At 55.6% G+C, this 69345-nt stretch overlaps 2 protein-coding genes across 3 annotated transcripts in view; both read right to left on the bottom strand.

Annotated features, from left to right (window-relative positions):
* The window catches only part of LOC111162450 (anti-silencing function 1B histone chaperone), an 8540-nt gene extending 4932 nt beyond the window's left edge, over positions 1 to 3608 (bottom strand). Inside the window, exon 1 of the mRNA XM_022526880.1 lies at positions 3386 to 3608. Within this exon, the coding sequence (XP_022382588.1) occupies positions 3386 to 3494 (109 nt within the window). The 5' untranslated portion in view covers positions 3495 to 3608. The remainder of the gene's footprint in view (positions 1 to 3385) is intronic.
* Positions 3609 to 16092: 12484 nt separating this feature from the next.
* On the bottom strand, positions 16093 to 59997 carry LOC111162521 (adhesion G protein-coupled receptor L1). Of its 2 annotated transcripts, XM_022526990.1 has the most exons (24): positions 59779 to 59997; positions 44629 to 44793; positions 41150 to 41363; positions 37725 to 37834; positions 34075 to 34089; positions 29710 to 30510; positions 28570 to 28884; positions 27754 to 27857; positions 27263 to 27448; positions 26937 to 26975; positions 26576 to 26759; positions 26135 to 26257; positions 25388 to 25602; positions 24926 to 25096; positions 24268 to 24477; positions 23954 to 24174; positions 23674 to 23740; positions 23150 to 23241; positions 22421 to 22589; positions 21124 to 21252; positions 20837 to 20933; positions 20616 to 20744; positions 20422 to 20439; positions 16093 to 19951 (listed from the first exon to the last, which is right to left on the bottom strand). In XM_022526990.1, the coding sequence occupies exons 2-24, from the start codon at positions 44696 to 44698 to the stop codon at positions 19209 to 19211; spliced, it is 4422 nt and encodes a 1473-aa protein (XP_022382698.1). In that variant the 5' UTR covers positions 44699 to 44793; positions 59779 to 59997; the 3' UTR covers positions 16093 to 19208. The 2 variants fall into 2 exon arrangements, with proteins under 2 accessions (XP_022382698.1, XP_022382697.1); XM_022526989.1 differs by lacking the exon at positions 34075 to 34089.
* Positions 59998 to 69345: the final 9348 nt, after the last annotated feature.

Raw genomic sequence — 69345 nt, 5'->3', positions numbered from 1 at the left:
AAAGACTGGTGTGGGTGCTGCCCCAAGAAAACGCACTGGGCCAGCAGCCAGGCAAATGGGCCACAATGACTCCCTCAAGAGAGGCCAAAAAGAAATGTGAGAAATGACTGAGGACCATAGAGAAATACTGACTCAAGGGGTTAGAGGAGCTGATAAAGTCATCTGCAGAAGACAGCAGATACCTGAAAGTAAGGACCTATAACCTGGATCATCATAAACTTGTTAGGCGTTTTAAGCAGAAGCATACTTAAGTTGCTCCATTTCTTATTCTTACTTTTATTTATTTAAGATTTTATTTATCTGTTTGACAGAGATAGAGAGAGATCACAAGTAGGCAGAGAGGCTGGGGGGGGGTGGTGGTTGGAGCGCAGACCCCCCGCCAAGCAGAAAGCCTGATGCGAGGCTCGATCCCAGGACCCTGATATCATGACCCGAGCTGAACTGAGCCACCCAGGCACCCCTCCATTTTTTATTTATTTATTTATTTATTTTTTAAAAGATTTATTTATTTACTTACTTGACAGAGAGAGCCCACAAGCAGGCAGAGAGGCAGGCAGACAGAGAGGAGGAAGCAGGCTCCCTGCCGAGCAGAGAGCCCGATGTGGGGCCCGATCCCAGGACCCCGAGATCATGACCTGAGCCGAAGGCAGCGGCTTAACCCACTGAGCCACCCACGCGCCCCCCTCCATCTTTTAATATAACCATCCTTTAGAAGAAGGAGGCGGCTGCACATGTGTCATGGTATACTTAACTTTTTAGGCAATTTCAAGGGTAACTTGACAGTACTCAATTTTGTCTTTATGTCCTAACTTCACAGTCGAATAGTTGACAACATGCTCCTCCACTAGGTACAAAAACAAAACCAAAACTAACCTGATAAAAGGCATGTAAAAATTCATCGTTTTGAACTAGTTGGAGAATATTTCCTGCCTTAAAACAAAACAAAAACTATCTAGTAGGCTTTCTTTCTGTTTGTTATTTGCCCTTGTTCAGAATCATATAGATGAATCTTGGCTTGACCACAGTGTTAGCTGTGGGACAGAACATCTGGTTCCATGACTTATTCAAACAGTTTGTGCTGAATTTCTCAATACAAGAGGAAAAACACACCTACTGTATTAAATGTGGACCGAAGTCTTGGAAGCATCTATTTCCAGTTGCTGAGGGGAAAAAAGAACCAAAGGGGCTTGGAGCCTTTGGGAAACAGAGCCAACCACTGATTGGGGGTTGGGTCTTTTGTTGCACCTTCAGTTGCCAGTGTCAAGGTAACAAGACTGAGATTTCTCCAGAATCTGAGAGACTCCTAAAACCAGGCCCCCTCCATATGTTTGGGAGACAGGAAATGGATTCTTTCTGCTCCATGGGAAGAAGGCTAGGAAGAGGCAGAAAGCAAGGTAGCAGGTCAAAGTCATGGACAGCCCTAGGGATAGAACCAGAGTCTGGATTTCCAGGCCAGAGTTTGCTTTCTGACTTGGATTTCTCTGAGCAAAAGCTTTATTATCTGGGTGTAATTAATAATAGCACCCCTTCATTCTCTTTTGAGAGTGTCCCAATGTGGGAATAAATTCTATGGGCAAGTCTTATTTATGCTCCACTTCTAAAATAAGGGATGAAATCTTTCTTTCCCAGGTTATAGCCAAGGTAGAGAACTCTGGACTCAACTTAGAGACAAACTCTGGTGTCAATGCTTCTATAGACCCAGCATCAAGACTTCTACTTCTATGACCTTGGGGAAGTCATTCCATTGCTCTCTATTAAAAAATAATGACCAGCAGGTTGACTTTTGACTTTCCTGCTCTGAGTCTATAAACAGATTAGTAAAGTAACAGGCAGAGGTTTTCCTAGGAATAGAGGTACTAGATAATGACTATGCAACCCTTTTTAAATGCAAGGAGCACAAACAGGCTGTTTGAAACCTGATCTCCTGCCTTCTGGGAACTGTGAATCCCTTAACCTATTAGCTCCTTACATTTCCTCCTGGCTTTAAAATTAAATTCTTATTCCACAGTGTCATTCTACACTTTAATTATTTATTTACACCCTGCCTTGTTCCAGAAAGGATTTAACTGGGCTTATTCTATAGTTAGTCACAAGTAGATTCCTTAATTTAAAAGGGAGAGAAACTGGGAGAGACTGATCTATTGGCCCAGCCCAAAAGCACACACATCTCGAATTCTGTCAACCCCAAACTAATCCAAGTGGCTGGCTTTTCCCACAAACCACCCACCTACCACTGAGAGGCGCTAGTTAGCACACCATGACCTCACAAATCTCCAGCTCCCCAGAGGCTGCCTCTTCTTTAACCACCAAATGGAGAATCTGTCTAATGGGGTACTTCCTCCTGAAAGTGATGCCAAGAGTCCCTGGGCAACCTTAGATTTTCGATTTTTATAGACCTTTACTTGAAAGGTCTTTCATTCTTTGTGGTTCCTGTCTTCTCATCTGTGAGATGAGAGCCATATCTGCTTTTATAACACACAGATGAATAAGTACATCTGTGAAAGCACCTTGGAAAAGATGCCCTAAAAGTTCTGACCTCCCAGCCGACTGTTTGAAGCCAGAGACTGTCATGGTTCAGCCTGGCCCACCCACCCCCCAGACTGGGTCAGACCATCAAAAGGGTGGCAAGAATTTCTGCGGTAGGCCAGCTGGAACCTGGTGGGCAGACAGTGGGAACCGGGTGATGCTTGCCTGGTTAGGCCACCCTTCAGATATGAATGTGTTTATCCAAGCGCGCAGACAGGAAGGAGGAACCGGAGCTGGGAAGACCAAGTTATCCTGAAGGACCGGAGCTGGAAACCTGCCATGCCTCCCCGGGTGGAGCCCAAGAATGGAAAATTGGGGACAGGCTAAGGAGGTGGGAAGCCAGGTTCTAGGGTATGTGCTTTGGGGGTAGAAAACAATCAGAAGTGAGTGGGGGTGGGGTTGTTTTAAATATCAGCAGGTTGGGTAGGAGATTACCGGGAGACAAATGGGGAGATCGGGGCGAGTAAGGTCTTACCACGGGGGAATGGGATTTCACAGAGATAAAGGGTGACGGAGGGGCTCCGCTGGGAAAAAAGGAAGGTAGCCTGAGGAACACGGGGTGACTGAAGGTCTCTGCAGGTTAAAGCATGGAGACTGGGGTCTCTACATAGGAAATACGTGCCCAGGAGGGGCTCCACAGAAAAAAATAGGGGGATGGTGGTCTCCACGCAGGAAACGGGAGTAACCGTGGGGAGGGGATTGATCGGGTTGGCCACAGGGTGTCCGGAGTAACCTCCACAAAAAGGATGGGGTTGAACGGGAGGGAAGGAGAAAGATCAGGGCTGGAAGGGCTTGTTTCACGCGGGAGGTCGGGGTTGGCCGGGGGGAGGGGGGAATCTCCACACAGGCCCAGCCTCACCGTCCGCCAGGGCCTCACTGCACTCGAAGCTGATCTCGAACCGGAAGGGGCTGTGGAAAGGGCTCGGATTCTCCAGCACCGCCACGTTCAGCACAGAAACCTTGGCCATCGCCTTGCCGGACTGCGGCAGAGGCCACAGCTGGGGCCGAGCCCGCGCCTGAGTCCTCTGTGGTCAGCGGGGTAGCGTTACCACAGCCGCTCCCGCCTCTTCTGTCCGCCGACTGAAGTGCGTATTTGGTCCGCGCGCCTCCTTCAAATAGCCGGCCCCACCCTCCGGCCAATCACCGTCAACGCTCTCAGCCGGCGCGAGCACACCCTCAGCCAATCCTGGGGTGCGGGTCGGCGCGCGCCGGGACTCCTCGGGCCAATCCAGGGAGCTCCCTCTCCGGGATGCGCGAAGGAGGCGGAACCATTTCTTGGCTTCTTGGGACCCAACGGGAACCAATCCCCAGCGTCTCCGACTCGGATGTCTAGGGCAGGGGTGGGCGGAGGCAGAGCGCGGGGCTCCTCTCGACCAATCCCAAAGGTTCCCGCACCGGCGGGGCCCGCGCTTCGCTCCGCCCTTCCGGGAGCCGCGTCCGGGCGGAGGGCAGCGCCGCCAACCGCCTAGTGGTGGCGCGCGGCACCCGCTTAAGAGGGCGGGAGGGGCGGTGCTGGCGCCCGCGGTGATTGGCAGGCAGGCGTGCGGCCCGGCTGATGCAGAATCTCTGAGAGGTGATTGGCTGGGTTGGTCGCGCGGCGGGAGGAGACGAATACTTAGCTAGGGATTCGCCGCAGAGGAGCGGAAGTCGGCCGCCGGCGTGCTTGAACTGTGTAGAGGGAGAGGAGAAGCGTTTGCCGCCTTGGCCTCTGTCAGCAGGTGAGCGTTGCCGGCACCTTCTTTAAGGGGCTCCGGGCTCCTCAGGCCCAGCGGCGGGGGAGTCCGTTGTGAACGTTGGTCACACTCCTGAGGGGAGACGGAGCAGCGCTCACGCGGCGCGCTGGGGCCGGGGCCGGGGGAGTCGGGCCTGGTTCGAATCCCGCTCTCACCTGCTTGAGGGCCGCTGGGAGGTTTCAGGTGGACAGCGCCGTAAGGGGGACTTGAAGTCCGGCCTCTGCCACTCAGCTCCCTGGGCCACGTCTCCCCGCCCTGTGAACGGGACCGTGGAAAACTCACGGACTTGACTCGTGACGGCATAATACAATTAGAGACTTCAATGCACCCCGTAGGGTCGGACCGCCGTCGCGCCCTGCCTGGGAGACTCCAGGCGCCCGTTGGACCCATCCTCTGCTTCCTGCCCGCGACCAGTGGAAAATGAATGCGAGCCCCATTTCTCTCTTCACATTTTTCTAGTAAGCCCGTTTAAAAAAAAAAAAAAAAAAGTAACAAAACAGATGAAATGAATCTTAATGTTATAACCCAGTGTAGCCAAGATCTTATTTCCCCATGCGATGGGTATAAAAAATACAAATGAGATACCTTGCATTCTTTTACTAAGTACCGAGGCTTCGAAATCCCATGCGTTTTACGGGTGCATCTCCATTTTCATCGGAAGGAGTCGGCCTGGCTTTTAGGTTTCATAAAATGGAAAATTGAAAATGTAGGTTCACACGCCCACGCCGCCTGTCCCCAACTTAACAAGTTTTCCAGGAGCTCGACTTCATGTCGGGTTTTCAGTGTAAACGTTGATCAGTTAGAATTCCGTGATGGCGAAAGTGCTGTGCCGCCGAGGCACGAACTGCGTGCATGTGTTCATGAGCCCCTGTGACAAGTGGTTGCTGAATTCCTGGACGGTGTAGGTGTGAAACAATTTGGATCAGCCACTCTTAAATGTGAGTGGTTTTCTGTTGTCAGGATAAGAAAGTCGTGTTAGAGACTCTACATGCTTTGTTTCCTACTATACCCCCTTCCCCCACCCTAACCCCAGCTTCGTTTGGCCAAATTCTCTTTCGGTTCCTTACAAATCTGACCTGGCATTTCCAGCGCAGAACCTCTTCTCCCACTCTTGGCATGGCTGGCACCTTCTTGGCATTCAGGTCTATGTGTTCATCAAATATGCTTTTCTCAGAGAAGGCTTTGCAAGGATCCTCTGGTCACTGTTCAAACTCATTAAGAGTATAGGCCTGAACAGCACCTATTCAAGCCACTAGCATTTCTTACCCAGCCACCTCTGTAGTGTTGGTACAATTGTAAGGCCCCTTGATGCTAGGCATTTTTTTCCTTTTTGTATATCTACATTTCACATTAAGTTAAAAAAATATTTTGTGGTTAAAAATATTGACAGTTTTTTCTAGGAGATGATTTGGCTGCAAGAAAATCCCCATTTATGATCAGCTATGATTTCTTGGCAGTCGTTGGGCATACTTGCGAATTTTTGTAACTGAAAAAATCTAATTTTCACATTATTTCCAAATGTAATTCAGTTGTTTATATGAATACTCAATTTAATGATGAAGTTGCTATGATGTTTTCTAGACATTTAATTAAATACTTATTCATTCCAACTTCGTAGTTTTCTTTTTGCATTGTGGAACTTTCCCCCACCCCCCACCTTTTCGTACCCGCTGAGAAGCTCATCAGCCACAAGCGTTATGTCTTTGGTGCTAATGAAGAAAATGGCTCTCTATCTATAATGAGTACTCCATATAGCGGGCTGAATAATCTTCCGTTATAAACCAGATCATGTCATTACTCTGCTTAAAACCTTCAAAAGCTTATCGTACTTAGAATGAAACCTAAGATCTTTACTGTGGCTTAGGAGGCCCTGCATGGTAACCTCAGCTGACCTCTTGGGCCTCATCTACAAGCCTTCCTCTTGTCACCACTCTCCAGCCTTGCTGGCTTTATTTAGTGTATTTCAACATACCAAGCTTATTCCTGCTGCAGGGCTTTGCACTTGCTGTTCCCTCTGCCTAGAATGTGCTGTCTTTAGACAATTTAATGGCTGTCTCATTGTCATCATTTATGGTTCAACTCAAATGTCCCCTCAAAGAAGCCTTCCCGGGCCACTCTAGTTTAAAGCAGCCCTTCCTTAATCATATCATCCTCTTTTATCTTAGTAGCATTCAGATCTAGTAGTACTTAACTTGGTTTTAGACTGCTCATCTCTCATCATCTGTCAGTAGATTGACAGCTGATTGAGGGTAGAGATCTCTGCTGCCTCACATTGACCTGAGTGTATTTAAAAGAATAAATTGATGTAAAGGGTTTAATATAGTACCTGGAACGTGAAAAGCACTCTATAACATGAACCGTTAGTAGTATATAGTAATAAGGAGATAAGTCTTTTTTTGTTGTTGTTAAGATTATTTATTTATTTATTTGAGAGAGAGAGCATGTGGGCACACAAGCAGGGGGAGTAGCAGGGAGAGGGAGAAGCAGATTCCCTGCTCAGCAGGAAGCCAGATGCAGGGCTGGATCCCAGGACCCTGGAATCATGACCTGAGCCAAAGGCAGATGCTTAACCGACTGAGCCACCCAGGCGCCACAGGAGATGTCTTTATTCTTCCTACTAGATTTCAGGTGCACACCCATTTGGAAAAGTAGAAGAAATACTACAACAAAATACATTTTTACCTATTACCCAGCTTAAGGAGTCAAACATTGGAGATGCAGTTGAAAGGTCTTGTGTACTCCTGTCTCAAACCTAGTCCTTTCCCTTTTTCCTCCAATGTAACCACAACCCTAGATTTGGTGTTTGTTTTCTGTGCATGTTTGTACATCTTTATATACAATATATAGTATTATCATTTTCTACAATTTTATATAAATGAAATCTATGCAAAAAAATTACCATTCTAGGCATGAGACTGCTGTCTTTAGAAAGACCTGTTTGCAAGGTTGGCCCTTGACTGGTCTCTAGGAACTTGGATTTCATGAAGTTTCCTGTCATCCTGTAAATGATGAGTGCCTTGTGGTACCTAAACTGTATAATGTAATTTATGTTGAATACTCCTTTCCTTCTGGGGTCTGGAATTTTGGTGCTTGACCAGTCCCCAGTAAATACCCTGGGCAGAGTCTCTAATGAGCTTCCCTGGTGGGCAACAGTTCACATGTGTGGTTACAACTTTCCTATAGGAACTAAGTGCATCCCTTGTGACTTCACTAGGTGAAGATTCTTGAAATCTTCTTGATTTGATTGAAAACTTCCAAGTTTCCTTGGACAGTGTTTACTTATCCATTCACCTCTTGCTCGATATTTAGGTGGTTTCTCATTTTCTACTCTTACAAACAGGGCTTCAGTGGTCCCTGTTGTATATGTCTCCTTGTGCACACATGTAGGAGTTTCCCTAGCATACATATCTAGGAGTTGAAATGCTGGCTTATGGGAATATCCACCTTTCTAGATACTGCCAGTTTGTTCTTCAACGTGATGGTTGCTGTTCTTATTCCACCAGTAGTGTTGCTATTGCTCAGTGACCTTATCAACACTTGGTACTGTCAGATTTTTTTTTTTTTTTTTTAAGAGCGAGTGAGCACAAGCAGGGAGAGCAGCAGGCAGAGGGAGAAGAAGACTCCCCATTGAGTTGGGAGCCCCATGTGGGACTCGGTCCCAGGACTCTGGGATCATGACCTGAGCCGAAGCCAACAGAACCAACTGAGCCACCCAGGTGCCCCTTGGTGCTGTCAGATTTTTACATTTTTGTTTTTCTGATGGGTGTACATGAGGGGTTTCAGTTAGCATTTTTCTGATTAGTAGTGAGGTTCAGCTCTTTGTATCTATTTATTGACCATTTGTCTTCTGTGAATTGCCTCTTAATATCTTTACTTATTTTCCTGCGGCATTTTCTTCATCTTAATTAGTGCGGAAGTTCTTTTTACATCTGATACCTGCCTTTTCATTTGTTTGGTGTCGTTTGATATTCAGGATTTATTGTTATTATGGTAATGTCATCAGAGTAATCGATCTACTTACAGTTTGTGTTTTTTGTGCTTTGCTTAAGAAATTTTACCCTGAGGTTGATAAGATATCCTACTGTGTTTTCTTTCTTTGTTTTTTAAAGATTTCTTCTAGAAAGAAAGAGAGCGAGAGTACAAGCAGGAGAGGCAGAGGAGAGGGAGAGAGAGAATCTTAAGCAGACACCTCGCGGAGCACAGAGTCCAACACAGGGCTGGATCCCATGACTCTAAGTTCACGACCTGAGCTGAAACTAAAGGTTGGGCATTCAACCAACTGTGCCACCCAGGTGCCCCATCCTACTGTTTTCTTCTGGAAGTTTTACTCTTCATATTTAGCTTTTAAAAAATCTACTTGGAATTCATTTTTGTGTATAAAGTGAAGTAGGACTGTGATTTAGTTTTTTCCAGACAGAAACCAGTTCTCCCAGTTTCTTTTACTGAGCCGTTAAGTGGTTTTCAAAATGTGATCCCCTGTGGATCCAGGAGATAAACTCTTTTCATAATAATTCTAAAGTGTTGCTTGCATTTCTCATCTGCACTGTGTAGTCCTGTACCCTACTGTTAAAAAGCAACGGTTGGGTACAACTGCTTGTGCTTTAGCAGGAGTCCATGCGGTGTCCCCAAACAGTAGTCACTGTAGTCTTAGTTGTCATTGTATGCCTCGCTGTTGCTACACATTCAATGTTAAAACAGTTCCATTTAAGAGTGTCCTTGAAGAAGCAGTGAAAAGTAGTAATCGGTATTAAAACTTAGCCCCTGAGCCAGTCTTTCTAGTGTTCTGTGTGGAGAAATGGGAAGTTTGCATAGAGCACTCGATTGCGTGCTGAAGAGTGGTGGTAGTTGGGGTAGGTAATGCACTTGTACGGTTGTTCGAGTTGAAGTGGAACTGGTGACTTTTTTCATGGAGCACCATTTTTACTTGAAAGGACGAGACTGCAGTTACTTGGTTAGGATATTTGACAGAGGTTTTCTCAGAATGAATGAAGTGAGCTGGTCACTTGGAGGACAACTGATGGTTTGTTGCCAATGATAAAATTAGAGCTTTCAAGCAAAATAGTCTTTGAGAAAACTTTTATTCACCACAAGCCTGACAACTTCTAAATATTTAAAGATTTTTCTGAGGAGATCAGTGGTGATACTAACAAGGTATTAAAAATACTGTATCATGAAATGTAGTAATTCAGTAGATCAGTATTTTCCAATAGACCGATGGGTTCAGTTTAACAGTGTGAAAAGTTCATTGACACAGTTTCATATTCTTCATTATAACTAACTTGAACATACTACTAGTTTTTGAGTTTTGGTATAAGTAACAAAGTAGAATATCTCCAATTAGCTGAAAAGGATACAGCATTCCTCCCTCTTCCAGTTGTGTATCTGACTGTGTGAGGCTGGATTTTCTCCATGTACTTCCATCAAGATAGCATATTGTAACAGATTAATTGCAGAAGCTTGTGTGAGAATCCAGGTCTCTTCTATTAAGTCAGACAATTGGGACTTTACAAAATGTAAAACAAAGCCATTCTTTTCACTGCTTTGTTTTGTTTTAATTTTTTTTAATTGAAAAAAAAAATCTTTTAAGAGAGAGCATGTGCACATGTGAGGGGTGGGAGAAGGGACAGAGGGAGAGGAGATAATTCCAAGTAAAATGGGCATGGAGTGTGAGCCGTCACAGAACTCAATCCCATGACCCTGAGACCACAACCTGAGCCGAAATCAAGAGTCAGAGCAACTGAGCCACCCAGGCACCCCTCACTACTTTGTTTTTAAAAACATATAGTTATTCTCCGGAAATAAGTGATTTATGTTAACATCTAATGGATTTATTAGCTAAATTAAATATTTAAAAAATCATCAGTTTTATTTTCTAATTTAGTAAATATACATAGATATAATCCTTATCCCTTCATGTATTTATTTATTTTTAAAAGTATTTTATTTATTTGACAGAGAGAGCAAGAGAGCACAAGCAGGGGGAGCAGTAGGATGAGAGGGAGAAGCAGGCTCCCAACCAAGAAGGGAGCCCGATGTGGGGCTCAATCCCAGGACCCTGGGATCATGACCTGAGCCAAAGGCAAACGTTTAACCATCTGAGCCACCCAGTAGCCCCATCCCTATCCCTTTAAACAACAGCTCTTTAGGGTCCTCATTATTTTATTTATTTATTTATTTGACAGAGAGAGAGAGAGAGAGAGAGAGAGAGAGAGAGATCGCAAGTAGACAGACAGGCAGAGAGAGAGAGAGGGAAGCAGGCTCCCTGCCGAGCAGAGAGCCTGATGCAGGGCTCGATCCCAGGACCCCGAGATCACGACCTGAGCCAAAAGCAGAGGCTTTAACCCACTGAGCCACGCAGGTGCCCCTCATTAATTTTTTTTAAAAGATTTTATTTATTTGAGAGAGCAGAGCAGGGATAGGGAAAGAGGGAGAGGAAACAGACTACCCGCTGAGTGGGGAGCCCAATGTGGGGCTTGATCCCAGGATTGTGGAATCATGACCTGAGCCAAAGTCAGAGGCTTAAGAGATTGAGCCACCCTGGTGCCCCTCATTAGTTTTTTTTTTAAAAGAGTTAATGTTTTTCCTTTTTCATTAAAAAAAAATTTTTTTTTTTTTTTTAAAGATTTTATTTATTTGTCAGAGAGAGAGAGAGGGAGAGAGAGCGAGCACAGGCAGACAGAATGGCAGGCAGAGGCAGAGGGAGAAGCAGGCTCCCTGATGAGCAAGGAGCCCGATGCGGGACTCGATCCCAGGACGCTGGGATCATGACCTGAGCCGAAGGCAGCCGCTTAACCAACTGAGCCACCCAGGCGTCCCAAAAAAAAAAAAAATTTTTTTTTGAGAGCAGTTATAAGTTCATAGCAAAATTTTCCATATGCCCCCTGTCCCACCTTCTGTCATGCATAGCCTTCCCCACCATTAAGATCCCTCACCAGAGTGGTACATTTGTTATATCTGATGAACTTACATTGACAAATCATTTGTCATTGATTGACAAATCATTATTACCCAAAGTCTGTAGTTTACATTAGGGTTCACTTACTGTTGTACATTCTGTGGGTTTGGACAAATGTGTGACACATGGCCACCATTACAGTCTCAGAGTGTTTTTCCTGTCCCCCAAATCTTCTGTGGTCCACCTAGTCACCCCAAACTCCGCTCATTAATTTTTAAGAGTGTAGCATGGAGGACAAGGGGAGATGGAGAGGAGACGGGAGTTGAGGGAAATTGGAAGGGGAGGTGAACCATGAGAGACTATGGACTCTGAAAAACAATCTGAGGGTTTTGAAGGGGCGGGGGGTGGAGGTTGGGGGAACCAGGTGGTGGGTATTGGAGAGGGCACGGATTGCATGGAGCACTGGGTGTGGTGCAAAAACAATGAATACTGTTACGCTAAAAAAAATAAAAAAAAAAATAAAAATTAAAAAAAAAAAAGAGTGTAAAAGGGATCCCAAGACCAAAACCCTTGAGAGCCTCTGTATGAATCCATCCTTTCCCTAGTGATTTGTAGCCTCTGTTTAGAGCAAGTTTCCATCCAGTCACAGGTCTCTTCCATAGGCCTGTTTATCTCTTCCTGTGCCAACACCACATTGTCTTAAATATTACCACATTAGAACCAACCTTTGTAAGGCTAGTTCTAACCCTTTGTTCTTTATTCTTTCAGAGGTATTTTTCTTGGTTTTTGTTATTCCACAGAAAGTAGGATACACAAATACTTCTTCCTATTATAAAAATAATTATTGGCAGGGAGACACCTGGGTGACTCAGTCAGTTAAGCATCAGACTCTTGATTTCAGCTCAGATCATGATCCCAGGGTTGTGAAATCAAGCCCTGCGTTAGGTTCCACGCTCAGTACGAAGTCTGTTTAAGATTCTCTCTCTCCCTCTGTCCACCCATTCTCTCTCTCTCTCAAAAAATAAGTAAAAATAAAGTAGTATGTTCAAAGAAATAATTTTTTAAATAGAGAATTGCAAGGAAGTAAAAATTACCCCGTTAATATTCTGATGTATAGCTTTATATTCTGATATTCTATGTGTGTGTGTGTATATATATATATACATATATATATATGTATGTAATGTTAACCTCAAAACTATCAGTTTACCAGCAAAAGTGGGTTTATTTGGGATTAAGAGAATTGCAATATACACACACATGTGTTCACATGCATGCATATGCACACGGTTATGCGTAACTACACATACACTTTTTGCATATGTATATATTTAAAAAGATGCGGTCATTCTTTATCTTGTCTTTTATGTCTGACTTTTTACACAGTCCTGTGAATGTATTTCCATGTCATTTAATGTTCTGTTTCATTGTTTTTAATGGCTACATGCATTCGATTTGTGTGCATGATTTATGTAATGATTTTCTATGCTGAAATTTTATTCATTGTGTTTCACTCTCAGAAGCCTGACCACAGTGAACCTTCATGCTGCTAAGTCTTCATGTGCACGTGTGATTCCTTAGGAATGATTCCCAGGAGGGGACTCGTTGGGTTACAGTGAGGGCTTCAGTTGTGAGAAGGTGTGATCACTTAGTTGGAGGTGGAAGACTGTGGGAGACAGTGGGACAGGACAGATAGAAAAGAGTAGCAGTAGGCTTTGGTAGGAGAGTCCTGATGAAGTGAACATGATGTAAATGGGAGAAGGAGAAGCCAGCAGGGGCTTGTCATCACTGCTGGTTTCCATGACCGATGTTTGAACAGGTAAGAAAAGGGCAGAATAAGCCAGTGGATGTTGTGGGGTTGGAGGACTAGTCTCAGTCTGGATCCCTCAGACCTTTCCAGGAGTTTATAGGGGAGAGGAGGTTTTCTCAAGGACAGAGGCCCCCAGTGCCTTTAGTCTTTTGGGAGTCTGAAGAGAATCTTCTTTTGCTCTGCATTAAGGCCTTCCCACTCTGGACAGCCTTAATACTAGCTACTTGGGGACTGTTGGAGTGTGGCATGGTTAGTGGGCATCTCCTCTGGTGTGGGGAGCCAGATAGCCTCCTATATTGTGTGCCATGTGGGATGGGTGAACAGTGATGGGGAGCGGGCAATTGCAGCTGAGTACGGACATCCCTAGAAGCAACCCCTGGGATCAGAAGACCAAGGTGGAGGCCTGGTCCAGGTTAGAGAATGTATGGACATTCTCTAACCTTCCTGGGCTTCCGCTTCTGTAGCTGTAAAATGGAGTTAACACCTGCCTCATCTTGTCATTGGAAGGTTTAAACTGGGGCATGGAAAGCCCCTACAGGGTGCAGACCCTTTTAATTGCCTAGTAATCTTGAGTTAGCCAGTTAGTCACTCTAACTTCAGTTTCCTCATTTGATAAATAGGGATAATAATACATACCTTGTGATAATTAAATGAGATGAAATGTAGGACAGAACTTTAAAGTACTAAATCTCAGTGTAAATGTTACTGTTGGTGGGCATGTGCAAACGGTTGCCCCAGGTATGTACAGGTACCCCTAGCTACCACCCGAGCATCACAGGCATCCAGCACAGCAGATCTGGATTGTGCTAGCAGGAAAGGATGTGTGCAGTGCTGGGGAGAGTAGAAGACATAGAGGTGAAAGAGCTGGTCGTGTTGTAGACTCTCATGCTGGGATTTGATTTCAGAATCAGAATGTGAAGTTAAAATCACGTATAGTTACATTTAATTATCCTTTAAAGTCCCCACACTTGCTCACAGAGTATCTCTCAGTAAGTCCAGAGAATCAGCTCCTCTTCCAGCATAGGAACAGGTTGCCTTTTCTTGGGTTGGTACCAGCCAAAATATTGAACCTCGGTTTCAGGACCATGCCAAATTAAACCTCAGCATTGCACAGTGAGGGGCACATGGGAACTGAGAGCAGTGGAGGAAGTGGCATATTCATAGTTCCCATCATTTGTAACTCTTGTCTCAGGTTCACTTGGGTCTTATGCTCATTTCAGCTTTCCATCCTTTAACAAATATTTATTGATCACTTACTGTATGTCTGATACTATGTTAGACACTGGGGAACAGCAGGGAAAAAAAAAAAAAGACCATTCTACTTTACATTCTAGTTGGGGAGCTAGAAGTAAGCCAAAAATCTCTTGGTTTGCTAGATAGGAGTGCTATCGGGGACAAAAAAGCAAGATTTGTGGGGTAGGAGGTTCTGAAGTGGCCAATTACAGTTTAAATGGAGTGGCTTGGGAAACTGAGTTTCATAAGCCCTGCAGGAGAATAAATGAATGCTATGGAATGGCCAGTGCAAAGGCTCTGAGGTCAGTGCTGCCTGTGTGTTTGTGTACAGTGAGGAACCCAGTAGAGCTAGTGGAGGGAAAGAGGAGAGCCATGGTGATGAGATCTGATGTTGTAGAGTGTTACAGGTCATCGCAAGATGTTGGGCTGACCTTGGCCTTTTGTCTAGGCAAGAGAGGAGTGTATTGGAGAATTTTGAGCGAGGAGAGAGGAGATGCTTACCAAGATCATTCTGGTTTCTGTGTTGAGAAAAGCCTGAAGGACGGACAAGGGAACTAGTTAGGGGACTGTTGCAGTGGTCTTGGTGAGATAATAGTGGCTTGAATGAAGGTGGTAAAAACTAGTTTACTGTGGATATTTGAAGTTAGAACTACCATTGCATTTACTGTCAGATTGGATTGGGGTTGAACAAGGACATAAAGTAAGAGGGAACCTCTAAGGGCTTTATTCTTGAGTCTCTGGATAGACTTGCTATTAATTGAGTTGGGGGAACTTATGGGAGGAGGTGGGGGGACAGATTTGGACAGGTTAAGTTTGAAGTCCTACCAGACACCTGGGGGGAAATGTGGAGTGGGTAGTTAGATGTGTATGAATTTGGAACTTGAGGTAAAAGTTCCGGCTGGAGCTCTCTTTGGGAGCCATCAGTTTATAGTTATTTAAAACCATGCTGCAAGGCCGAGATCTCCCAGGGAATGGGTGTAGGTAGCTGGGCTTGCCGATGTTAGGAAGTGGGGAGATGAGAAGGAAGCAGCTGCAGAGACTGGGAAGGAGTGGCTGGAGAGGTGGGAAGATAATTAGGGGAATATGGCATCCAGGATGTAGATGTTGAAGGCAGAGAGGTGTGCAGAGAGATGCTCGCACTGTTTGAGCACTGGCAGCTATATCTGAGAATGTGAAATACACAGGTTGCAATTCCAACTCGTGTTTGAAAATGCAACATTGCAGGGGTGCCTGGGTGGCTTAGTTGGTTAAGTGGGTAAGCTTCTGCCTCCAGCTCAGGTCATGATCCCCGGGGGCCTTGGATTGAGCCCTCAGCCCTGCATCAGGCTCCCTGCTCAGTGGGGAGTTTGCTTCTCCCTCTCTGCCCCTACCCCTTTGTGTGCATGCTCTCTCTCTTTCAAATAAATAAAATCTTAAAAAAAAAAAGAAAAAGAAAAAGAAAAGGAAAGAAAAATGCACCATTCCAGCCACGTGTGGGAGTCTAGTAATGGCTGTTGGAAGGAGACAGGCATAGCATACGGTTCCTGTGCTCTGCTCTAAATGCAGCTTGAAAGGCTTCTCTGAGACTTGACATGGCTGTGGCCTGGCCCAAGGAGACCTGGGCATGCATCTAGGACTGTAAGCCAGTTTCCTCGTCTGTAAAATGGAGATCTGATAACCTCCACCCTAGAACATTTATGAGGATTCAAAGACAAACTGCCCCTGAAGTGTTCAGCCAGGCCCAGGAACTTAGAAATTTCTCTGTAAATGTTAATGATGCTGTGACTCACCAGGCCTCTGCTGTGGGTTCGAAATGCTGCAGTGCAGGTTCCTCACTGTGTCAGCCTCATGGGGATACTTCAAGCAGATCCACTCACCCCTTTCATACCCCCCAATGAGTCACACCACTCTTGTCATTCCAAGAAATCTGAATTTCTTTATTGTTTTTTTGACTCAACAATTTTTTTAAAACTTTTTGTTTTTTTCTGAAACGTTCTTGTTATGAGCCTTTTGTTTTGTTCTCGTTAAATGCACTCGACCCAAAATTGGTTTGGCATATCGAAAAGGAGACCAAGGAGGGATGGGGGGGCGGCAGGGAAGGGATGGGAGAGGGGAGGAGGCCCGAATGGACACAGAGAAATCAAGGGTGAAAGAGGAACACAGAAACAGTGAGAAAGACACAGGGAAAGAGGTGGAGACAGAAAGGAAGGCAAGGGAAACAAAAAAAAATGCCCCCCCCCCAAAAAAGAGAAAAATACTAGATTTAAAAGGAAATGAATTCAGGAGCCCAAGGAAGGGAGTAGGAGAGGAAACCAAGACCCTTCCTTCTCTATACCGTCCCAGCTGGGGTGGGGTGTCAAGGCACCAGGTCTGGTTGGGGTGAGGGGACACCTGGGCTCTTGGGGGTGGCTTTGCACTAGGCTGCAGTGGTGTCCAACCCCACCAGGGGGCCCTGCCATGCAGCTCTGAGGCCTGGGAATCCACCTTGGTGATTTTGGCTGGAATGGGAACTTAGGGATCCACCCCACCCCCTCTCCCCTGATTGTCAGTGTCTGGAGAGAGAGGAGGGCTGGTCAGGGGCAAGGAAGCAGATCCTTTATTATACTTCCAGTCCCCCGGTGAACTCTCCCACCAAGCCTATTCTCCTAGCCCTCTTGCTGGTGTCAGAGGCAGCCTCTGGCTCTAGCTGGACCTCATGCTGGGCCATCTCCATCATCCCTCTTCTCTTGCCAACTCTTCACAGACCTCTGGCTGCCCCTTCCTACAGTGGAGTTCCTGGCCTAGTGATGCCAAGGAAGGCCACAGAGCGGTCTGGCCAAGACTGTCCCTGTCCTTATTTCTCTTCCCCACCTAGGCTTACCTATGGTATTCAGCTGAGAGGTTAAGCCTCCCTACCCGAAAAAGCTAGAGATGGAACCCAACCCTGCCTTCTCCCCACACCTGTCTCCCTACATGGGACAAACCACCATCTTTGGTCTGACCCCTTCTCCCCTAACTGATGGGGACAAGCCAGCCCCAGCTCCCCAGGAGAAGGGAGGGGCTTTCTAGCAGCAAAAAGGGTTCCTCCAGCCACCTACCTGTCCCTTTCTCCCAGTTCCTCCCTAGAGCCCCCCCCCCCCTTAAACCCAAAGTCGTTTATGGCAGCAGCAGGCTGAGACCCAAGATGTTTGAAAACTCATGGCACTTGTGAGAAAAGAGGGAGGGGCAAAAGAGACAAGAAGGGGTCAGAGTAGAGGTGGAGGGCCACCCCTGGGAGAATGGCAATGACAGGGCTGGGCTACTGTGGCAATGGGACTACCCTACTCTCAAGGAGTTGGGGGGCAGGGTGGGAAGGCCAGGGTGAGCGGCTAGAGAGGAGGGTGCTGGAAGAGGTACTCAGGAGACATCCCCAGCCCAAAGCTTCTGGAGTCTAAAGTCTGGGGTAGGGTGCCTGGTACAAGGGTGTCCTGACTGCAGACCCTGGTACCTGGCTTTGCCTTCCCTGTAGGATGGTGTAGGGTAGGGAAGATGATCTCTCACCTTTGTGGCCCCCCTCCTTCCACAAGAGAAGACAACTTCATCACTCCCAGCCTCCGTCACACCCACCACCTGCTGCCTTCACTTTTCTTCCCCCATCATCCGCTCTAGGTGGGAAATCAGTCCCTTCCTCCACACCCAGAGAGTCCCAGAAGCAATATACAAGAAGCAAGAACTCAAAGGGACAGCGCAGCCATCTTGGCAAAAGCATCTTTGGGTGTAAGGGTGCCTCCCCTGGGCCAGTGGTGAGGGGAGGGGGAGACAGGCCCCGGTCCTGGGGCAGGCAGTGAGGTACACGCCCCAGGAGGGCTGACTGATGCCAGGGAACAGGCGGAGCAGGGAAAGAGGCGACAGAAACGGTGCCGGGAAGGAAACAGGTTCTTTGTTTCGCTGTTGCTTCTAGATTTTGTTTTCTGTCTCTGGATTGTAAAAAGCTGCTCTGGTGGCCCGCCCACCCCGGCTGGGGATGCACACATACATGGAGAAGTCCTGGCTGCCAGGGCCCGGTGGCGCCACTCTGCTCCGGAGAAAGCCCCGGGCTGGCTGGGCCACAGGCTCCCGGTGGCTTCAAGTGATGAGATTTTCTTTTTCTTTTTCTTTTTGTCTTTTTTTTTCTTTTCCATTTCGTTGAAATATTTACAGCAATGGGGAAGGAGGAGGAGGAGGAGAGGAAGGGGTAAGATGGCCCCCTAGGGAAAGATCCAAGCCCAGGACCCACTCCCCAGGGAGATCCAGACCCAAAATCTGCTCCCCATATAGCCGAGCCCACAGGACTGGGAACTGCCCAAATATGGCCACCCCTGTGGGCTGGGGGCCCTGTGGGGAGTTGTGCTTCATCAGGAGTCACCCCAAGGTAGGGGGTCACTGGGTGCACTTGAGGAGGATGATGGGCAGGCTTGCTGGGGAGGCAAGGACGAAGAGCAGAGGGAAGGAGCTTCAGAGAAAGTTCCACCTTTAAACCAGCAGCCACAACCACCCATTCCTCTTGCCCTGGAGCTTTCTCGGGAGAGGCCCGAGTCTCCAGGAGTAGGGAACTGTAGTGCAGGAGGAACCTGTCTGTTCCCACTGCTCCTTCCTGGTGCAGCTAGCAGCATTTCTGGCTGCAGAGAGAGGAGCAGCTGACAGGTTCCATTCAGTAGGGCCTTTGACCCAGGGAAACCAAAGCCCTCATTTTCCTCCAGAGGGTAGGAAGGTAGGGGTGAGGGGGAAGTAAAGAGTGGGCTGCACCCATCCAATTTCTCCTTCCTTACTCCCTTGGGGACCTCTTGGCTCCTCCTTACTGCACTTCCCCCAAATCGAGCTGGTGCGCATGGCTGGTAGGAAACCCTGTCTGTGAACCCTGCACCACAGGCCCCCACGGCAGAGCTCCTGAGGGGCCTAGAGGGCCCACGGCTGAAGGGTACCTGGAGAGAGTGGCCCACCAGCCACTGCCTCCATGAGTCTCCCTCTCCCACTGGAGCCCCACCCAGGGTTCCCTCCCTGGCCTGGGCCACCAGCCCCTGGTCCATGAGGTCCCTCAGAGACTGGTGACCAGCTGCATCTGCCCATCCCCATCGGGCCCTGGCCCCTCAAGGCCCGGGGCCGCCAGGTAGCCCTCGTGGCTGGGCCGCCGCACCTGGTAGTAGCCCTGCAGGGGGTTCCGGGCCACCAGGGCTGGTGGGCGCGAGGTGTAGTAGATTTCCGGGGGGCCGGGGGGTGCAGGCGGGGGTGGGGGCAGGGCCTCACTGGGCCCCTCAGGGCTGCTGTCCGGATAGGAGGGCGAGTCCCGCAGGTTGGCCCCGCTGGCATAGAGGGAGTCCCGGCCCGGAGGGGAGGATAGGGGCCGGCTGGTGGCCCCATCCTCCGCAGTGCAGCTCTCCGACTCATCCAGATCGCTCTGGTACAGCACCGACTGGGCCCGGGGCAGCAGCAGTGGCTCCTCCAAGGCCTTGTAGAGAAGTTCGATCTCTGCCCGGTCAGCACCCCCGGGCCCGCCTGCTTCTTCCTCGCCACCACCCCCTGGCACAGGTGGCACGGGGGGTTCAGGTGGTGGGGGGCCCTTGGCCCCGCTGCTGCTACCCCGCAGGTTGTTGTGTACCAGCTCTGAGATGATCATCTTCTCGAAGGCAGCAGCATCGGCCAGGTTCCGGCCTCGGGGCGGCTCCGAGGCCCCGTCCCCTGGAGGGAAATCCCCACTTCGCAAGGAGTAACTGTTGTTGAAGTTGCCGTTGAGGGGCAGTGTGTCCATGCCGCAGGCTTCCCGGCCTCCCAGAGGGTGCTCTGCAGGCAAAGGGGACCCAGCTCAAGAGGAGTGTGGGCAGTGATGGGTGTAGGCACATGGGAAGGGGGGTGCCTGCTTCCCCGGGGGCTGGGATCTCCTGTTCCCATTCTTCCTCACTGGTAGTGGGGATAGCAGCCCAGAAGCAAGTTGGTGGAACGGGGGGTGGGGGTGGGGGTGGGGACCAGTTCCCTCTAGGTCTCCTCCCTAGAGGTTCAGAATCTCAATAGTGTGAAGAGGCCTCGTGATCAGCTGCATTTCCTGTGCTCTGACCATCATCACATTCTTTGCTTATCTGAGGGCGAAATATAATCCCCTCTGGCTGTATGTGTGTGAGGTGTGTGTGGGGTCTGGGTGGGGACGGTGGGTCGGAGGGCACCCAAATGCTTCTCCCTGAGTGAGGCCATCCCTGGAGGCCACTACCGCATTCCCCTCCCGGCCTCAGAAACATTACCAGGCAAGTCACACTTACTGGGTTCCCGGTAGCTCCCTGTAGGTGCCGGCCAGGAGGGAAAAGAGAGAAGGTGAGAGTGTGCTTGGAAAGTCCAGCCCAGGCTCCAATTCAGGAAGCACTAGGATGCCCCAAGCAGAGTGTCTCGGGATGCAGACCCCACCACACTCCTTGACCAGGGCTGTCATCCTCTTCCTGTACCAGAGTGCTCTTACCTGGGGAGTTGAAGACAGGAGGTGAAGAGGGATTGAAGCCCACCGACTCAGCGATGAGGGTGTTGTAGGGGCTGGTGCCCCCACGGGGCTGCAGCACAGGGTTGGTCAGCAGGTGGTTCCCCATGGTACCTGTCCAGAACATCAGAGGTCACAAGGTGGCCCAGAGACACTGGTCCAGGAATCTTGAGGGATAGAGCCAAGGGCAAGGGATGCCGTCTCACCTCTGTTCAAGGTGGGGGTGCTGTTGATGTCGCCTGCCATGAAGGAGGACTCTGTCTGTTTCCTCACCGTGTCATTCCACATCCTCCGGATTCGGCTCTGGGGACACAGCCTGGCTGTGAGTCCCCCCACACCCAGACTGCCCACCCTCCCAAGATCTTTCTGAGGCTACTTGCCTGCTGAGCACCACTAGGGACCTGGGCTGGGCGCTAACCTGCCTCTTGGGGTCTTGGGTCCAATACTCAGCCCCAGGGAGCCCTGCCCAGAGCCCTGGCCCCTGCCCAGATACCTGGGTTCCTGTGTAGTAGCGGGTGTTGCTCCGCATGGCTGAGGTCTTGAGTGAGCCGTGAGCGCCCCCGGGTGGGGAGCGGATGCAGCAGTAGGAGTGACGCAGGCACTTGCTGTACTCCTTGTGCACCTGGGGGAGGAAGGCATGCAGCTGGCAGTGCCTCTGCAGCCCTCAGAAACCTCGTTGTCTCCTGTCCCCCAGCAGCTAGCCAGGAAGGCAGGCACTCTCCCTGCTCAGGCCCATCCTCCTTTCCCTACATCCACTGAGTTTCTCATTCATTCACTCAACAGATCTTTAATGAGCATCTGCTATGTTCCTGGCATAGTTTAGGCCCCAGGGATGGTACAAAACCAATCATTCACACAGCCCTACCTCCAAAAGCTAGTATTTTGGTACAGAGAGACATACGTAGATGCAAACAATAGCACCTTGTGTAGAACGTCTGATGTTGCTGGGTGCTGTGCAGACCAAAATGGCCAGGAAGGGAGTCAGGCAGTGCTGGTGGGTTGGGGGATGTGGATGGGGGGTTTTGAGTTCAAATAGACCAGGGGAATTCTCCTTGAAACATCCCAGCAAAGATATAAAGGAAATCGGGCAGCAGGCCTTGTAGGGAGGGATAAGAACAAACCCTGAAGAGGGTCCCGTCTAGCTCTTGTGTGTTTTTTGTTGTGGTGGTGGTTCGTTTATTAAGATTTTATTTTTCAGAGAGAGAAAGAGAGTGTGCACAAGCAGGGAGAGCAGCAGGCAGAGAGAGAGGGAGCAGCAGGCCTCCTGCTGAGCAGGGAGCCGGATGTGGGACTCAATCCCAGGACCCTGGGATCATGACCTGAGCTGAAGGCAGGGGCTTAACTGAGTGAGCCACCCAGGTGTGCCCTGTCTAGGTGTTGGAGAGAAAGCAGAGGAGAGGATGGCTGGAGGGGAGGAAAGGAAGGTAAGCCTGGGCAGGAATGTGTGAGCCTGGGAGTTCCTGTAAGCATGTTGAAAAGGAAACTTTATCACTACAAAACTTACAGTTTATCTTGTACCTACTGAAGTAGAAACCTTCCGTCTGGGTGGTTTGTACCCCCACATTGTGGGTGGGTGAGTTGGCCCTGTTACCACAATCCTGCCATGTGCTCTCCCAACTCCCCAAATCCGTCCTCATCTTTCGCTCCCCCAGGTTGCCATATCTTGCTCTGTTCTAGAACCCTCTTTACCCCTGCCTAAATCCTCACTGACCCCAAGCCTGTGCTCCCCTCACAGCAGACCCAGGTCCCACTGCAGAAGGCAGGCACTTGGACCCCTTCCCTGACCTCACCTTCTTCTGTAAGGCGCAGTGAAAGACAAAGATGAAGACCCCCTGGAAGGCGTTGAAAGTGGTAAAGAGATAGGCCATGACCACTGACTCCTTATTGATGAAGAGCAGGCCGAACGCCCAGGTGAGGCCCAGCAGGAAGAGCAGCGCGATGGCCCCCAGGGCCCAGGATCTGGGGGGGCGGGGAGGGGGACAGGGATGTCAAAGTCCTTGCCAGTGGAGAAACCTCCCCCTGCTGTCATGTGTCCTTCTTCAGGTGGGTCTGGATGCTATATGCAAAGACCCATCTGGGGTGAGTGGGCCTTTTGGTGGGGGGGGGGTGTGGGGGAAATTGTCTACATAGTGGTATTTTCACCCAGCCAGGGCCTGAGCTTGGGGTTTGGGGTTTTGCAAAGATCAGTCATTTGCCTTCAGCTTTAGGCCATATGTCCAGACCCTTAAACTATCTTTTGCTGCCCATTTCTCTTTAAGTGGCTCTGAATTGGACTTACTTTTCAACTTGGCCTCACCCTAAGAAGTATGTCCCCAAAAGCACAAATTAGATATGTTAATACCGTGTTTTCTAATACTTGTTAAGTAGATACACAACAAGCAGAATAAAACACCACGTTTGTCCTTAAAGTCATATCTTGTGATACTGGAGGTGAGCACACCACATTTTAGGAAGCCCCGGGAGAGACCAAGCCTGGTAGGGAGCTATCAGGGGCAGGGGTGAAGGGAAGGGGTGCTCACTTAATGTTGTCCAGGCGACTGGAATCAGGCTTGAGCACAGACGAGCTCCGGACCATCTTGTGCAGGGTCACCATGAGGAACACCAGGTTCACCTGGGGGTGGGGCAGGAGCGGGGCTAGGCTGGGGGGTCCCTTGGGGTCCCTCCACCTCCCAGTGTGAACTCCTGCCCCAGTCTCAGCCTCAACGCCCCCTTCTTCTGGGCCTCCTCCGCTGATGTACCTGACCTCAGGTGCCTGCGGACTGGTAACAACTGTCTGTTAATGTGGCTCCTGGTGGTGGGAGGACAGGGCTCACAGCCTGACACAAGGCAGGGGCTCAAATCACAGTTCCTGGATGGACGGGCTTTGGTATCGGAGCTTTACAGACCCGCTCTGTTCTTGTCCTCTTAGTTGGCTGCTCAGTTTCGACGGTTTTCAAACCAGCCCTCTCAGGGCTTGGGGAGAGTGGGGGCGGGGCTCAAGGATCAAGGCTAGCTTGTGTGAAGGAGGGAGACATAGTACTGTGGGTACCACCTTCCCACTTACCACAATAACAAAAGAGACAGGTCCAATGAAGCTCCAGATAAAGTAATTGTCCACTCGGAGCCAGCAGCTATAAAGGAAGCGGGACTGGGGTAGACAGAGGTGGGAAAGCCCTTCCCTCCCATCTTAGTCCCCAGGGGCTCTGTAGACCGTGGCCTTAGATCTCAGGAGCAGGAAGGCCGCTACCCTGAAGGTCCTGGCCCAGGGGATTCTGCTGAGCAGGGAGCCAGGCAGGAAGAGACCCCGGGGGGATGGTTGGGGGTGGGGGGGACGGGACACTCACGCCTTCTCGGTGCCATAGCTGCGGTAGTCGATGGCCGCCGCGATGCCTACTACCAGGGCCGGGAAGCAGTAGCCACCTAGGTAGTAGTACTTGGTGCGGGAGTACTCGCTCTCAAACACTTCCACCAGCAGCAGGTAGAGGTGCACGCCCTCCAGGCACAGCCAGGAGAAGGCGGCCAGGAAGAAGTAGTGCAGCAAGCCAGCGAAGATGGGGCACGCAATCTGGGGGGCAGGGAGGGGCACCACAGGTGACGGGCTACCCGGGCCAGCACGGCCTCTCTTCCCACCTGCCTCTGCCCCTAAACCCTGGCCCACCTCATACTGAGTCTTGTCTATCCCGACCAGGAAGAGCAGCTCGGCCAGAAAGAGGTTGATGCACAGGTTCTTGTGGATGGTGTTGCGGTCGGTCTGCAGCCCCCGCAGGAAGCAGAAGGTAGAGATGCATATGGCCAGGCAGACGAGGGAGATCACGATGCCCACCCAGGTGATGACCGACAGCAGCAGCTCATTGATGCGGCCTTGGTACTGGGGATAGGAGCAGGGGGCTCGCTCAGCACCTCTGGCCTTGCACTGGCCAGGCTCATCCTGGGCTCAGCCAGGTGCTGGTGGTGTGCAAGGTTACAGGCCACAAGTACCACCAGCGCTGCCCATCTGGCCTTCTGCCCCCGGCCAACTTGCTGGCCCCCACCCTTCTGTAGGTGGCACGCTCACTTCCTCATGCTCTGGGAGGCTTGTGGAGAGATGACAAAGGTGACACCAACTTGCTTCTCCAGAGTGCCTTGGGAGAAGGTGGGACCATGACCAGAAAGAACCAGACATGTGGCCTCCTGCCCCGGGCAAGACTGGTGCCACCCCCCAATGCCCACGAAGCTGGTCTTCCCTGGCACTGCCCATGCAGCGCTCTCTAGGATGCCATGCAAAGCCAGGCCAGCAAGTGGGCCTGCCCAGAGGAGTGGAGCGCCGGCCAGCTTACGATCTCACGGTGAGCCATTAGCACGGCAAAGTTGGTGAGGTGGCTGCAGGCACACGTGGTATGGGTCTTGTTGGACTCCACCAGGCGGCAGCCCTGGGTTGACCAGTAGCCCAGCATGGAACGCTCCGAGTAGTTCCAGAAGGAGCAGTTAGCATTGAAGTGGTTCTTGGCCTGTTGTGTGGTGGTGGCCGGGCAGTCAGATCCAGGGAGTCCCGTTCCAGCCCCCACACCCAGCTATGGGGATGGTGACAAGCATGAGAAAAGTGCCTGGGGCTCCAGGTGACAGTGTGGGATCTCTGGGGGCAAATGGCCCAAGCTGTTGAGGTGGGGGTTGGACTGGTGCCCCAGGGAGGGGTTGTAACTTGCTCTTGGGGTAGGTGAACGCACAGTGGGGAGAATATACAGCCTGGGGACACGGAAGATGGCGGGACCCCCAGGGGGGTCGGGGACGCCTCAGCTCACCTCCAGGTGGGCCACGGTGAAGATGACAGGGTCCATGAGAAAGACACGACTGGACTCCTTGTTGATGGACGCCGCAATGACCTGCGAGTTCACCACGAGGGAGGCGCCGCCGGGGCCACCTGTACCTGCTTCCCCCGCCAGCTTCACTGTGGCATTCTCGGTGGACAAGAAGAGGCCCAGGTTGTTGTAGAGGATGAAGACCACTTTGACCACACCTGGAGAGGAGAGGCACAGCGGGGTGTGCTATCGGTCCTGAGCCAGAATACCTTCAGCCATACCGGTCACGGGGACCTCTGAAGCCAGGCTGTGGCCCAGGTAACAGGGGCTTCGGGAGCCCTTCCATGTACCATTGCTCAGTTGTAGGCAGCTCCAAATGGCAAGGCAGTATAGTATGCCAGGACACATAGGGACTGCGTCCCCAACCCCCAACTCACTTGCTGTGTGACCTCGGGCAAATCCCCAACTTCTCTGAGCCTTAGTCTCAAATGGGACAGACCTCCCTGAGCTATGAGAACTGACTGCCATTACACAGAAGTAAGCCCTGCAAACTACAAAGTGTCCTATGCTCTGGGGCTTTGGGGGGACCCCACAAATCCCCTGAAACGTTATGCTTGCTTGAATGGAGAACAACTCTGTGTGTCGTTATGAGCCCCACCCTTTCCTTGGATTCTTCAACCCAATACAATTTAAGACCTGATGTTCTTCCTAAGTGAACCAGGGACGCCAGCCCAGGGCTTGGACACTGACCGTTGCGGCTGTTCTGCTTGATGGTGTTGGCGGACAGCTGGATGGAGTTCTCGCTTGGGTATTCCTGAGGGAACACCAGCTCCTGCACTTGGCCCTCCGTGTTTAGGACTGTCACCTCCAGGACTGTAGGGACAGGGCATGGCAGGGCAGGTGGGTTAGGGTCCGTCTCCAGTCCAAGGGCCCAGCTGTAGCAAGAGGCCCAAGGCTAGGGCATCCCTAGCTGGCAGGCCCCATGGTTGAGGATTTGCATCCAGTCATGATCTCAGGGTTGGCAGACTGAGCCCCACATCAGGCTCCATGCTCAACAGAGTCTGCTTGAGATTCTCTCCCTATCCCCCAACTCACGCCCATGCTCGCTCACTCGCTTGCTCTCGCAAATAAAATCTTGAAAAAAGAAAGGTGTGCACCTGATCCTGCCCTGGGCATGACTGCAGCACTCACCCACATTCTGTTTGGCAGCCAGGAAGCGGGCGGGCTCCCGGACATTGTCGGCCAGCAGGAAGGCGCCCTCCTCCAGCACATCCAAGAGCATGGTGGCGGTGTGCACCTGCTCTGTGGCATTCATGTCCTTCCAGGACTCCAGAGCCTCTGGCCGCAGCAGGTTGTCCACTGTCTCCACCACAGCCTATGCAGATGAGGGGACGGCACTGTGATTCCCCCCACATCCTCCAGTTCCCTGGGCTGGACTCTGACTCTGCATATCCTCCTCTCAGCCTCCATCCCGTGTTGCGTGGGGCGTGCCCACATGATGGTGAGGGCTGCCTCACCCCCTCTTGGCCAGCAGGAACCCTCCGGGCCTCACCTTGATGTAATCTTTGCAAGTTCTCTCCCGCTTGTGCATCTGGGAAAAGAGATGGAGGCGCTGTCAGCTTCCCTAATGCCAACATTGTCACATCTGGGCCCTGGAGAGCTGGGTCTTCTGCAGGGCTGGGCATGAGCGAGACCTGTTCCTAAGGGACCCTCAACCCTAAGGACCTTCCGAGGGCAGCTTAGGAGGAAGATCCAGTATGCCTAGGATCAGTCCTCTCCTCTCTGACCGCCCCGCTTGGAGGTAACAGGCTGGACTCCTCTTGAGCCCTCAGGGCAGTACCCGCCCCCACCACCCCTGGCCCCACTGCCGTGCCCCACCTTGTTGTAGTTCTTGCCCGCTGACTCCCGCTCAATGGGCCGCAAGGCCTGCAACTGGGCATCCAGAATGTCCAGCAGCTGCTCCATCAGCTTCACGGAGGAGGACACGTCACCCGCATAGATGGAGCCTCGGGTGTGACGGGCCAGCTCGCTGGCAATGTTGGCTGCGTTCTCCCCACTCTTGATCTGTGTGAGGTGGGAGTAGGGACCCCCAGCTATCTCAGAGACCATCTTGCTTCCCACATGTTCCCTTTTCACCTGCCCAGCCTGCTTGGCCCCTCTCCTCCCTCCCTCTCTGACCCCTTCTCCCTCCCCATCCGTCTCTGTTCCCTCTGTAGGCCAGGGAGGGGACCCACACAGTCCTGGCTCCCGGACCTGCCCGTTTGTCTCCCCAATTGCTCTACTGCCCCCAGTGCGCCTTGTGCCCGGCCACCCAGGGCCCAGTGTGCAAGCAAATGTGCCCATCTGGGAGGGACAGCTGCTGCTGGTACCTTCTGGGCCACCTGGTTGACCCAGGGGGAGGTGCAGTTGCTGAGGTCAGGGCCCCGGGGGTTCCAGAGCCCCAGGGCTGGTAGACACTGGAAGGAGGCAATTCCTGCAGGGACAGACAGGAACGGAGAAGGGAGCCACAGGGAAGGAGAGAAAGAGGGGCCACAGCGGGGAAGGAGATGACAGGGGGACAGATAGGTGAAGAGAGGTGAAGGAAACACGGAAGACCAGACATGAAGAGGGCCGGACAGTCAAGAGAGGCATCACTGTGAGGTGACATAAGCTACCCCTCACTTCTAAGCTCCCCCTCTTGGCTCCTCTTCCTTCCATCTTTGTCTCCCAGAAACGAAACTTTCTAGCAAAGTCCATCTTCAAAGCCCCTTCTCCCTTAAGCCTCTTCAGACCCTCCCTTTGGATCGCTCCACTTGGGAGCACGTGCTCCTGGCCCCACCCCGCCTGTCACTTCAGCAGCTCTCTGGGCTGCCACTGGCCGCTCTGGGGCCCGGTCCGTCTCAGCGTGAAGCCGGGGGCCCAAGTCACCTCCCGTAGGCTCCCTTCATGGTCTGCCTGGCACTGCAAGAGGGGACAAGGCAGGGGCACTCACTGAGCTCCTCCCAGGCCCCGAGAGCTCTGCTGGGCTCTGGGAACACAGCTGCAGGTGTCAGGTGCAAGCCCTGTCCTCATAAAGCCCGCACTCTGGCAGGGGAAACAGGTGCGTGGGCTGAGTGGTGGGATGTTCCCGGCCCTTCCCTGGCCAGACTGGGTTTGGCCCCTCCCCAAGTCAGCCACAGTGAGGGGACTACAGCCTCTGTACTCACCTCGGGTCCCCTTGGGGCAGGGCCTCTCGACCAGCATGCCCTGCTGGGTGGCCGGCCACTGGACCCGCCGCACCTCTCGAGGTTCACAGAAGAGCTCTGGGGACACGTGCAGATTGGGGGCGGGGGGCCGCCGGGTGCTGGGAGCCAGGGCTGTGGCTGGAGGCAGGTCAGGTCCCAGCTGGTTGATGGCGCCCACCGGGTGTGTGGTGAGGGGCACTCGGCGGAGCGGGGTGGTGGCCGCAGGAGAGGCCGTGCTGGTGAGGGGTGTGGGTCGGGCTGTGGTGGTTGTGCTGAGAGGCGGGGAAGTGGCTGGGCCTGGAAGGGAAGAGGGTATACAAAACAGGGTCACCCTGTGCCCGGGGGCCCTGCCATGGCATGCCCAGGAATGCTAGTACCTTCCCCGAAGAGGGAGGATATCCTGGTCACCACCGGGTCTGGGAGATCTCCCCTGGCCTCTCTCTGTCCCCAAGACCATCTAAAGCATCAGAAAGCAGTAAAAATTCACTTGAGTGTAGCCTGAGGTCTGAGAGCAACCAAAGAGAACCTGCCAGCAATGGAATGTGTGAACACAGCCTCCTCCCATTCTCATTCTGCTCTCATTATGGTCACTATAACCTGGCCGGGTCCCTTCCCTGTGCGCGCTTTAGTTCCCCATTATGCAAATAAGGGTGGCCTGGCTCAGGCTCTCCCGTGCCCTGGGGCTGCTCAGAGAGGGCAGCGGGGCTGAGGGGGGCTGAGAGAGACTGCAGCAGGACCCTCACCCTCAGTACTGGCAGCTGGGCTTTGTTCTGTGTCACTGATGGGAGGCTTCCACCCAGGGTTGTGGCTGATGAAGGTTCTAGGATTAGGAGTGCACAGGCCCCTGAGGGAGGCGGTGCAACTTAGTGGTTAGGAACGCAGACTCCAGAGTTACTCCTCAAAGGAGTAAACTAACTCTTTGCCCAGTGCCTCAGTTTACCTCACGAACCGTGACAACTGAACGAGTTAACTGTGAACCGCTTAGACCAGCCTCTGTCCGGTGCTGTGCGACTCTGCCCTCCAGGGATCCCCGGGGCCACCTCCAGGTCCCAGCTCTCAGCACACGGCATGCTCCCCCCACCCTGGGGCCCAGGCGGCAGAATAAGGGGAAGCCGTCCCTACCGGCACTGGGGTCTGGCGGCCCGAACTCCAGGCTGTAGCGCACCACGAAATAGTTGTTCCAGACGTACAGCTGGTTGTCGCGAGGGTTGTAATCCACGGAGGAAACGAACTGGTAGGGGTTGGGAAAGGCCAGGCTGACCGGCTCCTCGCGGTTAGCGTTGGTGTTGAAGGCGTAGTCCACGCGGTTGCCAGCCGCCTCGCTGTCGTCATCCACGTACACGGAGCGCAGCACGTACAGGACTCCGCACACCATGAAGGCGTTGGACGCCGAGCGCTTGTCGTAGCCCGTCTCCCACGTGCCCTCGAAGCGCAGCGTGTAGGGGTTGAGCTGGCTCACCACCAGGCGCCCGTTGTTGCCCTCAGTGGCGTAGATGACCCACAGCCCGTTCTCGTCCACAGCCAGGTCGATATCCGTCTTGCCCCCCCAGCGGTAGGGCGACGTGTCGTGGTAGTTGGCCGTGTTGATGACGGTCTCCCCGCTCTTGATGCGCGTGCGCAGATCGTACTTGACAATATTGCGCGTGCGCTCCTTGTTGTAGAAGACCGCACCGTCGTAGACCACGAAGCCCGTGCCGTCCACGCGGTTGGGCAGGCGGTAGGTGGTAGTGTGGCGCGAGGCCACGTAGTCCTCCCACGAGGCGTACTCCGTTAGCGTGTCCGTGCGGTAGGGGATCCAGGGCATGACGTAGATACGGTCTCCCGCCTGCAGCGGGTCCTTGCACCACGCGCCAGACTGGTGTTCCGACTCGTGCGTGGACGTGGGCTCCAACACCTTCTGTAGGGTCCCTGGACACACGAAGACTGGGCCAGGCGGGTGGGCGGGCAGGCGGGGAGGACACGGGGAGAGGAGGAGCAGAGGGGGGAGAGAAAGAGGCAAGTTGGTCACGTGGCCTGGGGTAGCCAGGCTGTCCCCTCCTGCTGCTGCAGTCACGGTTGCTTGGTAGGGCTGGTGATGGGAAGGGGGTTTCCGGGCTGGGACCCCTGCCCTGCCCAGCTGCCCCTCTCCCTGGAGATGTCAACCCTGGAGGCCATTAAGAGCAGGGTTAGTGGGGGTTGGGGGGAGAGGTGGTGCCCCTCTTTCCTTCCCTGGCTGCTGGAGACCCCACAGGCTGGGGATAAAGGGTTTGGCAAGAGCCCTCCCAGACTTCCTCATGTGTCTTAAGTGGGGGCGGAAAGATCCCCTCCCTGCTGCCACTCCTGGCTTTGAGGTTCCAGGGACTCAGTGCCCTGCTCCTTTGCCATCATCACAGCCCCCTATGTAAGAGCTAGGGTCGAGGGTCCCATCCTTCACCAACCACACCAGGATACAAGATTTTGTTTGTTTTCTCCCTCTCCCCCCCACCCCCCGGCAAAAATTGTAAGGTAGAGTGATGTTTCCGTACCCACTGTGGGTGTCAGGAGTGCCCCCCATTCCAGGGTAGAGGAGGCACCCAAAGTTCCTGATGCAGCCTGTGCCCCCCCCCACGCCCAGTACCCACGTAATCAGTAGGTGAGGAAGGGTTTTTGGAAAAGTCCAGCCCCTCCTGCAGGGTGCCCCGCCCTGCCCCCAGCCGGCAAGGTCTCTCATGGGGCCTGTTCAGCAGCAGACTCTGACACTGGTGCACAGGGGAGGGGGGTTGGGGACATGGGAAAAGAGGGGGCTCCCGGGGAGAGGTGGGGAGGGGGGAGGAGAGCTGCGTGGAGGGAAGAGAGACAAGGTGGGGGGCCTCGGCGAGGTCCTGGCTCCAAGGGAGGCACGCTGGAGACCACCTGGGAAGAAAGGGTTAGTGCTGGCGAGGAGAGAGGGGTGAGCAGAGAATTCACTCCAAGGCCCAGGCCCGACTGAGGGTCCCTCGGGGGGGCAGTCCCAGGTCCAGCTCAGAGGGGGCAAGGGAGGGAACCAGGAGCTAGGATAAAGACCCAGCCCGCCCCAGCCAGGCCCCCCCCCACCCTCCCCTGCCCCGGACCCCGATTTACCTGCAACCATCCCCGGCTCGGGAGGAGGGACCAAGGCAGCGCTGATGTCAGAAAGGTGGGGGGCCCCGCCCCACCCCCCCATTCCCTGAAAAGGAGGAAAACCTCAACTGCATCTCGTTGGCCCCCGCCGGCCTGCCCACCCTTGCCCCGTCACATCCCAGTTCCACCTGCTCTTAGCCTCCCCTTACTGACCCAGTAGGGGTCTGGACTTGGGAGTGGTGATGTCCAGATACCCCTCCATCCAGGATGGCTGGGCCTCCCTCTCACCACCCTGATGGCTAAACCCACAGACAGGCCAGGGTGAGGGTTTGCAGTGAATTCTCTGCTCCTGCTTGGCCTGTCACCAAAGCAGCTGGCCCTAAACGGAACAGGGAGGGCTGGGACCCAGTGCGGGGTTGGGGGGGCAGCCCCAGTGGCAAGAGGGTTATGGACAGGCACCACTCCTCATTCCCCCACTTCAGCCTCACTCTGTGATAGGCTTAGGTGGGGGGATATCTAGCCCTCCCTTCACAGCATCAGCAACAGCTAGGCCCCAGGGGCCCCAGATGCAAAGCAGCCAGGAGCACACCCTGTTTTAGGAGGGGGAGGGGAGCCTGGGACACAGAAGTGAGCAGGAACCAGAGGGATCCTGGCTTGCATCCTGAGGCTCCGTCATCTCCTTGTCCCCAATACCCTGAGGGGTTGGCCTGCACCCTGTGTCCAGCACACCTGGCCTCCACCTTCTTCCTCTGTGCCCAGGTCTCCCCTCTCCCCAAGCCAGGACCCCTGCCAGCTCTGTGGCCCCTGAGCAGACATGTCTGTGTGTGTGAGAGGGCAGTGGGAGGTCTCAAAGCCTGACCTGGTCAGAGGGTTTGGAGAAGGAAAACATGGTTAGAGGTTACCCTGGGGAAGGGGGAGAAGATGAGGAAGGGTCTGCCTGGGGCCTTTGACAGTAAGGACCCCTCCCCAGCACCAAGCTCCCAACACCTCCTCTTCCCTCCCCCCTCCCCACCCCACCCTTGAAGAGAAAAGATCCAGGGCTGCAGTATCAACCACCACCGGTATCCAAACCACCACCGGGCCTGTAAGAAGAGTGTCTGGTGCTGGGTGCGAGAGAGACTCAGGGAGAGAGAGAGGGAGAGAGTGGCAGGGCAGTGAGGGTTGGGGGCCTGGGCTGGCTGCCCAGGCCTCTCTGAGATGGGGGAGGGCAGGGGGAGGGGAGCAGCTTGGAGGGACCCCGCCCCACCTTCCTCAAAGGGGATGCTCCACAGACCACCGTAATTTCAAGGCAAGAGAGATCCTGCGAGGATGGCTCACCACAGGCCGTCCCCACAGCCAGAAATTTCCCGGGAAGACGGGACCATCCCCAATATCCCACCCTCCAAGTTCCTCTGCTGCAAGCCCTCCCCTCTCCCTATGTAGGGGAGCGCTCCACCCACCATGGAGTTTTCCTGTTCCTCTGCTGCAGGCTAACCCCACAAGAAATTACAGTGCTCAAGAAATTACGGTGCTCGTGGAAGTCCCCAGACCCGGCCTATACCTCCCCCAACCCCCCCCCCCACCCGCCGCCCCGTCCTCTAACCAAAACAGCCCAGAAGAAACCCTGACTGCAGCTTCGCAAGTGTTTCAGAACCAGAGAAAATGTTCCCCCACCCAGCGCTCCCCCCACCATGAGGCCCACCCCCGCCCCTTTGCCCCCAATTTGCAGACTGCCCTCTCAGGACTGGGAGCAGCTTTACATCCCTCCCCAGGGCTGGGCCCCCCGGCCGGTCAAGGATGGGGTTTGGGGGTGGGGGGAAACGGGTGCTCCGTGCTCCAAAACAGCTCTGGGCCTTGGAAACGCCAAACCAGAAGGAACTTATGCCACCAGAAGCCCGAGAGATAGAAGGAATCTGCTCCCCAAAAGGAAAACAAAGGTGTCCCCTCCATCCCACCTCCCCTGAGCCAGACACATGGTACAAAAGTTGGGGCAGGAAGAAGAGAAAGAAGACCGCTCACCCCCGCGTACTCTGCCCCCAGTCAGGAGCCAGAGAAGGGGGTCCCTCCCTCCCCTCCCGCCCTGGATGCTTACACACTTCTCCTGAAGGAGGCAAAATAAGTATGAGAGAAGGCCAGGTCCCCCCGCAAGGGCTGGGACTTGGAAGGAGGGGCAGGGAGACAGAAAGAAAGAGGCAGAGAGAAAGAGAGAGAGAGACAGAAGGTCCTGCCCGTGCTCAGAGAGGAGCTTCCTCGGGCGTCTGGCAGGTGGAGTCGCCCGTGGGGGCACCAGGGCTGGCCCCACCGGGAGGACACCCGGGGTGGGGGACACCAACTGGACCCAGTTGGGGTGGGGAGAAAAAGGGGCCGGGCAGGGAGGGCGGGGCACATGAGTACGGTACAGGCGAGAACAAAGTGTGAGTTAGGGGTTAGCATTGGTAACAGTGCGTTTACCTTTCTGCTCCACTTCTACTTTAAGCATCGGAAGAGAGAGAGAAAACAAATTGAAAAAAAAAATGTGCAAGAAAAAAAAGAGAAAAAAAAAGATTAAATTGCTTTCGTTTCTTATCTGGCAACATGCCCCCTTTTCCTTCCTTTCCTCATCCTGGTTCCCCAACCCCGAAGGCAGCATCAGCTCAGCCCCCCCCCAAGTCCCTTTCTCTGGGGGGGGGGTGTCAGGGAGACAGTCACAGGGAGAGGGAGACACGCGAGGACAGAGACCAAGAGAGACACAGGGGAGGGGGTACAAACAGGCAGGTGGACGGGCCCTCAGACAGGTAGGGGCACCCTCAGTGTGGTAGGGGTTGGGGAGGGGGGAGCTTCAGCTGGAAGGTGGGCTCTGGTTGGGGAGCACTGGGGAGGGAGTGGTGGGGGTGAAAGGGCCACCCAGTTCCCTCCCCCTCCGCACAACCCACCTGCTGCCCTCCTGCCGGAAGCAGGGGCCCAGGGGGAGGGGGTTCAGTGCCTCCAGGGGCCTGGACGCCCCCAGCTGGGAGAACATGCTGACCCCCCCCCCTTTCTGTGCTGGCCTTGCTAGAGTCCAGCTGAGTTTCCCCCAAGCCCTCACAACCCAAGAAAAGCCAACACAGAGAGAGAGGGAGGCAGAGCAGCAGAGCCCCTGGGCCTCAGAGAGCCTGGTGGGGGAGACAGAGGCAGAGAAGGAAGAAGCTGGGGTGGGGGGGGCGGACGTCACAGACAGCACGTGGGGGCACAGACACGCTCCCACGCTCCCCCGGGGCCAGCCTGTGGCTCAGTTTGTCTGCCCAGCACCCACCCCCCGACCCGGGGGCCTAGGAGCCAGGAGCTCCCTGCCTGGTGCCCAGTGGGTGGGCGCACCTGAGGGAGGAAGGGGCACGGTTAGAATGTGCTCAGCTGCAAGGCAAATCCAGCGTTAGTCGGGCCTGTCTGGGGTGTGTCTGTGTGTGTGGTGGGGGAGTCCCACGCACCCACTGCCCCCTCCCCGTGGTGGGCCCCTGCACCCACCCTTGACTCGCCTGCACCAGCACTGGGGTCACCCCAGCCTCTGAAGCCCAGGGCCAGATGGCTGCCCAGGCTGCTCCCCCTTCAGGCTCTTTGTCCCTGGCCCCTCAGGAACCTCTGACCAGGGCCTCGCTCTCCTGCCACTGCTCTAGAGGCACAAGCAGGGGTTCTACAGGGGAGAGTTTGGCTTCCTTCCCAGCACCTCATCCAGGGCCTGGCACGCAGGAAGTGCTCAGCAAACACGAACAGTGGGGGACAAGTGAGTGCCCCGCCTCCCTGTTCTCTGGCCTGGCTTCTGTCACCCTTGGAACTCCTCCTTCTGGAACCAGGAGCTACACCCCCTCAGCCCTGGGTTCTGCCTGTTGAGGGCACACGTGGCCCCACGGTGTCCCAGACACATTCACTGTGTGTCCTGCCTCCCCCGGGGCTCAGGCTCGCTCTCTCTAAGTCAGACCGGGGCTGCCCATCCCCTGGGTCATCCTGGTCTCCATGGGTCACGGCCCCCGGCCCACACTCGGTGGGGGGGGGGGGTGTCAGCTTCAGGAGGTCCTATGCCTCTTTCCTCCCTGTGCCCTCTAACTTGCTTCTTGCTTCTTTACCCACATGATGCCAACTTGCTTTGGACTCCACTTGGACCAAGGGATGTTTTTCCCACCCTTTATCTCACCTGCCTCAGGAGGGTTTGTGATCATCATCCGTCATTCGTTTTGTTTTTCATTTCCCAGCAATAACTGGTAAAAATCACTACGAATGGTCACAACAAAAGCGATGACTACCAAGTGCCTCCTGCTTCCTAAGTGATCAAGTGCTAGGTACTTCCCAGGCAGTCTTTCCAGAACCCTGTCTACACACGGGGAAACAGGCTCAGCTCGGTGAACCGACACAACGGAGGCCACACAGTGAGCAAAAGTGGGCACCGTTTCCTTCATATATATTTATGGTACAGGGTGCAGGAGGAGCTTTACCCATGTTCTCTCTGCTTGTGGCAGCATCCCCCAGAAGGGACCCTCTCCCAGCATCACAGATGAAGACACGAGCTAAGCTGGCTTGGGCAGGCACCTGTACCATTACTGAGCACATCCTGAACCAGGCTCGGGTCTCGGCGCTGGGGGGTGAGGACAAAGCCTCTGCCCTGGGGAGAGTTTGCATCCAGCACTCGGCCACAGGGAGTGGGCTCTGTGGCCAGCCCTGGGCCAGGCACCTCACACGTGTGTTCTCCTGGCCTCTCGCCTCCTTCTGCAGCAGCTCAGAGAAGTTTAAGTCATTTGCTCAAGTTTCAGACTCAGAAAATCTAAGAGACAGGCCAAGCCTCAAACCCAGCCTGAGTTTCCCGCTGTGCAATGCTCCCAGCCTCCCGCCTCCCGTCCGTGCTGCCCCGGCCATGGGGGTGGGTGGAGAGTGTCCCCAGTGCTGTGGGGAGGCTTCAAGGATCAGATGGGCGTCCCCCTCAGATGGCGGCTGGAGGCCTGAGTTGCTGAAAGGAAAGGGTGAGGAGTAAAAGAAGGTTATGGAAGCACATAAGTGATCCTGTTTCCCCTGGCACGTAGGTCATCACCTGCGAGGAGAAATCAAAGGTTGAGGGGGGAGGCTGGGGTGGGAGGGCAGAGGAGGGAGAGTCACAGGGCCTCCTGCTCCCCTGCCCCTGCCCCCCTCACTCAGACACTCTGGTGGCCCTGCCTCCTCCCCCATCTGCCCGGAGGCCCTACCTCCAGGTTGGCTACATGAAGCTGGCAGGGAGAGGAGGGAAATGGATGATGGGGAGAAGGGAAGGGACAGTGAGGGCAGGAAAGAAGGACCATGTTAAGAGCAGAATGCTGAGGAGGAGAGACCCTGTCTTTGTTGGTTCCCTTTGACTAGATGCAAGAAAGCCAGGCCCCTGGCTCCCCAGATCACCCTCCTCAGGTTTCCTGGGGACCACCCCAGTCCAACATGGCAGCACTTCCCTTGCAGACAGGAAGTGCTATCATGGTAATGGGCACACTAACCAGGAGATAGGTATCTGTGGAAGATGCCCCTAGCCCTCCACACCAGATCTGCTGCCAGGCCTCCAAGGGCAGTCTGCCTCTCTGTGGGTTTGGAGTTCCACTTCCAGGACTGGGAAGCAGCAGGACTGGGAGTACATGAGAGGTGACGGGGACAAGAGAAAGGACAGGGAGCTGAGGAAAGAAGGGGAGTGAGTGAGAGGGAAGAGTGGGTGTGTAAGGGGTGGTCAGAAAGGGAAGGGAGGTAGAGAGGCTGGAGGGCAGCTGGTCCAGGTCCAGGTCCAGGTCACCAGGAGATAGGGAAATGCACCAAGCAAGTTCTGGGGTGTGGCCTTGAAGGGTGTAAATGAGCCCTTCTACCTATGAAGGGGCAAGGTTAGCAGGCCAGGGTAACAAGAGGGGGAGAAGGTGTCCTGTGGACAGGGACAGAGCCTGGGAGGGTGGGGGTGGAGCAGGGACTGACTGGGGGCAGGGGTCTGGGAGGAGACAGTGTGTGAGGGAGGGAGCAGGCTCTGCTGCCCCGGTTGCGCCTGTCCTAACTTGGCTGTGTGTGTGTGTGTGTGTAAGGTCAAGGTGTCTCCTCCTCACTTGCTTCTGGGATGGGGAAGGGCCCGTGTCCGCATGAGGAACAAGATGACTCACTGTAGGGGACACAGTCGTACTGCACCTCCAGGTACTTGTAGGTCCCAGGACAGGGGTCAGGAAAGGCGTCAGAGCCGGCAACCACCACGCACTGGGTGCGGTTGTTACACCTGCAGAGAAGAGATGAGGAGCTAGGAAAAGACCGGCCTAGAATGGGGCAGGGTGGGGGGGTGCGTTCAGGGTCAGGAGAGGAATGGGCACCCCGAAGCGGAGACGGAATTGTGGCGACCAAGGCCCGGGGCCTATGGGGACATCATCTTCTGTGTCCTGTGTGCTGTCCCTTTCCCAAGAGCCAGGCTTCTGCTCTTGGCCCCATAAGGCAGCAAACTCAGGGTGTCCCTGCCCCGTAAACTGCTTCCCCAGCTCCCCGTCCTCACATCCCAGCTGCGTGTCACTGATGCCATTCCGTCCTTGGCATTTTTCCCAAATGGGCTGGAAAGCCCCTCCCCGTTCACGGAAGAGTGAGACGTGAAGCCACATGTACGAGGCAGCGTCTCTGCCAACACGCTGTTGACAAGAGGCTCACAGTGCCTGCCTGTGTCCCCCTTGGGCCACGCCTTACATGGGTCTCGCACTCTGGGTGGCGCTGACTTGAGGACCTGCAGTTAGGACAGTGGCCGTCTCTTCACCTCACGCACAAGCCATTCTCGGTGCCCCCTGGGGACTCGGAGTCCCCACCAACTTCTGGGAGCCTAACTAATGTACAAAGGGAAGCCGACGTATGAACAGAAAAATGTTTCTCCTGTGCTGTCTGTCTCTCCAATTGAGGTCTCTGGGCCATACCGCAGGCCCGGTCTCGGCGGGGCAGGACGTTAATTCATGAGGGTTTGCTCTTACCCACCCACCTCAACGCCCTTAAAACCTGAGCCCTGGCCTCTGAAGGTTAAGCCGTGAGTTGCCTGTGACCCAGCAGCTTTGCTCCCCAAGGAAGGGGGAAGCAGCGGCTCAAACCACTGCTTATATGTCAGTGCTCTCAGCAACATCATTTACACAACTGCCAGAGGTAGGAACAGCCCAGGTGTCGGCTGGCAGAGGATGGCTAAGCACAGCGTGGTCCATCCACAGAGCGGAATATGATCTGACCATTAAAAAGAGAGCTCAGGTGTACCACGATGTGGACAAACCCGAAGACACCGTGAAGCCAAAGGAGTCAGGCTCCGAAAGCCACATTCCGCGATCCTCAGATGTAATGTCTGGGACGGGTCAGTGTGCAGCGACAGAAAGCGGATCGGTGGCTGCCAGGGGTTGGGGGAGGGGAGGGTGGCAGTCACGGCTCCCGGGAATGGCGTTTCCCATTGGGGAGATGCTCTGAAACCAAAGGGAGGTGGGTGCGCCACACTGCGAATGTACTAGCTACCGCTGAACTGCTCGCTTTGAAGTGGTGGACATGTTAGGTGAATTTCACCTCAATATCCAGAAGAGAGAACGGCTGGACGCCGCGCGTCCCAGCCTCCCCTGCAGCTGGCAGTACTCAGGACTGAGTTCCGGTGGGGGACGGGATGAGCCCAAGGTGGCCCGTAGAACGGCTGGGTGCGGGAGCCTCCGAGACAGAGGGAAGCAAGGGCTGAGGATCTTCTCCCCTGCTATTGGTTTAGGCCACTCTGCCTGTTCTGGGGTGTCTCCATCAGAGCAGCAGGGCTGTACCTGAACTAATACAAAGAGCCTCACCTCCAGGCATTAAGATGGCAGAGCGGCGGCCCCTCACTCCCTGGGCCTCTGGAACTACACGGTTCAGCGTTCCCCCTTTTGGAAACGAGAACCCATGAAAGCCAGAACTGGGCCAGCTGACAGCAGCTGGGGGGACGCTGGGGGGACCATGGAGACCCCGCAGCCCCGAGGCCGGTGCTAAAGGGATGAGGTGGCCAAGGAGAAAGCTGGAGGCAGGAGGTGGGAGGAGAGGGATTCCCAAGGAGGACAGGGCACAGCCTAAGCAAGGCCGGGAAGCTGGATTAGGGCAGCTCATGCAGGGGAGTCACACAGGGAAAGGGGAGGAGGGGGAGGCCTGCTGGACAGGTGTGTGTTTGAGGGAGCAAAGGTGGGGGGCAGGGAATGAGGTGGCTCCAGCCTGGCCCACATCTGAGCCACGTGACCACACCTGTCCCCTGCCCAAAACTCTCTGGAGGCTCTCCGTGACCCTGCCCGGTGACTTATTCTAGAATCCTCTGCCAACATTCAAGGAGCTGCAGAGCTGGCTCCAGCCCTCCTTTCCTTCTTCTGTTCTATGCTCTGGGCCCTGGAGGGAACCTTGCCCTCTGTCAGGCGTTTAGCAAAAAATGCAGTGAGTGCCTGCTATGTATCTGGCTGGGGACACAGCAGTGACAGACACAGCACACTGTCCCCATGGGGCTGACAGCCCAGTGAGGAAAGACAAACATGATAAAGACACAAAATATTCCCCAGAACTAAGGTTGGTGTCAGGGCTAGAAGATAAAGCAGGGAAGGGGCCAGGAAGTGGGGGGGGGCTGTGATTTCAGAGACAGGCCTCATTGAGAGGACAGTCAGGTAAGAAAATCCATGGGGAAGGAAAGGGAAGAGCCCTGCAGGTGTCAGGAACAGCATTCCAGGCAGGGGGAACAGCCGATGCAAAGACCCAGAGGAGGCCCATAGGGGAGATGCACCTAAGGAGCTGGCAGGGCGGCTGGAGCCAAGCGAGTGAAGGGGAGCGTGGAGACAGGGAGCACCAGGAGCAGAGCACAGGGCCCAGGGAAGGGCCTTGTGGGCCTCAGGGGAAAGGCTTCTGCTCTGAGTGAGGGGCGTGCCCCCGCTCAGGTGTTCACAGGCACCCCCTGGCTGAGAGAACAGCCCGTGGCAGGCAAGATGGGGCAGAAGGTAGTATGGTGACCCCAGAGGAAGCCCACGGCAGAAGGGGCGGTTAAATCGGGGGGGGGGGGGGGGAGGCGTGTATGGTGAAGGAAGAGCTGACCAGCTCCGCGGCGCCGGCAGTGGGTGTGAGGAAGCCTTCTGCAGCTTCGCACGTGAGGTGCCTCTGCCTGGCATTCCCCCCCACTCACACACAGCCTCACACACTCAGGCGCTCACTTTGTCTCTGATGCTCACGTGCAATTTCTGTGTTCAGACTGTCACTTCCTCAGGGCAGCCTGCGTGACCTCTGGGCTCTCCCTCAGCTCCCATGACACCTCCACCCTGTCACGCTATTGCTTCTACACTGCCAAGACCTCCACTTCCTCCCCCATGAATCCTGGAACGAGCTTCCGGAGCTACCTAGTGGGTGCAGGCTGCCGGGGAAAAGGGGCTGGGTCTCCCTGGCTGTTTGCACGGGACCTGGCACCTAGCAGGTGCTCAGGTAACGGGCTGGACGCATAGAAGGAAGATGGAGGGGGAACAGGGTGCCTGGGCCAGGGGGCATGTGGAGGACAGGCATTTATCCAGGGTCCCCAGGAGCCTGGTGGGCTGGGGCCGCTCACCTCTGCGACATGATCTTGAAGGCATCGGGCAGGTAGCACTGCACATTCTCCATCTGGAAAGGGTCGGCGTCGCAGATCTTGTCATCTGTGCGCCCGTAGTTGGCGTTCTCCACCATGATGACATCGCTGCCTGGGCACCGCAGCTCGATGGGGTAGCCTTCGCACGCCAGCTCCCGGCGCATCAGTCCAAATGGGAGCCCGGCCCGGCTCAGGCCTATGGGGAGGGAAGACCCCACTAAGGAGATGCGCCCCCCCACCCCCCAGCTTGGCTCTATCCAGGACGCAGGCTGTACGGACCTCAGGTCTTTCATCTACAAGACAGGCTTCTCGGTGTGCCCACCTGTGTGGTAAGGTCTTTGCCCTTGGCTCGGAGGTGCCTCTGAGCACTGGGGGTGTCCTGCCTGCCGAGCATCTGTCTGCCTGGGGGCCTTGGGCCAGGCCAGATGGTCTACACACCTGTGATGGGTTGAACTGTGTCCTCCCCACCTCAAATTCATATGGTGAAGTTCCAATCCCTCGTACCTCAGAGTGGGACCAAATTTGAAACGGGTGATCAAGTTAAAACGAGACCGTTAAGGTAGGCCCTAATCCAGTATGACCAGTGTCCTTATAAGAAGGGGAAATTTGGACACAGAGAGACACACAAAGGGAAGATGGTGTGGAGACACAGGGAGAAGAGAGGCAGCTGCAAGCCTGGAACAGCAACTTCCCTCTTGGCCCTCAGAGGGAGCCGACCCTGCTGACGACTTGATCTTGAACTCTCAGCCCCTAGAATTGCAGGGCATTCAATTCTGTTGTCAAAGTCACCCAGCCTGTGGTCCTTTGTTACAGCGGCCCTAGCAAAAGAGCACGCTGACAATGTGAGTAGGAGCTTTTGGGTATCAGTTGACCTCCAGAAGGCTGGGGACTGAGGTCGGTCCTGTGGGTGGTCACCCAGGTCTACACGACTGAGCCCCAGTGAAGACTCTGGACCCCGGGGCTCAGGAGCACGTCCCAGGTTGGCAGTACACTGTGCATGTTGTCACGCAGCATCGTGGGGGAGGTGGCGCTGCCCACAGCTCCATGGGCAGGGACCCGCAGGAGGCCAGGGCAGGGGACCCTCCAGGACCCTGGCCCATGCACCTCGTTCCTCAGCTGATTTTATCTATAACTGTTCACCACGAGTATAACAGTGTTGAGGAATTCTGGGAGTGCTTCTAGGGAATCATCCAATCTGAGGGTGGTCTAAAGGACTCCCGAACTTGCAACTGGTGTCAGAAGTGAGGGTGGTCTTGGGTGCCTCCCTAACTTCACGCCACGCCATGCAAGCGGGAGAGATGGCTTGGGAGGAAAGGCTCTCATATTCTGAAAGAACCCGTGGCGCCTGGCCTTGCCGCTCCTTGGCCAGGCACATCCGAGGGGCCAGAGCATCTCAGTGTGGCTGGGGGTTGTGGGGGGGTGGTGTGTGCCAGCGGCACCAGCGGCACCGGCGGCACCGGCGGCTGGTTGGGAATGCAGCTCCTAGCTCCCTGCCCCAGGCCTGCTGAGTCAGCATCTCCAGGGAGAAACCAGGCCCCTCGGACGGACCTATGTGCCCGCCCCCATGATTCTGACACGCACTCAATTTGGACAGCCTCCTCGGCCTCCGTTCCCAGTCTGTGAGATCAGCACTGACAGCCCAGCGCTAGGCCTTGAGGAGTCTGTGTGCTACAGAATGTTCCCGAAGAAAGCACTGAGCATGGTGCCCTGTGTGGCAAGGGTTAGCGTGACGATGGAAGAACAAGCACGGTCCCACGTCCATCCCCATCCTATGCCCTGTGAGGACCAACAGCCCCGGCTCAGGCCCCAAATGGCTGGGGTTTAAACCGACCGCCTCTGCGGCCCCCATTCCTCCCTTCGGAGCCACTGCTCCCTCCTCAGCACTGGGGCGGCTACAGCATGTGTGAGTGCCCCTGACCAGTTACACTTGGACAAAGGCCTGAAGGAGGCAATGAGGTGGTGGGCGCAAAGTACGACTATCGTTAAGATCATCAAGGGGCGTCTGGGTGGCTTGGGCAGCTAAGTGTTTGCCTTGGGCTCTGGTCATGATCTCAGAGTCCTGGAGTCAAGTCCCGCATTGGGCTCCACGTTCAATGGGGAGTCTGCTTGAGATTCTCTCCCCTCCCGCTCATGTTCTCTTTCTCAAATAAATAAATAACATCTTTAAAAAAATACTTATTGAGGCAGCCAGTCTCTATAGGACAGAGTGGGCTCCGCATGGGCCACACCCACCAAATCAGCCACCTTTCCAGGCACTGGTTCCCAGCCAGGCCTTGCAGGGTGCAGCGGGGAGTGGGGACATGCAGGGGGACTTAAAGGCTCTGAGGCGTGGACTGTGGCTCGTGGGTACAGAGAAGGAGTGGTGCCCTGGGCAGCAGTGCCAAACAGACTTGGTGCCTGGAGGAGATCTGCTCCCTCCACCATCAGGTGGGGGGCCCCAGGAGGACGCCAGCCAGGCCCCTGGGGTTTTCTGGGGTGAGTTGAGTCTCACTAGGGGGAAAGTATTACATGTGTTCCTCTAGCACCATCTGCTTCCACAGCTAATTTTAGTCCTTCCCAGGCCTGGGAGGGAGGCTGGGGGTGGAGGGCTGGCTCAGATGGGTCTGGGGGTGGAAGTGGCCCCTCCCGGCCCAGCTAGGGCGGTGGGGCAGGACCTGGATGGGCAGGTAACGTGGGCACTGGGAGAGCAGAGGGTGCCAGCTGGCCAGAGCAGTGCCAAGGCCCTGGTGCCTGGCTGAACAATGCCCTCTCTGCCTTCGTGGCTTTTGGGAGCATCGGGCTACATGAAGGGACACTGGGGAGCAGAGTCCACCAACAGTGTGCTCTTGAGACAGAGCTGGGGGGTGCTGGCTGGGGGCATGCCCAGGGCTAGGGGCAAGGCCAGCAGGCCCCTTCTTCCTGCCTCTCCTTTTGCCCTGCCCTGGCCCCCGCCTGGGCCTGCCACGGGGACCATAATTGAGTAATTGGTGGCGGTGGGCGGGCAAGCTGGGGGCACTAATTGTTGCATGTGAAGTATCCTGGGGCCGGCATAGGGCCGAGCCGGGTAATTAGTTGTTTTTAAATAAACGTCGGCGGGCATGCTTTAATTAAGCCTTCTTCCCAGTGAGAACCTCAGAGATGTAATCGCAGAGAGACATGCACAGAAGACAGAGAATTCTCGGCTCACCGAGAAGGTGAGTCCTGGTCCCAGGAGGCCACAGCCCTGCATCCCAGGCTCCAGGACCCCTGGCAGGATGAGGCCTGCTGCCCCAGGTGTTGGGGGGAAGGGGGCAGTCCAGGGACCCCTCAGTGGTGCTGGGGAGTGCGATGACCAAGTTTTCTTCCGGCTTGGTTCCGCTGCGGTCTGGGGCGAGCTGGGGACTGTGGTTCTTCCCCAAGTGGATGGGAGGTGTTTCAGCATTCTCTCTGGCCTCCCAGCTGCTGTTTGCGCAAGGCTCCCGCCCAGCCCCAGTGGTACCTACCTTGGGTGGCTGAAGTGACAAGGACGCCGGTGATGCAGAGGCTCCAGAGCACTGCGGCCAGACGGGCCATGGTGGCAGCGGGGGGCGTGTTCAGGGTGCTCAGTGTCCTGTGCCGGGGGCCTTGCCCCACATCAGCAGGTGGGCACCACGGCCTGGCCCACCAGCCTGGGGGAGAACAGGGAGAGTAAGGCCGGGGTAGGCTCCCAGCAGGCCCAGGAGGAGGGGTGTTTGGGCCGGTCCCCTCTCCTCCTGTTGGTGGCTGAGGGCTGCCACCCCATGGTCCCTGACAGGGGCCACTCAAGGTACCTCCCCCAAGCCCCCTGTGGGAGCTGAAGCTGCACCCCTCCAGGCCCTCTGTCTTACACTAACTCCCACCCCTGGCCAGCAGACAGACCCACCCACTGGGCGCATTGGACCAAAGAGGACCTCCTGGAAGCTCCTCCCGTGGTCTCACAGCATCCCCCCCACCCCGAAATCCCCACCCCCATAGCAGGGCCAGCTCACCAGGATGTCATGGCTGTGAAGGGCCCACCCGCACCCAGGCAGGCCTCAGACCCTCTAGCATGGGAGATAAAGGCCTTCTGGAAGCTTCTTCTCCATCCCCAAATCCCAACCCTGCCCACTTGTCTCCCTGACCTGGCTTCCTCACCCAGCACTGCGGGGGTGCTGGGGCGGGGGTGCCCAGACATCCTGGCCTTGAATGGCAGCCTCCCCGACGCCCGCCCCCAGCCCTTGCTTCCTGTCTCTCCAGCTCGAGTAGCTAATTAGAATCCAGCTGGCTGGCGCCACAGATCAGGGACCAGGGACAACTGAGTCCCCTCTTTCCCCTCTGGGGGACCCTTGAGGTAAGCTGGAGACAGGCAGGTGCGGATAAGGGAGGGGTGTGCGGTCCCCTAGGGGGCCGGAGTGGGGGCTGGCGTTGTGTGCCCTCCCCTGCAGTCCTCCCACACATCTGTCTGTCCCTGGGCACTGCAACTCCTCGGGCACAGGGCTCCGTTCTGACCCATTTCCTCCATTCTTGGCCACTCCTCCCTTTTCCCTTCTGGTCTCCCCTGGATGTGCTCAGAGTTGCAAACCCAGATCTCTGCCCTCAGCCCTTTGCTTTATCTGCAACGCGGTTCTCAGGGTGGCCCTGGCCCAGTGGCACCAGCCTGGCCATGAACTTCTACAAACATTCTCTGGGGAGGGCTGGCACCCATGTTTTAACCAGCCCTCCAGCGTGTGAACACCCTCTTGCTCTGTCTTCTCCAGCTGCCACCCCAGTCTGTCCCATAGTTTTAATGCCATTGACCAATAAATACCTTCCACATCTCTTATCTTCTGTTTGGAATCTCTCAACAGAGCCCCAGTCACTGTTTTTCCCTACCAGATGAAAGCCCCTCCACCAGCACCATCAGCTCCCTGATCCCGTTTCTGCTCAGGCCACTCCTGCCTCCTGCTATTCCTTGACCACACCAACCCCTGCCCCAAGGCCTTTGTACTTGCCAGTTTCTCCATATGTATCTTCTGCCCAACAGTCATCCATAAGGCTGATGCCCCTGGCCTCCTTTACACCTTTGTTCAAATATAACTATTCAGGGGCACCTACGTGGCTCACTCAGTTCAGGTCATGATCCCAGCGTCTGAGATCAAGCCCCCTGATGGGCTCCCAGCTCAGCACGGAGTTGGCTTCTCCCTCTCCCTCCCCCCTGCGCATGCCTTCGCTACCTCTCTCTCTCCATCACACTCTCTCTCAAATAAATAAAATATTTTTTAAAAAGTAACTATTTGTCTCTTGCATGGGACGGACCCTGACAGACAGGAATCACTGGACTGCTTTGCTCACAGCTAGCCTCAGCTTCTAGAATAGGCCTGGCACGCAGCAATGTGTTCGTTCAATCTCAGACCCCAAACCTAGGAATCCATCCCGATTCCTTACCCTTCCCCTCCTCTCTCCTTCGTAAGCTCTACCAGCAAGTCCTGATGGCTCTGCCTCCAGAGCACCTCACCAACCTGCCCACTTGTGGCCCCCGTGCCCCCATCTAGGACCGAACCACCACCCCGCCACACCACGCTTGTCTCAGCCTCCCTCCCTCCACTCCTGCCCTCCACTCAGCTTGGAGGGGTCACTGAATGACGCAGATCCGAGTGTTAACCTTCGCCTCGGCTCTCCCCTGGGGTCTGCATTCCTTACCAGGGCCGCAAGGCCACCGGTGACCTGACACCACCCCGCTCTGTAACTGGCTGGCCCCCTCCAGTTCCTAGGAGGCTCTAGCTTCCTCCCCCTCTCCTTGCCGCCCCCTGACCCCTGGCTTTCCTAGGCTGCTCTCTCTGGCTGGAGTGCTCTCCCAGGATCCTCGTACACCTGCTATGGCTTCCCACTGGTCAGCACTCAACTCCAAGGCCATGCCAACAGAGCAACCTACCCCGACCTCCCCAAACGTCCCTGCTGTTCCCAGCTACCATCCTGATTTACAACTTTCAGCCACACCTGAAGTTACCTTTAGGATATCAGCAGGTCTGGGGTCAACCTTCCCTACTAGACCATAAGCTCCTGGAGGGCAGGGACTTGGACAGGTTCTCAAGAAATAGAGGTGGGAGGAGCACGCTCCCGCGCAGGACACCCCCTCCCAGGCCTCAGACTCCGCTTGCTGTATGGCAAGGGATCTGACAGTGTGGCCAGCATGCCTGCGCCCTCCCCACCCCAGCCTTCAGGAAGCACCCCTCCTCCTGCCTCGGCCCACAACCCCGACCACGCATGGCCTGCGGCACTGTGGACTCCGGCTCCTTTTATATTATTTCACAGTCCTATGTTGTGGGGGGCTGGGGCTTCCTCATTGCCCCTTCCCCACCTCAGCTCCCACCACAGTCAGGCTCAGGAGGGGTGCTGACCCTCCACGAACAGACAACCCCCTCCCCGGCTCTCCCCAGGGCTCTCCAACTAGTTAGCGGCTGGTTAATGCTGGCAAGGCTGCCGGATGCCAGGCTCTGGGGGCAGCCAAGCCACAGGGGTCTGGATCCAATTCTGCCATTCACAAGTGGTGTGAACTTGAGCTGGTCCTTCCCCCGCTGCCCAACCTCAGTTCCCTCTGTGCCTCAAACCAGCAGGGTTCTGGTTAAGGACAGCAGTCTGCACAAGTGACAGGCCAGCCTGGAACCCATCCGAGGGCGCTGTCCGCAGTGTGGTACGAGTCAGGGCCCAGGCAGCATGAGTCTGAGGGCAGCAGCTCTTCTTCCTCCTCCGGGCTGCACCCAGACCCAGGACACTGCGACCTCAGGTGGAGTCCCCAGGCCTCTTCGTCACCCCCACTCCTTCCCAGGGGTCTAACTGGCCTCCTGGCTGTAGACATCGTCTATCCTGTGATGACTGCCACACTGCAGGGCCAGCCCCGCTTCTCTTCTCACTGTCTACCGTCTACACCTCCCTCAGGTCTCCAAATCACCTTCGGCCTGACCAGACTAAAACAAAGTCCCTACCCATGTTAGTCGACGGGCCCAGCATCCCCCCAGGTCCTTGGGCTGCAGCCCCAGGAATTAAAGTTCCTGGCTCCTCTCTCCCTCTCCCCGACGTCCAGTTCGGGAGTAAGTCCTGGGTCTGCACCTCTGGGACACGCCGGTGTCTGTCTGTCCCCAGCAGCTGCCCTCCCGACAGCCCTGACCTCCTCCCAGCAGCACCCCACCCTTCTTGCTCCTGCACTCCGGGCTTCCCACTGGCAGCCAGAGAGGCCTTTAAAAAATCATGGTATAATAGATACATAACATAAAATGTGTCATTTTAACCATTTTTGTGTATTATCCAGTGGCATTAACTGCCTTCTCTGTGCTGGGCCGCCCCAATGACCGTCTATTTCCGAAACTTTGTTATCGCCCCAGACAGAGACTCTGGCTTCGGGAGCAGCCCCTCCTGTTCCCGTGCCCCCACCCCTGGCAACAACCAGTCTCCTCTAGGGACCTCATCTGCATGGAGTCAGCCAGTGCTTATCCCTCCATGGCTGGCTTCCTTCACTCAAGGCCCATCTGCACAGTCACCTGGGGCGGCACACCATCCCTCTTCAGGGCCAAGTAATATTCCCCCACAAGGACGGCTGGCATCTTGTTCAGCCATTCATTGTTTGGGGACCCTTAGCTGTTTCCGGGGGGGGGGCGTGCTTTTAAAGACCTCTCGACACTCCGTCCCATCTACGGCCCTGCCATGGCTCCAGCTCCCCCATCTGTGAGGCCACGCAGAATCCCAGCCTATGTCCCTGTCTCTGTGGCCCTTAGATCTCAGCTCAGATGTGCCCTCCTCAGAGATGGAGGGGCCCTACCCCCAGACTGTTTCAGCCTCCACTGTGGTCAGTGCCTGCCTGTCCAGCCCCCCACCGATCCTGGAACCTCCTCTTGGTAAAATGGGGGTACCACACAGGGCAGCTGCATGACAAGATGAACTCACTCATGTGAGACACGCAGGGCCGTGGCTGGCATGTAGTGATGGCAAAGTGTCCCCCGCAGCAGCTGTCACTACCACCACCACTGATCACGTCACTGCCTTGTGACTCGACTTGTCCCCTTGGGGATTTCCTTTGCACCCCCAGGCCTCCAGAAAAATGGACGCTCCCAAGCCCATCTCCGGGCACCTAGATACATAAGTGTCTTCAGACAAATCTTTACTGAATGAACGTAAGGTGACAGTGGTGGGAGCAGCTGGAGACAGGTGTTTGTGACCTCCAGACCAAGTCTGACCCACACAGCCCAGGCACCATCACTTCAGGGGTACAGAGAGTGTTCCCCTCGGGCTACCCACTGCTCCCTGAAGGCCCATCCCCAGACCAGCTCCCCCCAGAAAGCCCCAGGCGCCCCCAGAACCTGACCCCATCTTGGGGCTGGAGTACGAGGAGCCAGGCAGGACCTCTGTCCCCTCCTCTCTCCTCTAGGCCTGCCCCCTGGTGCCCACCTAAGTTGGGGGGCAAGATCTGATGTGGGCAGGTGGGAGTCATACCCTGGGAGGCCTGAGCCTGACCATCCCTGAGGCCTTGGGAGAGGGTGTTATGGATTGAACTGCCCCTCCCCCCAAAGATATGTCGGAGTCCTATTCTCCAGCACCTCAGAATGGGACCTTATTTGGTCTTTAAAAAGGTAATCAAGTTAAAATGAGGCCATTAGGGTGACCCCTAGTCCAGTATGACTGGTGTCTTTATAAAAAGGAGATATTTAGACACAGACAACACACAAGGAAGGCACTACAGAGGATGGAGGCAGAGGTCGGGCAATGCAGCCACAAGCCAAGGATTGCCAGCAAACCCCCAGAAGCTACACGAGAGGCATGGGGCAGACCCCTCCAGAGCCTCCAGAAGGAACCAGCCCCACCCACACTCTGACCTTGGAATTCTGGCCTCCGGAACTAGGACAGTGAGTTTCTGTTGTTAAAGCCATCCAGTCTGGGGTACTTTCTCACAGCAGCCCTTGTTGTTCAGGATAAACAGTGGGCTGGGAGGCAGAGATGGGGACAGGGCTGAGCCGCAAACCTTGGGAGCCTCGCACCAACTATGGCAGTGGGAGGCCTGCTGGAGCTCCAGTCCTGGAAGCTCCCATGGTGCCAGGGGCAGTGGCTGACACCTCGGCGCCCTGTCACAAGCACTGCATACACACAGTTCATTTAACCCAGAGGAACTCAGTACGCGGGGTGGGGGGAGGGGGTAGAGGGATGGGGGAGAGGCACACACCTACATCTAACAGAGGAGGAATATGAGGACCCAGGGGCACCAAAGTGATGACGGGACTTTGAACCCAGGCAGCCTGGCCCCTCAGGTTGGGCTAGGGAGCCCCTGGTGGCCGGGAGAGTCCCCTCCTTCAGCCAACTCCACCGCTGCATGTGTGTGACAGCAGAATCGGAGCTGGGCACACCCAGCACCACTGCCCCCATAGGGCCAGATGAACCCACACCTGCATCTATTCCCACCTCAAGCCTCAGTGGACTTGGGTGACCCTAACTGAATGCCTGGAAAATCGGGCTTGCTGCCTCCCCATGGAGGGGGACTAGAGCCCAGGCATGTCCAACCCCCAGGTCATGTGGACAGTCCACCAGCCCCACCCACACCTGCCTCTGTTTGCTCCTGAGCCCCACCTCAGTGTCAAGTTAAGGGGGCATGTAGCAGGGGTCCTGGGGGCGGGTAACATGGCCCAGGCTCTGTCCTCAGGTGCCCTGAAATGGGGCAGGGGTAGGTGACAGGAGGAGAACCAGCTGCTGGAGGAGAGAGGGCACCTCCAGTCTGCCCTAGAGTGCAGTTGCCATGGCAACCCTCTGCTCCAGTGGGTGGGAGTCTGAATGCCTGGGGGGCGGGCATCAGCAGAGGGGGCTCTGGGCCCCACACGGTGGAGCCCCACCACACAAGTCTCCTGCTTCTGGCCCCGAAACTAGCAGCCTGAGGGACCAGCGCCACAAGCCTGCCTCCTCCAGGAAGCCCTCAGGAAACGGCAGAGTAAGGAAGCAGCTGGCCAGGGCACCTGGATGGCTCAGTAGGTTAAGCATCTGCTTTCAGCTCAGGTCATGATCCCAGGGTCCTGGGATGGAGCCCCATGTCGGGGGTCTCTGCTCAGCAGGGAACCTGCTTCTCCCTCTTCCTCTGCCTGCCACTCCCCCTGCTTGTGTGCTCTCTCTCCCTCTGTCTCTCTGTCAAATAAATAAATAAAATCTAAAAAAAAAGTTAAAAATTAAAAAAAAAAAAAAAAAAAGATGCAGCAGGCCCTGGGGGAAGGGCCTCCCAGGTCTGAATCTGCTTTGTGGCCTCGGGCTTAGCTCTTGGCCGTTCTCAAGTCTGTTTCCGCCGTCTCGCCTCAGGGACGAACATATGAACCTCACAGAGGTGGAATGAGAGCCCTCCTCTGCGAAGGGCCCATTGGGCTCAGAGGCCACACCTTCCACTCCAGCCCCATCTTCTGCAGAGGGCAGCCCGGTCCTCCCAAGTGCTCCCTCTGGACCCCTCTCTCCTTCTCACCCTCACATCAAACCCCTGCAGCTCCGGCAGCCCCTCCTGCGGAATCTGCTCACCTCCCACTCCCTCCCTGGCCCAGCCCCATCACCTGCCCCCTGGTCAGACCTGCTGCCCCCTCAGGTCTCCAGCCCTTGCTGCCCACAGCCTGATCGTCCCAGAGCAGCCAGAGGGCGCCAGTGAGCATCCGGGTCAGGGCACATCCCTCCTCTGTTCAGAACCTTCTGTGACTTCCACCTCACTCAGAGCAAAAGCCCATGTCCTCCCTGGAGCCCATTCGGCCAGGTACACTTTACCCCATTCCTGCCCTCAGCCCCTCCCACTCTCCTTCCTCCTTGCTCACTCACTCAGCCCCAGGTTCCTAGAGGAAACCATCAGGCACAGTCCCATCTCAGGGCCTTTGCACAGGTGGTTCCCTCCTCCCCACACCCCCACACCGCTTCTCCCTTGCCTCCCCAAGACATCGCCTGCTCAGTGAGGCCCTGCTGCTCCTAGCACTCCATCCGATCCTGGCTTTTTTCTGCATGGCATCCACGCTGGCGTGCCAGCCAGGATTTTACTATCTGCTATCTTTCTCCCACGAGATGTCAGTGCCACAGGGTGGGGCTTGTCTGATTTATCCATTTTAAAAGGTCACTCTGGCTGCCCAGTGGCACTGGACCACAGTGGGGTGGGGGCCATTCGAAGCAGCCGCTTTCCACTGAGGCCTCCTCCCTGGTCTCCCCCATCCATCTGCCACTCCCACCCCATGTGCTCTCCATCCAGCCCAAGTGATCTTCGTAAAATGAAAACCCAATCATGTCCCTTCCAGCCTACCACCCTCCATGGCTCCCTATTGTCTCAGATGCCCTAGCATGGCATCTCAGGCTCTGGTCTCTGGCCACCGGCCACCTGGTCAATCCCGTCTCTGCTCTAGCTTCCTAAGGTGCCCCCAACCCCACACACCTCTCCCTCTCCCATACACACAGTGCCAGGGTGCCTGTCTCTGCCCCCTCTCTTCCTTCAAAAGGTTCTGCCCCCAAGACTGCCTGTGTTGGCTGGTCTCTCCTACGCCCACACTCATGGCACACTGAGCCTCCACATTTGCCCCCCTAACTGGATTTGGGCTGTGCTGTTGAACGTCTATCTTTCCCACCAGCTGGGGACTTCTCAGGGAAAGTTCCATCACAGGTCAGTATGGCTCTCTGTTGCGTGTCCAGTCCTGGGCAAGAACAAGCACTTATTAATTTGTTTAATGAACAGAGACAAAACAGACCCAGAGAACAGGTCATCTATTCAGTGCATAGTTACATAGTTCTCACGGGGTCACAAGCGCTTTAGAAGAAAATAGGCCTGAAGGGGAGGGGGGTTGTGGGGGCCTATCTGTGGGTACAAATGTAAATAGGGTACTCAGGGAACATCTCTCCCAGAGGGAAACATTTTAACAGAAGTGTCAAGGCGGTGAGCCATCTAGGTACCTGGGGGGAAAACCTCCCAGGCAGCAGGAACAGCACGTGCAAAGGCCCTGAGGTAGGATCTGCTGGAGCACGGCTGTAGCCCAGTGAGCAAGGGGGAGCGTGGGAAGAGGTGAGGGCAAGGGGAGATTAAAGGACAGAGCTAGCAGAGCCTTGTGAGTCGAGGGTAGGACACAGGCTTTTTCTCCAAGTGAGGTGGGAGCCAAGGAGGGTTCTGAGCAGAGGAGGGGCATAGCCTAACTCAGTGCAAAGACTCTTTCTGCTGCCAAGGGAGATTAGACTGGGAGGAGGTGGGGGCTGCTGAGAGCAGTGGGTGAACCCCACCCTCACCCCTTTTTTCTTCCTGTTCATTCAGCCATCAAAGCCAGAATCCTGCCATGTAGCCCATGCTTCCTTCCTTCACCCTCCTACCAATCACCCAGCAAACCATGTCAACTCCTGTCCTCGGAACCCCCACACCAGCCCATCTCTAATGTCTCAAGGCCCTTTCCAGAGCCTTCACTTTGGCAGCCCCCAGCGGCCTCCTCTTCCCACTGGCTTCTTGGCCCCCCTTCTTCCCTCTGGGGTTCTCTCCCACCCAGGAGCCAGAGGAACTCATGCTGAATATTTCTATCCTGTCTGGTGGGCCTTGACTCCTCCATAGGCTTTCCCAGCCCCATGGACACACCTCATGGCACAAACTCAATCCTTCTGCCCCCATGACCAACCTCGAACCTCCTTTCTACACGGCTGGCCATAAAACCTCTTACCTTTTCCCCTTTGAGCCACCACTTTCTTTCTGACCTCAGGCAGGCCTCTCCTCACATACTCTCTCCCCCCTCCACTTTATCCCTCTTTTCCCCTCCAGGCTGCAGCTGGGAGGCCCCCTCCCCCAGGAAGCCCCCCTGACTTACAGCCTGGCCAGGTGCCTCCACTAAGCTCCTCACCACAGGAAGCTGGCACTATGGAGGCCTATGGTACATTTGCACTTCATATCGTTCACTGCCCATCCTCGAGCCTTGCACTTCGAGCATGACAGAGCACAGCTGAAAGACGTGGTAGGAGCCATGGCCCAAGGCAGAGGGTGGGAGGTGGCAGGAGTCTCCAGGCCTCCAGATGCTGGTAGTGAAGGGGCAGGGTGGTGGATACAGAGACCAGAAGGAGGTGGAGATGATGCCCAGCAGGGCAAGAGGGAAGAGTCCCAGGGTCCTACGTTCAAATCCCAACTCTGCCCACTTTGGGCTGTGTTCTTCCTCTGAATTATCTCTCCCCCGGGTTTGGAAATAATAGATGGCGACCCCACATATCCTTTCTAGAGCACCAAGGTACCAGACACTGATCCAGGAGCTGGACAGACATCTGCGGATGAGCCAGACACAAACGGCACTAAAAAAGCCAATTCTATGATGTACTAGTTTTGTGGAGGAACAGGGGCTCTGGTGTGTGTGTGTGTACAAATTAAAATAGGGTGATCTAGAGTGACCAGACACTTCAGCAAAGCCCCACAAAGGTAAGGAAGGAGCCATACAGGTGGTCAAGGAAGAGAAAAGAGTTCCTGTCAGCCGGCACAGCCCATGCAAGGGTCCTGGGGCTGGTTGGTGCATATTTGAGATAAGTGAGGAAGCCAGGGTGACTGGGGGAGTGAGTGTGGGGTAGTGGGAAGTGGTGAGGACAGGGAGGTGATAGGGACAGACTGTATCAGACTTGCCATGTCTGTAAGTGCACAAGCGTGGCCCAACAGGGCTGCTCTTCTGAGGAGGGTTCACACAGAGGTGCCCCAACTTCCACCACCAAGGGCACCTGGGGGGCGCTCTGGGGCAGAAGCGTCCACCTGGGGCCCAGTGACTGACTGTTTTTGCACAGCCAGGAGCCTAAGAGAGCACTTGCCACTTCGGGAAGGTTGTGAAGAGGCAGAGGGGGAATACGCATGAGGGCAGCTAGGCCAGCTTCCCGACTCCGGGAGTGACTGTCCGACTCTTCACAGAGAAAGTCTGCCGACCCCTGTCCTGAGCGACGGTCTTCCTCAGCGAGGGACCGTTTTGTTCTCTACCCCAGTCTGCTTGCCAATGTCTCAGACTCGTTTAGGTGTCTCAGCAGGGGGGCGCGAGGGATGCTACTAGTATTTGGAGGGTACAGACCACGGACGCTGCCCAAAGTCCTAGGATGCCCGGGACAGTCACCACAAAGAACAGCCGGCCCGACACCGGACGGCCATGTCTGCGAGAGCCGGCCCTCGGCCCCGGGCTGCCCACACCTCCTCTCTGGCGGCCGGACACGGGCACCCGCTCGGCTTCCTGGCTTGCCCCCTCCCGACTTCCAGGGCATTTTGAGTGTCTGAGGGAGGGGCCCTCGGGGGGCAGGGCTATTTTTAGTCTCAGCATCTATTTACTGAAATTTGTATCTTCCCCCAGTTTTGGAGTTCGGGGTGGGAAAGCAGAGAGCTTCTGCTCCACTGCTCCGCCAGGGCCCGCGCAGACTGAAACAAGCATGAGGGTCTCACCCCACAAGCGAGGCTGAGACAGTGCCCCAGGAGGAGGGGCTGCTCGGGCCTTGACCCTGGGTTTCCCATCCCCTGCATGAGCAGAGGGTGCCTCCAGTCTCCCACCACAAGCTCTAAACCCCACAGCGCACACACAGCTATGCACACACAGCAGCTCACACACAGCTCCGGGGCAGGTGGCCCATACAGGTACCCGTACCCACAGGGCACCCACGAGGCCACCTCAGAGAGAGTACTCGCAGGTGGGCACAGCAGACAGGTGCAGAGCTGGCCTGGTCAGACCCCCCAGTGACAGCTCTCAATCCCCCCAGAGGGGCAGGGTGGACGGGGAGTCCTTGCCATGCACAGCCAGAGGACTCACCTGGGAGTCTCCAGTCCTTCGACAGACCCCCTCCCACACACTCAGGGAAGACTGCTTGAACACCTACTGTGGGCCAGGTATGAGTCTAGGCATCTTGGATCCAAAAGCAAACCGAGTAACAAACTCCCTGAGCACTTGGACTCTGACTGGGGAGACAAATGATAAATAAGCAGCTACAATAAATCAAGAAATTACAGTGTGAGAAAAGCCATCCGTGCTAGGAAAAGTCAGGAGGTAAGTGGGAGGCTGCATGGGGTAAAGGTTACTGGGGGGCGGGGTGACATCTGAATTGGGTGAAGGAGCAAAAGCCTTACAGATGTCTGGGTGAGAGTCCCAGATGGAAGAACAGGCAGTGCAAAGGCCCTGGGGTAGAATCGTGCTTAGAATGTTGGTGAAGCCACAAGGAAAGCGGGAGTGAAGGGTATGAAGTGATGGGGAGGATCATGCAGGACCAAACCCCAACATGCCCCATGGCCTGATCTGCACTGGCGCCTGGACAGACGAGCTGCTACCTTCCAACTCTGGGGCCGCCCTCCCACCTGCAGTTGGGACCCTGGCCACTCCAGAAAGGAGACATAAGCTTTCTCCCTGGCTCCTGTGACACAAGCCTCTTGACTGAAATTGCTATGTGTGGCCAGACTATGAGTTCCAAGAGGACAGGACCAAGGCACTGTCCCTACAGCACCATCAAGCACAGCACCTGTAGAGAAGGCATGTGCTCACAGACTACATGAAGAGGTGCACGGGCCTTGGCCCGAGAAGCCCCATGTATGCACCCCTGGGCGCACGGCTGCAGGTGCACATAAGATGCAGATCCTGCTCCCATCCAGAGCTGCAGACACACACGGGGCCGCCGACTCCACCGAACTCATGGCACCAGCTCCAAAGAGACCCTTAACAACATGGGGCTAGCCCGATGACACGGGGTCACACACAGGCTTCACCAGGTCCCCAACCCAATCACACACAGACATCTGACAGAAGACTGGCTTCCGAGGGTTGGGAGACACCCCCCCCCCAATGGCTCTGTTCAGCAGCAGCCTCCCATCCTGGGACCCTGCTTTCCTCTTTCTCAGGGGTGGCCAAGACCCAGCCCAGGCACCTCTTCCAGGGTCACTGCAGCCAGGTCCGGTTCCAGACCCAGGGAACCCCTCCCACCCCCCAAAGAGGGGTCTGGAAGAAGGGAAGTGTCTGGCGTCTGGAAATCGGATCCTCGAGAGGAGCCCACACAGAAACCAGAGACTTGTCCTTGGCCACACAGATGGCTGGAGAGGTAGCAGGGAGCAGAGACCTGGAGCTCCAGCTCCCCACACCGGCCCAGGGCAGGACGGAGTGGGGCGGGGGTGGACTGCAGGGATCTCGCTCCTCCTCTTTCCCATCAGGGGTACCCATTCTAGCAGAGCAGTACAACCTCCTGGGATCAGCAACCCTCCACCAGATGCCCATGCTGGGGCTGAAGCACCTCATGCTCACCCACCAGCTGGGGGGTTGAGGAGGGACCATAGGGACGCTGCAAACTCCAGACGCAGGTGGCTCTCACAGGTGGAGGTACCAGGGGTCCGGAGTCCAGACCGCTTGATGCAGACTCCAGAGCAGCCAGGGAGCCCACCAGCCCCTCCCCCACATATCTGGAGGGTTCTCCTAGGTCCCCCAGGAGAAGGGACTCCCTAGGGCACACTGGGAATAGAAACAGGACTTCATGAGTCTCCCTTCCACCTCCTCCCTACAGGCACCAGGGCCCAGGTAGGCTGGCTCCCCAGCTCCCCACTCCCTAACCCTGGGGAGCCTCAGAGTCCAAGATCAGGCATTAGCAGCTCCCCAGGAGTGGAGGCTGGGATGGGTGCCCTGCGGAGGGATGGCCTAGTGGGGCATTAGAGGGCAGAAGCAACAAGCATGGGGCAGGCTAAGGCCCTGTGGGAGGTCACTGGCGAGAGGAGGAAGGTGGCCATACCAGCGGCAGGGCTGGCACTCACATGTGAGCGCACACGTATGTGGCTCAGTGCATGGGTGCCACTGCCACCAGCCAGGGATCGAATTAGTTCCCTTTTCCGTTTTCCAGATGATTTTTCATCTCTGTAATTAATGGGCAAGTCAGTTCTGAACAGCATGGCAGGCAAATTGCTAGTTAGGAAAATCACGGATAATTTTCTCGATATGATAATGAAGGTTGTATTCCTTCTCTTATTCTCCCTGTTTTCATCCTACTTTTAAGTAATAAATTTGGCATTAGTGGGTGGGGAGAGGGGAGGAAGGAGAAGTCACCTGCCCCCACAGCTGGGGCCTGACCCAGGCCCACCCAGAGTCCTGAGCCCCTGGCCATGGGGCAGATGGAGAGGATGAGAGATGGGATCCTCTATGGGGCACCCCAACACCCCAAATGATCAATTCAGGGTGTCAGGGCCTAGAAGAGCCAGTTGGAGGGCAGGGAGCCCCCAGGCTGTTAGCTGGGCTGAAGGGCTTGAGTCTAGGGTCAGGTTACAAGCTCTTGGTGGCCCCTGGGGTGCTGGAAAGAAGAGCAGAGACCAACAGCTTCTCTCCAAGAAGCAAGCAGCATCGAGGTCAACAGGCCTAGAGCAGACATCACCCTTAATGTCCCCCACACCTGTCCCCACACTGTCCAAACCCCTCTCTGTGGTGACTCTTGTAGCAGCTAAAGGAACAGAGCAAACAGAAAAGGGAGAGAAAGAAAAACAGAGAAAGGCAGAGAGGCGACCAGCCATCTTGGCAGCCATTTTGAACCCCTCCCCCTGCTCCCCCAGGCACACCACATGTTTGGATGTGGGCAGACAAACCCAGACTCTGGGTCCTGTAGAAGCCAAGAAGAAAGGGGGCCCTGCCTCAAGACTGGGACGGTGGGACACCCCCGCGGCTGCCAAGGCTGGGGAGGGTCGAGGGGGGCGGTGGTCATGGCCCAGGAACTAAGATTGAGGTGCTGGACAAGGACTGGGCTGGGTGCTGACCTAGCCTGGACGGGCAGGGACTGGGCTGTGCGTGGGGGGCTGTGCAAGCAGGGTGCTGTCTTCACATGGGTGCCAGGGGTGCACTGGGCCAATGCCTGCGGGGGCATTTTCTGGCCAAGTCTGGAGCACCCACAGCACTCTCCACCCTCTCCTGGTCCGGACTTCTGTCCCGGGACCCTCAGAGGCGAGGATGACAGTTGAAACCCCATAGCTCTACCCAATGAACACCTGGGGGAGAGGAAGGGCTGTCCCCCTCAAAGCCCGGATCCGGGTGGATCAAACCCAACAGCTACCCATGCTTAACCAGGTACCACGGAGAAAGAGAGAAGATGCCGCCGCACACCTCCTGACAGCGGTGGCCCCCGGGCTGCAGCCGGCCGGACACCCAAACAGACCCCTCCCCATCCACCGCGTCTCTGCCTCCGGGAGAAAAACAATCCCCGGCCCAGCATCCTGCGCTGCCAGCCCCCTACACAGCTCCTCCGGGGGCCGGGGCCCGCGCGCGGCGCGCACACGCACCCTCTCCGCTCACACCCAGACACCTACACAAACAGGGCGCCAAGCACCCGCGCGCACACGCACCGGGGACACGCAGGCACCGCCGCGCCGCTTCCCCACAAAGGCTGGCGCGCGCGCGGGCACACGCAGCCACGCGCGGGCACACTCGCGGTCCCCTCCCCCCGCCGGCACCCCGCGGCCGTCCATCCGCACCCCCGCTTCCCCAGCGCTCCGTAGGGGCCGTCCCTCTTGACCCCCAAGCGGGTGGGTATGAAGTGCAGGCCGCCCCTGACTCCCCTCGAGCTCAGGTGCGGGGAGTCCGCGGCTCCAATATCCCCTCCCCCTACGCGGCCCGGACAGGCCTGGGCTCCCGTCCTCCCCCCAGCCACCTCGGCCCGCACACCTGGCCCAGGTGCTGCGTCCCCCTCACCCTGGGCCCGCAGACACTCACCTGTCCAGCGCCGCTCTGGGGTCGGCCCTGCGCGTGTCTCCTGCGGCTCCGCGAACCCCGGCCCCCCGCCCGGCACATCTCCCGGAACCGGGGCGGGGGGGGAAAAGGGTGAGGGGTGGCTGGGCAAGGGCGGCCTCCGTGTCACCTCCTTCCCCCAGCCCAGCACCGCCGCGACTAGCCAAAATTAAAAAAAAAAAAATTTTTTAATAAAAAAGCGGATTACACAGCTCCAGAGGCGGCCCCCTCGCGGCAGCGGAGGCTCGGGGTTGGGGGCGAACGGGTCCGCGCCCCTCCCGGGGAGGGAGGCGGCGGAGGCGGCGGGGCGGGGGCGGCGTCAGAGCTCTGGGGGCTGGGGCGAGGCGGAGCCCCCCGAGGCGGCGCCGACAGCGGCCCGCATCTCCCCCGCAGCTCCGCGGCCCCGACGGAGGCGGCACGTGTGCGCCCAGGCGACTTCCCAGCCCCCTCCGACGGCGGCGGCGGCGGCCGAGGGGTTAACGGGCCAGCCGGGGCGCCCCTGCAGCCCCCCGCCGCCCGGCGGCGCCGCTCCGGGGCCCGCGCGGCCCCATCCGCCGGGGCCTCCTCGGCAGACGGCGGGGCGGAGGCGCCACAGCGCCAACAGCTCCCGCGCGGACCGCTCGGGCTCCCCGCAGTGGCCGCGGGGGACTCGGGTTGGGGGCGGGCGGCGCGGAGCTTGGGGGGGCGCGGCTGGAGGCGGGCGCGGCAGCGTTGCGCCCCCGGGGCGGCCGGAGGGGGGACGCCGGGCCGGGCCCGTGGGCACCGCAGGACGCGCGGACCGAGCCGGCGCCGGGCACCAGCAATGACAAGCCGCCTGCTCGCCCCTCTCCCCCACGCACCCGCTCCGGGAGGGGGGCGGCGGGCACGCGCAAAACCCGGCCCGGAGCCGCCGCCGAAGATTGGCCGCCGCAACCAACCGGAGCGCACCGGGGGCCGACCCAAAAACCCGGACTGGAATTTTCTTCCCTCAGCCTCCTCCAACCCCTCTGGAAAAGCCAAGAGAGGGAAGGCGACGTGCTGGGTCGCTGCGTCGGAACTGGGAGTGGGGGAAGGGAGACGGGCGCAAGGAAGACCCGGAGAGGATTTCGCCAGCAGTTAAGTAAAGGAAAGGCGCCGATCCGGGCGAAGGGAGAAATGGAGGAGCTCTGGAAGAGGTATGCAAAACCCGGATTGGATTACACAAAGATGGGAGGAAGGGGGGGCGGCGGGTAGCTGCGACATGGCCAAATGCACCCGGGGCACGCAAATTTGGGGCCGGATTCATCCTCGGGAGACGGAGTAATGCGTCATGCCTAATGCAGTGGGAGTAAGCAAGACCTGGCCTAGAATTCGCAGACCTGGGCTCGCAGGGGGCTTCAGGAGGGGGCTGCTTAGTGGCTGAGGCGGCAGGGGCTGCCCCAATCTCTCTGGCAGAGACGTGCAAGGGGGAGGGGCAAAAGGAGGGCTGGACTCCAGCACGAAGGGATCCGGAGCGCTGGCTGCAACGATGCAGGCGATGCAAGCCGGTAAGAACAGCTTCAGGATCCAGGGGCGATGCGAAGGGAATGCTTTGAGGAGGCTGCTACCCTGGGAGACCAGACCTACAATAAAAGACGGGGGAGGAACGCAAAGCCTGGACTGGAATCCGCGGGACAGGACAAGACCCCCGGGAGAATGTCCTGGGCAACCGGACACGGGCTTGGAGCTGACGGGGCAGCAGGAGCGGGGAGGGCAGTGTTAGGTGGAGGTTGTATCTATAAACGCCTCAAAAGTCTCGCTTTGGGAGGGGAGACGGACGGGGGGGGGGGGGGGGGGAGAGGGAAAAAAATTGAATTTTAGGTTCTTGGCAAGATCCAAAACCTGGTACGGAACTTCACAGCCCAGCAACTACACTGCAGCTGGTAGACTTGAAGAAGTAGGGCAAGGAACCAGAGGGTTCCTAGGCATCTGGCTGAGTGAGGTGAGGGGCAGGTTTCAGGCTGAAGCTGCAGAGGGAGCCCCGCACCCCCTCTCCAGGGTGGGGAAGTGTGTCCAACCTGGCTTGGATCCCCAGAACCAGACTGTCACTGCCAAGACCCACAGTGGGGGCTATAAAACCGGGCCCCAGGCCAAAAATAAGCACTTCAGCTGAATAGATAACTCAGTGCCAGGTGGGGGCTGGGGGGAAACTGGAAGGGTGAGGACTGCTGGAGGGTCCTTTGAGGTAAGACCTGGTTAGGATCTCTCAGGAGATGGGACCTGGAAGCCTGGCAGCAGGCTCAGTTTTATGAAAGATGGGTGCAACTCTAAGACTGTTGGATGAGGAGGAGCAAATCCCTGGCTTGGATCCTCAGGGAAGGGAGTCCATCCAAGCGGGGCCTAAATAGTAAAGCAGCCAGGGCAAGCAAAGTCCAAAGTCCTGGCTGAATCTTGATGGGTCCAGGGTGGGCATATGCACAGAGAGGTGTGGTGGAGAAGTAGGGCAGACAAATCTGGAACTAGATTATAGAGGAAGGGAAAGGGCTGAGGAAGGGGAGGAGGGTAAACCCCTGTTTCTGTCTCCAGGAAAGAGAATGCATTGCCACCCAAGCTTGGCTCTGTAGAACGGGTAATGAATAGGGTGGAAGTAGCAGTGGGAGGGTTTGGGTTGGTAAATACACAAAACTTGGGCAGACTTGAATGGGAACGCTGAGTATCGAAGAAAGCCTAAATTGAACATCCACAAGCAAATTGACCTGGCCTTTAAGAATCCCTTCCAAGAAGCACATCCTGGTGGCTGAACATAGGGAAAAATGGAGACACCAGACTTCCAGGCCTGCTGGGTGACCAGGGGCAACCTCCATGGCAACCAACTGCCCTCCAACCCCTTTTATGGAGAGCCTTCATTTCAGGACTAGGGAGGGATTTTCATAGCCCAGAACCTGGGGGCAACTCAGGCCCCAAAACTTCCCAGGGGGGAGAGGGTGGGTGGACCACCTTTGGTTCCCTTTCATGCCCAGGACTCTACAGCTGTAGAGCTCAAGCCTTGAATTTGGGTGGTGCGGCCCAACAACTGGATCTAAGAGAACAAATGTGAAGGAAGCAGAGGTTGGTGGATGCGGAAAGGAGTCCATCTACCTGTGGTTCCTTAACTGCTGGTGTGTTGGGTGTGGGGATGGGGGAGAGTGTCTTAATTGTCCACACCTCAGTTTTCCACTTTGAGATATATCCATAGCACCTGACAGGACCCATGGAAGGTTTTGGTTGGGGGGGGAGGGGCGGGGGAGGCCTGTGTTCTATAAACCCAGCAGGATCGGAAGGGGAAAGAACGTGTAGCTCAGAGAAAGCTGAACATCTCCAGAGCCCTCTGGCTCCGAGCCGCCTCCCCGCCCCTCCTCCCGCTCCCTGAACAGCCCACCCGCCTCCTCCCTCAGAGCAACCCTAGGAACTGATGAGCCTGCCTTGGCGGTGAGGTGGTTCTAACTTGCGTTCTCCAGGGACTGCGAGAAGGGGTGGCTTTTACTTGTATAAAACGAAGGGGTGGCATGCTTTAAGGGACTCCCGGCTCAGTTTGAAAAAATCCCGGCCAGGAACCCCTCCCAGCCCCTCCTCTTTTTCCTACTGCTCTCGCTCTCAGCCGGGGTCGCTTAGCCAGCCGCCATTCCATACCGGTCTTCTGGCCTCGAGGGCGAGGGGCTCAGGAGGCAAAGGATGCGGAGAGGATGGGGGCGTGAAAGAGCCCTGCCAGACCCCCAGCCCCCAGCCCTCGGCTGCGCAGCCGCAGTGGAGGCGGCGAGAATTGCCTGGCTCCGGGAACCAACGCGTCGGCCAGAGCGCGCAGTCCTGCCCCGTTGCCGTGTGCCCTGCACCGTGCAGCTCGGTACCGGTGCACGGGACGTCCACTCTCTAGTCCCGGAGTGACTCTTGCTTCCGGCACCCTGCGGTGCGCCGCGGGTTCTCCCATGCCCAACGTGACCCGCGCCTTGGGTACCCCACGTCCTGTGCACCCAATACCAGAAAACCCCCACACCCAGGGTGTCCCGCGCTGAGGGCAACTCACGTTCTGATCCTCCCATCTGGGGGACCCTGCATGTTGCCCACCTTAGCACCTCGGGGCACCCGGGCTTCAGACTTGGCTAGGACCGTAGATGGGGATGAAACGTGTTCCTGGACTCAGGAGGAACTGAGCAATGCCCCAACCTCCACCGCTGGCCAGATGTGCTCAGCTGAGCTTTTCCTAGAGCCCACTTGGCACAGCACAGCACAGCACGAGATGCATAATCCCGCATGTCATTTTACTATTCGGTTCATACATTCGCTCCTTCTATTTATTCCTCAGATACAGAACGCCCCTTACATGCTCTTAGTGCAGGCATGGGGCTAGGCATCAAGGAAGCCCTAATGCCCCAAGAGCAAGCCTGGAAGCCCTCTCAGGGGCATTCTGGTTCTAGTGGGTAAGGCGGAAACAGGAGGCATGTTGAAATTACCCGTGGAAAGTGAGCAGGGTGCTAGGAAAGTGGATGGCAGATGTGTCCAAGCCTTAAGGGGTGAGCAGGTGAGGCTCTGTGTGCCCCTGGCCCTCAGAGGTTCCCTGTACCACACCTGGGGCACTGTTTGAACCCCATCCCATCCTATGCCCTTACTGAAGTAAGTGAAAAGCAAGGTGAAAAGGTCTCAGAATTGGGCCAGGAGGATAGAGTGTGGGTGGAGATTAACATCAGCTGCTGTCTTTGGGAGCAGGAGGGTTCAGCTAATTAGCAAATGTCTACGGAGCACCTACTGTGTGCCAGGCACTGTACCAGTTGCTGCAGACACAGTAGTGAACGAGGCAGAAGATTCTCTATTCTGGGGCTGACATTCTAATAATGACAGATGAGAAGTCAGACAAGCAAAAGATACAGGATGTCAGATGATAAGTGCTATGAAGAAGACTAAAGACAGAAAACAGAGGGCATGCCGGTGACTGCAATTTTAGATAGGAAAAGTCAAGGAAGACTTCTCAAAGAAGCTGGGATTTGGAATAAACACTGAAAGAAATGAGGGAGGAGTCACGGGGAAGGGGAAGTTTGTTCCAGGCAGGGGGCACAGCCTGTGCAAAGGTCCTGAGGCAGAAACACGCTAAGTGGGCAAAAGATCCATGACTCGGCCTGTGCGGCTGGAGATGAGGTGGGGAGGTTATGGGGCAGATGCAGGGCTGGGGGGAGCTCTCTGAGGAGGAGACAGTTGAGCTGAAGCTTGAAAGCTGAGGAGCCTATCATGTGTGATCCAGGAAGAGTGAACAGCAAGTACAAAGGCCCTGCAGTTGCAACAGGCTGGACTATTTGAAGAGCACAAAAGCCAGCATGGTGGGACCATGAGGCACAGCCTCAAGGGTCATGAGGAGGGTCAGGATTGGAATCTCATGGCATGGGGAGCCAAGGGAGAGCAGGAGGATGGCATGTTCCTATTTAAATGTTTAGCAGATTATAGGGGTGGCTCCCCAGTGACTACAACATAGAATTACCATATGACCCAGCAATTCCACCCCTGAGGGTGTCCCTGAAAGAACTGAAAGCAGGTACTCGAATAGATACTAGTACACCAATGTTCACAGCAGCAGCATTCGCAGAAGCCAGAAGATGGAAACAACCCAAATGACCATCAAAGAGTGAACAGATAAACAAAAGGTTGGCTATCCACAGATGGGAATACTATTCAGTCATAAAAAGGCATGAAATCTTGACACACACTACAACGTGGATGCCTCTTGAAAACACTATGCTGAGTTAAAGAAGCCAGACACAAAAGGCCAGCTATTGTACAATTTCTTTTATATGAAATACCCAGAAGAGCTAAATCCATAAAGACAGAAAGCAGATTAATGGTTGTCTGGGGCTGGGGGACAGGAGGAGGTGGCCTGACTGCTAACCGATACTAGTTTCCTTTTGGGATGATGGAAAAATCTGGAATTAGATAGAGGTGGGGGTCGCACAATGCTGCGGATGTACTAGATGACAGTGAATTGTCCACTTGAAAATACTTAGTGGTTAATTTTGTTATATGGATTTTACCTCAGTTAAAACAAAATTACAGGGGGAATCTGAGAAAGAGCCAGGAGACTAGGAAAGTAGCTGCCAGTTGAGAGGAGACAGAGGCCTGGAGCAGGACTGGGTGAGGGCAAAGTGGTCAGATTTGAGGCATACCCTAGAGGCAGAGCCAATAGAATGCCTTAACCTTTGCACTACCCGCCCCCCGCCTCGCCCCAATCAGGACTGATGAAATGTCATCTTTCGACAGACACACCACTGAGAACTGTAAACACTCCATCCCCTTCACTCCCAAAAAGGAAGAGTCCAGGAAGTAGACAGCAGCAGGCAGGCAGGAATGGTGGTTGGTTCTTGGTTCCCAGTTAGGTACAGACCGGGAGGGGCGCCCAGCTGCGCTTCCCTCCCCGGCCGCTAGGGGCCACTGCCCCGCTGCTCTGCGGCCTCCAGGTGAGGAGGCCCCGCCCCTTCCCCCCTAGGTGCGCGGGAGGCGCGGCCGCGGGAACCCGGGAGGAGAGGGGAGAGCGCAGAGCTGGCGGAGGAGCTGGAGGGTGAGGGGACAAAGTGGGAATGAAGGGAGCGTGTCTGTGGTGGAGGCTGCAGAGAGGAAGGAACAAGCCTAGGGGAGGTTGGAGGTGTGAGAAGATGAGGGAGGAGGAGTCAGTAGGATGCTTGGGGGGGAGGGGAGGTGTGAGCAGGGGAGAGAGAAGGGCTCTCTGGTGAGAGAGCGGAGTTGGGAGGAGACCACCGAGGGCACAGAGCAAAGCTGGGGGAAGGAAGACTGGTGAGAAGGTGAAGAGTCAGGGAGAGTACTAGAGGTGAAGGAGTTGCCTTGGGGACTTGACTGGGAGACATTTGGACAGTGCTTAGGGACGGCTGGGATGGTTGGGGGTGGGCCGACCTGTGGGAAGTTAAGGACCTCAGGGAAGGTGCCCTGCGCTTCGCTTCGCCATCCTTCACTGTTATAGACTGGGGGCGGGGTGGAGGGGATATAGCTGGAGGAGACCCTCTTGGACCAGCCATGGGGAAAGAGCTTCTGAGGATGATGCGTGCCTGCCCAGCTCATCCTAGGAGCCCAGCTTGCTTCTGCAGAGGGTACGGCGAGGTAAATGGTTTATTCTACCTGGCAAGAGTGCTCTCCCTCTCTCCCCTTTATGCCCCATGCCCCATGGCCAGTATTCCCTGTGCATTTAGCCGGTCGTGGGCAAATGGCAATGAATAAGACAGATGCAGTCGCAGTTGGCTGGGAGCTGGCAAGGACTTGTCAATGCAAATGTGAGCCATGGAAGACAGGTGGGAGCTATGGGAGAGTACCCCTGGGAGGCCCTCCCCTGCCAGAGAGTAGAGAAGGCTGCTTTGGGGAAGTGGCCTGTAATCCGACAGCAGAAACCCACACGCTGAAAGATAGAGGTCTAAAGGGACTGCAGGCTCTGAGAGATGGAGTGGAATTGGAAAGGGTATTGAGAAGGGAGGTGAGGGTCCCATGAAGATCAAGGCCATGGCCACAGGAAGGTAGGAATCGATTCCTGACCTTGCACGGGTCCATGACAGGTGCCACAAAGCCAAATGCCAACCAGGGAACAAAAACATAGAAATGAGGCAGGTGTGAGGCAGCAAGGAGGGAGGATGGCAGCTATGGGGAGCTGGAGACGCACTCCCCTTTTAAGCCAGCAGCCACTTGCTACTACTTAACTCCAGTCAGTGCTACCACGTACAAAGTCAGGCTTGGGGCTGCCAGAATAGATTCTTCAACAGAAGCCAGAAGTCAGGATTTTTGTGCAAAATTCCCTGAGCTTTAGCTAGCACCGACCGATTGATTAAGGTTAAATTGTCCCAGCCCAGCAATTCCATTCCTGGGTTTATTCTCAGTAGGAATGGGCACTTATTCCCACCCAAAGACACACATTCATCATTTTCAGACCCTGGACACCCCAGGGCACCAGCCAAGTGGCCATGGACTGGCAAATGGAAAATAATTACATATTTACACAATGGAATATGATGCGGGAATGAAAAAGGATGGACTAGGAATGTGTGGAGAGCCTTGGTGCCTGATGAATTTCAAGACATAATGTTGAGCAAGAGTCCAAGACACAATGAGGCTACACTGTGTGATCCCATGCTATGACATTCAAGGACAGATGGAGGTAATCTATGGAGTCCGGCGACCCAAATTTTAGACCACTGACATTTGGGGCAGGATGGTTCTCTATTGTGGGAGACCTATTCTCTGTGTTGGAGGATATTGAGAAGCATCCTGGGTCTCTCTCCACTAGAAGCCAGTTGTGACGTGTCCCTTGTGTGGTGGAATACAATCACCTTCAGGTGAGGGCCGCTGGGCAAGTGATACTTTGGGGTTCACTGGGAAGTGGCCTCAGAGAGCCTCCAAGAGACTGGAATGTTCTATATCTTGAGCCAGGTGTGGTGACAAGGATGGAACATTATTTTTTAAATTCTGCATTCTTAAGCTATATTCTTAAGAAGTATGTGCTTCACAATAAAAGAGTTAACCCTACAATATGAATGACCCTTGAAAGCATTATGCCAAGTAAAAGAAGCCAGACACAAAAGGCCACAGATTGTAGGCTGCATTTATGAGAAATGTCCAGAATAGGCAAATTCAGAGAGACAGAAATTAGATCAGTGGTTGACCAGGGCTGGAAGAGGGGGGAGCGGGGAGTGACTGCTCATATAGTGTTTCCTTTAGGGTGATGAGAATGTTCTGGATCTAGGTACCAGTGATAGTTCTGCAATACCTGAATATACAAAAACGCATTGAATTGTACCCATTAAAATGGTTAATCTTATGTTGGGTGAATTATACCTTAAAAAGAAATGATAAGGGGAAAAAAATGTTAACTCACAGAGGCTGTAAGAGACGGGGCCCTGGGTCAGCTGGCCATTTTGCGTCAGAGGGAAGGGAGGTATCACTTTCTGGAGAAAGGCAGAGTGGTTTCTGTGGGCATTCGTGGGGAGCGAGGGCCACAGCAGCTTGGAGGCAAAGAAGTCTGCTTCAGCTCAGGGGAGCGCTCCCTCTGAACCCAACCTGTCAGGCCTGGAAAGAAACACGCTGCAGGTCAGAGGCCGGCTGGCAGACTGTTGAAGGGAATGGAGAGTTCTGGCATACAAAGGAGGAATGACAACCACTCAGCCCAGCCTCACGGGGAAGGGACCTTCCAGGGGGCTTGCTGAGTGTTCTCTGCAAGCTCCAGAGAAGGTGGGGGCCTCACCCCAGCTCTTTGGCAGCCCACGGAGAAGCAGCCCTCCTGAGGGTTCGGCCTGCGTTGGAAACAGAGGGCTGTCAGATGGCATTTGGGCCTACGTCTCCCCTCCTGGCAAGGAAACCACCCCACCTTCATCCCCCACTGTGGGTGGGTGCAAGAGCAAGAAGTGGGTGTCCAGGCTCTGGTTATCCCCTGGCTTCCAAAGATTGAGTAAAGTGGAGAGAGGAGAAAGCAAGGCAGGACTCCAGAAAGCTGTGGGGCCTGTCCTGCATAAATGGTGGCCCCCACAAGATGTCCACCTGCGAGTGTGACTTTATCTGGAAAAGGGGGTCTTTGTAGAGGTAATTAAGTTAAGGATCATTTGATGA

Source organism: Enhydra lutris, unplaced genomic scaffold, assembly GCF_002288905.1.
Source record: "Enhydra lutris kenyoni isolate GAN:26980312 unplaced genomic scaffold, ASM228890v2 scaffoldscaffold92, whole genome shotgun sequence".
Classification (NCBI taxonomy): Eukaryota; Metazoa; Chordata; class Mammalia; order Carnivora; family Mustelidae; genus Enhydra; species Enhydra lutris.
Note: the sequence above shows the minus strand (reverse complement) of the source record. Positions and strands in the feature narration are given on the sequence as shown.

Bases quoted from the DNA above. Each gene is read 5' to 3' on its own strand.
- LOC111162521 (XM_022526990.1), bottom strand. From the start codon at position 44,698: ATGGCCCGTCTGGCCGCAGTGCTCTGGAGCCTCTGCATCACCGGCGTC. The intron at 24,478-24,925 runs GTAAGCTGGCCG...TCCTATCCCCAG, and splicing joins TAATGGCTCACCGTGAGATC to TACCAAGGCCGCATCAATGA. The intron at 23,242-23,673 runs GTAAGTGGGAAG...CCCCACCCCCAG, and splicing joins CTGTCTCTTTTGTTATTGTG to GTGAACCTGGTGTTCCTCAT.